The sequence below is a fragment of the Pteropus medius genome, unplaced genomic scaffold (assembly GCF_902729225.1).
Source record: "Pteropus medius unplaced genomic scaffold, Ma_sr-lr_union100, whole genome shotgun sequence".
NCBI classification, from domain to species: domain Eukaryota; kingdom Metazoa; phylum Chordata; class Mammalia; order Chiroptera; family Pteropodidae; genus Pteropus; species Pteropus medius.
In genome coordinates, this window is record NW_024349799.1 from 17,553,232 (window position 1) to 17,619,597 (window position 66,366).

The window sequence follows — 66,366 nt, forward strand, 5'->3', positions numbered from 1 at the left end:
TGTTAGTCCTTGAGGGTGAAATCCAAGCTGGTTTATCCTCAGAGCTACCAGGGCCTGTAGTGATGGTGAGCAAGGAGGCACTACATTTCTTCTCCTAAAATACAAGGGATCTATTCAACAAACTCACCGTTGCAGTACAAAAAGCTATTCTTATATCAGATCAACTAAGGGAACTGGTCCAAGTACAAAGACAATTTGAGATTTGTATTTTGTTTTCTGTGGAAAAGTGAAACCCAAGGGAAGACCACTGGTAGTACAGAGCGGGCACCCCTTAAGGTACAGTGCTTCTTAAACTGAAGTTCTGATTCAGCAGATTTGTGACAGGGCCTGGGAACCCATACTTTAACAAGCACCCCCGAGGGTTTTGATGCAGAGTATTGGAGGGCCGCCCACATTCTGAGAAGTACCCGATGATGTCTGCCAAGATTCAATAGCAGACACATTAAAACTGTCAGAAGCACAAGGCCATGGCAACATAGTAACAGGAGAATAAATATATTTACATTTTCCAGATTTGGCCCAATCAGACTTTGTTTGGCCCACATAAATGCCAGCAGATAGGTAGTTATAAACCATAAACATATGTTTAGTGTCCTAAACTGTATTTTAAACTAGAACATTAGGAAATAGTCACTTTTTATGCAATTAGTGAGTTTTCGATTAACATTTAACACAATTAACAATTAATAATTAATGCATAATTTTTACTATGCAATACTAATTTAACAATATCTTTCACAACTCACGCAATCAGGTGGTTGTTCAAACTTCTGTAGAAGGCTTGACTCGCACCTATATCCATTTTCGTCTTTTTCTTGGAAACTGGATCTTCAGATCTTGTTGAAGTGTTTGATAATTTCCTTGTGAAGAACAAAGACAACCGCTATATCTGGATATATTCTGCCATAGTGTGGAATTGTTCTATATATAAAATCTGTTAAATACAAAATTTATATGAGAAAAAATGCCCTTCATGAAAAAAAAAAGCCCTTGAACTTTTCTTAGAAGATTCTGGTATTTGTATTAGGAAATACAATCCAGTTTAATCAGATTTATACATTTTTTTGGCATTCGGTCATTAGAAAAACAAAGATTACAGAATGATTATTTTGTTTCAGGTACTCGTCTCAGTATTGGCCTAACTTCATCTTTAAGGCAATTTTCAGTGAATATAATATAAAAATTATATATTATATACTTTCCAATGACTAATGTAAGATGGAATAGTTAAGGTTAAAGAAAATTATTTTCCTGGGCATCATTTTAACAGAAGTTCTGCTTTCTTTTTCCTCTTGCAGTGGAAATGTGTTTTCCTCTAATTCAGTGAGTGTCCAGGAGAGAATTGCTTTCTCTTATCTGGTGGGCTCAAGGGTGGACATTATTCTAGCAACTGTAAGACAGGTGGCAAAAGTGTTCTTTTGTCCTAGTTGCTGCCACTGAAAGCTCCCTTGAGATTCCCTTGAGATCATGCCCTGCAAGTTCTACACCTTCCATAATAAGGCAATGGGGAGAGACTGAAAATATTTCCAGTTAAAAATATTCAAAAGGCAGTGTGTTTTGATGTACTCTTATTCAGATCAGTAGAATATGTGCTGTTTTTATTTACAGTAGGTACATGATACAGTTCAAATAAAACTTTTTTTTTTGTAAAGACAAATTTAAAATTGCTTGCAAGGCGACTAAGAGGATTTTAAGAGTAATAATCTTTTTTTCTGTGAAGAGCACTGGGTCTAATTCTTCATTCTCTTGATAAACAGGGACTCTATTTGAGAATTAAATATAAGTGGGAAAAAAGTTTTCTGTCATTAAGGGGAAACATATCATTGGGATAAGAACTGGTTATGACAGAAATTTTTTTTATAATGAATGAACAAATAGGAAATATCATCAGAGAAATAGAAATTATTAAAAAAGAACCAAATGGTTGACTTCTAGAACTAAAAAAATACAATACTAGAAATACAAAATCATTGGATGGGCTTACAGCAGAATGGAAATGACAAAAAATACTCAATGAACTGGAAGATAGAATAGAAATTTTCATTTTGAAGAACATAGAGTTAAAATATTGGAGGAAAATAAGCCATATCTTTGGACAAAATGAATGTCCCATGGGAGAGGAATAGGGGCTGGAGAAATGTGAGTGGGAGGTTTACTTCTTGTTGCATACCCTTTTATGCTATTTATATTTTCAAGCATCAACATTTATTATGTATTTAAATAGAAGATAAGTACATACTATATTCATATGCCCTAGCCCTACTCTGGTGATTCTGACTGAGTAGGTCTAAGAAATATTTTAAAAAGTTTTCAGTTGATGTTAATATGAACTGCTTGTTAGGAATTACTGTCCTATGGGATATGCTGTTTGTATGACTTATTCGATACAATATACTACCTTGTAAATGACTGTTCCTCTGAGTAACATTCTGAAGACACAAAGCACCTAAAAGAAAAAGGGTATAAAAAATACTTACCTAGTGTATACCATGTGACACACTTTGCATATATTATTTTGTGCAATCCAGATAGTGTCTTATGAAGCAATTTTAGAGATGAGGGACTCCTTGTTATCAGGTCAAATTACCAAAGCACTATCAGGATTCTGTTGTGATCCAGGAGACCATCTTCCTGGTGGTAGGACAGTCTGGAAGCAGGGCTCCTGCCCAGCATGTTGTCAGCTGGGTGAAGCAGTTTACAGGATAGCCCCCAGAGGCAGATGGGGAGCCTTCATAGTATTACCCACATAGCCCAATTTTCCTGGTACAGAACGTAGTGACAGACATAATATGGCCCGAGTTACAGACTTCAGAAGGCAAATGTGGGCTAGAAGTCTTGCCAGATTCGGAAAAGGTCTTAGTTGAGCCTCTGACATTGTACATTGAAAAGATTACTTTGGACTACCTTGAGAATGACTAGACCAGTCTCTTGAGTGAGTGAGAGCAGTGCTCAGATAATGGGCACATTGGTTAGATTACAGGCTCTAGCATCAGGTCCTTAAAAATCTCAGGTTTTTTTGTTTTTTGTGTTTTTTTTTTGCCTAAGACAACTCAACTAATAAGAGGTGGAGCTGGGACTCCACTAACTACTGTATCAATTTCAGTATCTATTACTTTTCTTTAAGAAATTTAGCTGCATAATGAGAAAATCCTGCAAATAAGTATTAGCAAAAGATATTATTTTCCAAATTTTCAAATTCATTGTATTCTCCAGCCCAAACCTGATTCTAAAGCTTATAAGAATTAGTGGGAAATTTTGGTTTCAAAGTAGACATACTCACAGTATCACTCATTCTTTGTCATAATTGTAAATGCCAGGCAAATAACATCCTAAACTTAATGAGCACTAAAGCTAGTATGGGCTCTTGGTGATTGTACACCTCACTATTGCATATGACAAGAGAATGCATCCCAACGGGTGGCCCGAGCCTTGCCTGACATTGATTAGACATATATGTTCTCACTGGAATAATTTTATATAAATAGACACACACAGGCATGGATTTAAAAAAAGCTCTACTAAATAAACTCTTTCTAACCAAAGACACTTTTAGATGTAGTTGAAAAATATAAAAATATGACAAAGCTGGTTTTAGTCTGAGGTCTACAAAATGTTGGTTGGCTCCAATGAGCTAAATGGGCATATAACATTTTTAATATGTTAGACATTTGACTGTACATATTTTTATTACATTTTTAAAAATAACGAGTTTAAAATAAAAGTCAAACATTTGTGAAGCCACTGTGACATCTCTGCAGAATTCTGGGGTTACACAGTGCCCTCCCCATTTTACAAAGGAGGAAATGAGGTCCAGAGAGAGAAAGTGACTTGCTTAAGGAGTCAGTGGCAGAACCAGGATTAGAGGCCTTGCCTCTACACTGCTGACGCATGGCTCCTACCTCTCCTAGGCAGTTCATTTCAGGCTCTGCAAAGGGCCGTGGTTAAGTGAACTGTGCTGCTACAATCAAAACTCTTGTTTGGGTTTTTTAATGCTAAAAAGTCACCCAATAAAAACTATTCCATTAAAGTAATTACCCTCCTGGTATAGGAGTATTATATACAATTTTGGCCTAGAGGTAAACTGAAACAAATTAAGAGGACAGGATATGATGGATGGCTAGAGATACTTATGTCAAAAAAACCAAACTCCACACACTGAATAAAACAAAGCAGAAAGAAGAGTTTATCTTTGCAAGGCTTTTGACCTGCAAGCTGGAAACTCAAGGTTATAAGAAAAATGAGTTCCAAGTTACTCACAGACTAAGGGTTTTTGTTTTTGTTTTTTTGTTTTTTTTTTTATGGGATAAATATGGAATTATTGGCTTTTTCAGCTGATTGGTTACCTAGAGGTCTTCTTTCTTATTTGGATCACGGTAGCTAAGTCAAAGGAACAGAGAGTTCAGAGATAGTGTGAACAGACTTGGCATTTGGGGATTGATGGGTTCCCTCTGCTGATAAGAGCTATAAATTCCTGTAAGGTCAGGTTTTCAGGTTTATGCACCTGCATTGACTGGTCTCCATTTTGTCCCTGACATAAGTGACTCCATTTTAGTTTGGTTCTACAAATGTCATATGAAGAAGAATTGAAGGAACTTAAATATTTGTCCTGGAGGAGAGAATTCTTGAAGGAGGAAGGGCAGATATTTTAAAATACCCGAAGTTGCCCATGTAGAGGAAAAGCAGATATATTCTGTATGGCCAAAATGTAAACAAGTGCTCATGGATGGAAATTACAGGAAGGTCTTTCTAGCACAGCAGCCCAAAGGACTGTCCTGGAAGATAATGAGTTTCCATCACTGGGCATGTTCAAACACTAGACAATTATTTGGCAGGAATGCTATAAAGGGGATTCCAACATCAGATTGGACCAGAAAGCCTTTCAGGTTTCTTGCAATTCCAAGAATCAGATTCTCTAAAATGGTATCTCAAAAATTCAATGGTAAGTATACATTTAAAAACTATCAAAATTGCTTCCCCAAGTTCTGTCATGCAAAACGAAATAAAGACGAGTGGAAGCTCTAGTATCATATACACCAAATGCTTAAAAAGTTTTAAGGGATAGAACTCTAAGATGTACCTAAGCTATCAGAAATGTACCTCAAAATAAAAGGAGTAGTAGGATGAAAGAACAACGCAATACCATCTTTTACTGATTTTTCACAATCTCAAAATAGTAATCAGGAACAATACAAAAATTACACTCAAATTGTGTGCTTTCCAAGATGTTGAAGTATTTTAGTTTTGTGAAAATTGGAATTCATAAATATATAACAACCTTTAAAAAGTCCTTCATAATTAAGTTGGCTTGGTAAGAGAGCAAAAGCAAACTGAAAAAGAGAGTTTGTTTCTCATAGCCTTTTTTATATGGAAAAAAAGGTACTTAACAAAAACTAAACAGTTATAAGGTAACAAGTCAAAAAGAGCTAGCACATCAATTTCTTTTAATGAGTAGTTTGTTTCCTGATATCAACACTAATTTAGGCAATAGAACTTCTTCAGATATCTCTCTGTCACTTAAGGAGAACTGGATTCATAAGTCAGTGCTGCTCATTTTCATTATGACTGGAGACCTCAACTGATTAGAGCACATTCATTCAATATACACTTATCAGCACACACAATATGTGTAGTGAGGCCAGGCACCGTGGGCATAAGATTTAGTCCCAGCCCTCAAGGAATTTATACTTTAGTGAAGAGAATGTACTAGGTCCTGGATTCAGTTCCTATGAAGTCCAGTTATTTTCACGGCCAGCCATCTTCATGAATAGCATGAATAGCATGAATAGTAAGAACCGGTGGAATTCACGACACATAGTAGACATTGAGAAAACACTACTGGACTTGTGGATTTGCTGTGACTTCATGTAAAAAAGATGGCTGAGAGCATCTCTTAGTCCTTACTGGCAGTGGAAATATGCTATTTCAAAAAAGAAGCATGATTTATATCGTCTTTATTTTCTAAGGACCTCTTAAAAGCACACAACTCTTATTTGGTATGTTAGTGGAAGTTTGACATTCCTATGAAAAGCTCTTAAGTTGTCATGTTTCTTAACTGCTGTTTTCTTTTCTTTTTTTTTTAATAGAGCTATGCAGCAGAGGAGTAAATTCCTGGTACAGATCCAGGACACCCGGGTCTTGAATAGTCAGCTTCACACAATGGCCTGCGATATTCAGACAATATAAAGAATGTAGAGAATAAACATTGAAGGTTTCTTTCTTTCTTTTCTTTTTTTTTAAAAATTAAGTTTATTGGGGTAACATTGATTAATACAATTATATAATTTTCAGGTGTACATTATCATTTGACATCTATATATTCTATTGTGTGTTTACCACCCGAAGTCCTGATGGTTTCTTATCAATGAATTCTCTGTTCTACAGTGAAACTTAAGATAGAAAACAATTCACATTTTACTAATGCTCTGCCTCAACTCTTTCCACAGCTGCTCTTCTCCTGGCTGCCCTATTTGTGTCATCTGTTTACTTAAATACTTTATTATTATAAAGAGCTTTTATGTCTTTAAAAAGAGATAACATATTGTATACCTATCAAATAGTAGAAAAGTATTTGGTGAAATCCTCCCCCCACCACCCTCCAGACCCTGGCCAGGTGGATTCTTTAGCAGAGGCAACCAGTTTTTTATGTATCTTTCTAGAGAAATTCTATGTGAACACAAACAATTACATTTTACTTTTTTTTATCATAATAATAACAGAATACTATATGTGCTCTTCTGAACCTTATTTTTTTCATTTATCTTGGTGATTATTCCATAACAAAATATTAGAGTCCTAATTATTTGTTTTACAGCTGAAAAGTATACCACTCTATGACTCTTTCATAATTTTTTAAATCAGTCTTAGGGGACAGTTAGGTCTAAAAAGTTTTTTCTATGATAATGTTGCATCAAATAACCTTTTATGAACATTATTTTGCACAGGTACAGATGTATCTGTAGGATACATTGCTATATATGGAATTGAATTGCCATGTCAAATAGTATGTACATTTGTACCTTTGATATTAATTATTAATAATATAATAACAATAATAATAAATTATTTATGGATTTCTCATTGCGGAAAGGTTTTGTATAGGTTACTTTTAGGTTAATGCAAAGATATATAAGACTTCAACTCTTCTATCTAGGAAAAGATGATGTAAAAATAACAAATTTACAGGATAGATGTTGTCATTTGAGTCAAGAGTAAAATAGAGCTAGATTATACATTCCATAAAAAGGCAAGGACTGTGTCTTCTTGTCATCTATCCTCAGTGACAAGCACAGGTCCCAGTACTTAGTAGGTATTCAATAAATATTCGTTTAAATGAATGAATGAGTAAATTCAGAGAATGAGTTCAGAGAGTGATCAACAAGTCTTTACTGACTGAATCAATGAATGATTTGGAGCAAGTTCAGCTGTGGTGATCAACAATGCCTTTATAAAAGGGTTGGTGACATTTTGCATCACCTCTTATGTTTCACATATTACTCTGAAAAAAATCACATCGAATTTTAAATTTCTTGGTAGGTATAACTTTCTTGTACAGCTTCTTAATTTTCTCAGAATTTTTTTTTTTTATCAGAAGAGATATAATTTCAACTCACCAGGAATATGTGGTTATACTTATGGGTTATGAATCATATAGTTTCTGTAATTCTTAAAGATATTCTTCAAGAATTCTTCTGACTTTCAGTTATAATTTGAACCGATTGTGTTCCAGTTATACAGCTATCATACTGAGGTTTCTTTTCATCATACCCCTGAGTTGGTTCCACTGTTTCTTATAGTCAATGTCTCTTCTTTCTGGATTTTTCACTTTTACTCTATTTTTCCCCCCCAAAAGTATATGCTCAACTTTTATTAGAGTACTAGCATGTCCAAAAATATATTTTGCTTTCATACATGAGGTTTTTTTATTGGTTATAGAATTCCAGATTTGAAATAATTTTCTCTAGAATTTTGAAGACATTCTAGTAACCTGTATTATAGACGAAAGGATAATACCCACTCATTCCTTTCCTCCTTATTCTTTGAAACTTTACTAGACTAGGTATGCATATATATAAAATAATTATTTCAAGTGGGTGTTTCAATCTAAAGACTTGAGTCTTCAGCTCAAGGACATTCTTTCTCCATCTTTGTTTGCTATTCCTATTTTTTTCCCCCTCTGGAAGTTCTACTTGACAAATTTTAAATCTCCTGGACCTATCCTCTCTGACTTAATTTTTCTTTGGTATTTTCCTCTCCCAGTGGACAATGACCTAGGTGTTTGCCTGAAGGCCTCCTTCCCACACCTGCACTAAGAGCTGCCCAGTCGGGTCTCCCACATAGCAAGAGGCCAGTTGTAGAAAAAGACCTATACTAACTCTGGAGGAAACTCATAGTAGTTATTTAAAATCAACTTGGTTTCCTGATTAAAACCCTTCAGTTCTAGGGAGAAAGTGTCAGGAGGTGAGGCCAGGTAGTTAGTGAAAGGATTTTATGCTGGAGACTCCTGGGGTTCACCATGTCTTGTTCTCCTCTCCCTTCTGGGCCTGCAGGGAGATTATACGTTCTAGCTTCCTGCTGGACAAAAGTTACCAATTTTGAAGAATAACTGCATCTTTTAATTTTTCTAAATATGTTTACTGTTGAGTTGAGATCTTTAGTCTGATAAACACCAAAACTGAAAAACAAATCCATAGTCTTAAACTAACAAATGAAGCCAAATATGTATAGATTCATTCTTCTTATTGAGGAACTTGCTTTCAGATGTGATTTTTTTTAAAAAACAATAGGTTAGATTTATTGATACTTTTCTCACTGTTTTAAAGCAATATTAAATTTTATGATATTGTTTTGTTTCATTTTATTTTTATGGTTACTCTCCGTCATGCAAGTGATGCTAATTTTCCATTTATGGTAGTGATGTAAACTCTTCTTTTAAAACAATTATGCTTATATGTAAAAATAAGTGTATTTGAAGAAAAACACCAAAATAATTTTACAGGTGATGCAAGGATATGTCAAAAATTAAGAAATTGGTACCAGAATGATGGAAGTTTAGGAAATATAGCTTTATTCCAGCCAACAAAAATCTCAAAATCACTTAAAAAACTACAATGCACCTTGCTTGACTATTTCTACTTTGAATATAAAGCTTTGGTTGTTCTTAATAATATAACAAATTCTAAGCTCTGTGCTGGATATCTGCTTCACATTCCATTCACCGATATATTGGTGCCAGATAGATACTGAGTAATTATTGATAATAAGCTGTTCCACACTTTTTCTATTGGACGCATTCCTTTGCTGGCGTGTGTGTGTGCGTGCGCGTGCGTGTGCATGTGTACGCAAAATAAGGTTTTCCTTTTGAAAATATTTCCAAATTCAATTACATTTAAACTTCAGAATAAATAGCTGAAGGAGAGGTTTCTTGTTTGTTTGTTTGTTTGTTTGTTTGTTTAAGTATAGCAAGAGATGCAACACCATCTAAGTTTGAGCTTTCAGAAGGCAGAACACCAGCTTTGGAGAGATGGTTTAACTCAACTATCAGCCTTAGTTCTTCCGTAAAGGGTCTCAAGGTTTTTCTATCCCAGCCACTCCGTGGGGGAGAGAGGATTAAATTTGTATACTGACACAAAATACGATAGTGACCTACGATTATAATTTATATAGATAAATATAATTCTATCATGTTTCCAGCAGTTTCAAGTTTCCCCTTCTGCAAATTGGAGAGCAACTCCAGGGTCTGCCCTCCAAGGCAAGACTCCTCAGGAAACCGCAGAGGTCATTCAAGGTTGGCTCGCGCCAGGAGGTGGCCACCTCTTCTCACCAGAGTGGGAGAGGACGCCTCCCGCAGCGGGCACCTTGCAGCCAGGGCCTCCTGCCCCGCGCCACGGGAGCTGGACAACCTTCTTTAGGTGTCTGTGCTAGGACAGTGCTGAGGAGAGGGCGCGGGCCCATTCCCGCCCCCTCGCCTTCCCAAGGTGGGACAACGATCTGAACACCTGACAAGAAGAATCGGGTACTCTTCCGAAGGGGTAGGGGTAGGAGCGAGCCAAACCATGCTCCTTAAGTAGCTTCTTGGCTGAGGGGCGGGGGATATGAACATGCAACACGAGCTCCTCCTCACACTATTGGACAGGCCGTGTGTTTAGCATTCAGGAGGCCTGGCGATTCTCCAGGATGGTTCCAGCAACTGGTGAGAGGTAGGGCTTCATGAGGCAAAACTTCCTCTGACTGGTTGACCTCGGAGGGAGGTTGCCTTCGATTGGCTGGAGTAAAGTCCACCTGATTACCATATACGCGGGAATTTGAATACCCACTTTCTGCGTGGAGGACCCAGGTCAGCGTTTCCAATCTGCATTTTCCCCAACTGTGTATTTCTGCTCATTTACAGGTGGAGAAACTACTTCTGACTCCTTGCTCTGGGTTTGGCCATCGTCCCGGATGGCAGAAGGCTGTCGGCCGAGGAGCCAGGGTTGGGCCCTGAGTCCCGGCGCCTCCTCCCACCTCCTCCTCCTTTCCCAGTCCCGGCTGTGACAGCCCCAGAAATCTGTCTCATTTTTTCCTGTAGCGCCGGTCTGTGGTTTGGTTGGGGCCGACCTGCAGCTGCGAGGGCCTAGAGGCGCAGTCCAGCCCAATCCGACTGCACACCTGGGGAACCCGAGAACCAGCGGGAGCAGCGCAGCCCGAGGAGATCCAGCCCATGGCCGGGCCAGGGATAGACCCAGGTCTCCTGACTCCCAACTCGGGCTTTTGGCCGCTGTCTCTTGCTTAGGGTCCCGCGTCTTGGTAATAGGTTGAGGTGACGGAGAATCTGGCGCTACCTCTCCCAGGCCACAACCCTGTATTTCCCGCGCTGGGGACCGCAGAATTCGCGCCTGCGCGTAACCTTCCCGCGAGGCTGCTTGGCGAAGGACCCCGCCCGCTGAGCCCAAGTGGCACGTCGCTGGTTGCCACGGAGACTGCGCTGTTTACTTCCCTTTTCAATAAGAGTCGGGAGCTACAGTTGGGGTTAGGAGGCTCCCATGCAGAACTGGTGTAGTAGTTCTTCGTGGCGCTGAGGTACGTGCACCCCGGCCCCACCCCATCAACCCTTAACTGAAGCCCTCCGCTCTACTCAAAGCCTTTGCCTTTTGGGATCAGGCTTAATTTAGGTCTAACTTCGACCTACTCTAGCCCTAATTTCTATTTCTCTGGAGGCTACTCAGACTTATCCAGGAGTCTTAGGTTAAATTTTGAGCCCAGAAAACTTGGGAGAGACCATAGAAAAGACTGAACTAGGAAGAAATGGGGGAGACTGCATGTTGTCTGAGAGGGCTGGGTTGCCTGGTGCTCAGCCTGGTCAAGATCTGACCAGGTTCCATCCCTGTATGTCTGAAGGGCCTCAGAAATCCAGACGGCCCTAAGGGCAGGCACTCAGATTTTTGGGTAGGGACGTGAGTGGGGCAGATTTTAGTAATGTCTGATGAAGGCGGTTTTCACAGTCAATCACAACTATGTGCAGATGAGGTGGGGGCAAATTTTAGTCTTTCTGTTGCTGCGGTCTTTACCTGCTGCCTCACAGCAATGAGAATAAACAAATTACAACTATATGAACAATACAGCTGACTCTTACCAACATAATATTGAGCGAAAGAAGTCATAAGTCATATACAAAAGAGTACATACTGTTTGACTCCATTTATATTAAGTTCAAAAAATGGAGAAACTAATTTATAGCATTAAAAGTCAGAATAGTGGTTACCCTGTGGGGATGTGGGTGGAGAATAGTGGCTGGAAAGAAGCATGAGGTGCTGGTAATGCTTGTTTCTTGATCTGGGTGCTGGCTACACAGATATGTTCATTCTGTGTACAGATTATGATTTATGCACTTTTTAGTATGTACATCATATAATAAAAATGGACATTTAAAAAAAGGACACATTGCTTTCAGTTAATCTAAAAAATGTCTGCCTTTGATCAGGATTTTGGAAACTTCGAATGGCCAAACTACTGCAATCTCCGCCCAAGTTCCTGCCCTCAGAGTGGCACATTGCTAACAAGAACCAGTACCACAGAGCGGAAGCCCAAAGGTCTCGGTCCGAACGCCTGGTGGCAGAAAGCCAGAGGCTTGTGGATGAAATTGAAAAGACTACAAGAAAATCTCAAAGCGATGTAAACAAAAAACTAGGTAAAACAATGCACTTGGTATACTTGTGAACATGTTTGGATGAAACTGTTCAGGTTTAGCTAGTCTGTCATTTGCATTTTATGTTCAGGAGTAGCGATATATTATCTTGAAATAGTAGGGAAAAACGTGTATTCTCTAGGTTCTGTGTTTAAGTTCACTGCCTTAAGATAAAGACATAGTAACCCAGTCTGATTTTCAGCCATCTATCATCTATGATTCATTTGTTTATTGATTTGATTCACATTTATTGAGCATCTAAGAGCATCTATGGACTAAGTACTAGAAATATCACAGGGAACAATGAGAGTCTCTACTTTTTAAGGGCTCCTGGCTTGAGGAGGAGAAAGATACAAACATTAGTAATCAGAATATAACCATATAGGTGCTGGGGTAAGGGTGCAACAGTAGGAGAATTGGGAAAGACTTCCTAGAGAGGAATATTTGAGCCAATACTTAAAGAAAGAATAATTTTCTTTTGACAATTCCATTCTTAAAAACACTACTTAAAGGGCAATGCCCTTAAATGAACAAACAAACAAACAAACAAACATAAAATGAAACAAACGAAGCTTCCCAAATGCCAAAAAGTGATTAAGCAGAGGTCGCAAACTCATGTCTATGAGAGTTGGGCAGGAAACATAGGGGGTTGAATAAGACCCCCTAAGATAAGAGGGAGTGGGGATGGTGGCAACCTGGAGAACATGTGCTCCATCTAAGGGGGCAGCTGCTACTCAATTTCAACCAGTTTTTTCCAAGAAAGATTATTGGCCTGCTATTGCCAGATTGTCTGATTTTTTTAAAAAAGAAAATCTGGAAAGCTGAAATTTTACACAGTTTTTAAATGTTGGCAACTGATTGAATATATTTATAACTTGGCGCAGGATAAACAAAAACACATGTAAATTAAACCTGATCTAAGGGTGGCTAGTTTTCCAACCTCCAATAAACCAAAGCTTCTTGAGGTCAGTAATGTTAAATGTTAGGCCTCTCCCTATGGGTTGATCCTTACCTCTGATATCAGCCTATGCCTATTCTAAAGAATTATTCAAATAGGTAGGTATTAGAAATGAGGATGTACTATTCATTTTTCACAATAATTATGTTTCAATAGGCATGAGAACAAAGTTTTTAAGGTCTGAAACTTAACTTCATTGATTCATTAAGGGATTAAAAATATCAGCCATTTAGCATGGCATTATAAGATATCAGATATCTAGGAATTCACCTAACGAAAGATGTGCAAGAGTTCTATACCAAAAACTACAAGCCACGATTGAAAGAACTTAAAGAAATTCTAAATAAGTGCAGGGATATATCAGTTTATGGATTGGAAAACTCAGTATTTTAGATGACAATTCTCAAATTAATCTATAGATTTAATGCAGTACCAATGAAAATCTCAGTAGGTTTTTAAAAAATAAAATTGTCAAACTACTTCTAAAATTCACATGGAAATGCAAAGGGTCAAGAGTTGGTATGGCTATCTTGAGGAAGAATAAAGCTGGAAAACTTTCACTGTAGATTCTAAGACCCATTATACAGCTATAGTAATTAAGACAGGTTTAGGCAAGGATAGACAAACTGACCAAGGGAACATAATAGAGAGTTCAGAAACAAACCCACACATATACATTTATCTGACTTATGACAAAAACAGTACTGCAGTATAGTGGGAAAAGGATGGCCTTTACAATAAATTGGTTAATTGGATATTAATATGGACAAAATAATATCCTGACCCCTATTTCATCTATATACATAAAATCAAACCTAGGTGGAGCACATATCTAAATGGGAAAGAAAAAACAATAGAACTTTTGGTCCAGAACACCTTTATGACTTGCGGAGGGCAAAGATTTCTTATTTTTAAGCAGGAAACAAAATAACCAATCATAAAAGAAAAAACAATAAATCTGACTATATTAAAATGAAGAATCTTTGTTTATCAAAAGACCATTAAGAGACTGAAAAAGTAACCCACAGAGAATATTCATATATATTCATGTTATATTTATACAAGATGTTTATAATCTACATTTCTGACAAGGGCTTTTTACCCAGAACATATAAAGAACTTTTAAAAATAAAGAAGAAAAAGACAGACAACTCAATAGAAAAATGGGGAAAAAAACTTGACACCTTACAAGTGAGGAAATCTAAATAGCCAATGAACATATGAAGAGGGCTTTACCTTCATTAGTCATCAGGGTTATACAAATTAAAATAACAGTTGAGATGCCATTACACACCCACCAGAATGGCTAAAAGGAAAAGGAAGAGGAGGAGTTGGGCTGGAGGAGGAGGAGGAGTTTTTAAATGAGATGGGGAAAAAAAAATACCAAGTATCAGAGTGGATTTGGAGCAACTGGAACTCTTTTACCCTATTAGAGGAAGTATAAATTGGAGAATTTATACTGTGAATATTGGAAGTATAACTGCTTTGGAAGCTTTGGCAGTATCTACTGAAGCTGAACATATGTAGGCACTTTGACCTAGATATTTTACTTTTAGATATATACCCAATAGAGATTCTTAAATATATATATATAATCTTTGGTAAACGTATTTAAGAATCTCTATTGGGTATATACCTAAATCTCTATTGGGTATATACATATGTGTGTGCGCGCGCGCGTGTGTGTATTTCAATGTTCAAAGCAGTGCTCTTTGTAATATCACCAAACTGGAAACTATCCATGTCCTCACCAACAACAGTGGTTGTATAAATGTCAAAGAGGCTGAGAGCTGAACAAAAATGAATTTGAACTGGTGACTTGAAGATTATTGATGACCTTTGAGATAGCAGGTCCTGTAGTATAGTGGAGGATGCAAGGTGAGGGTTGAAGTCAATTACAAATTATGAGTGGGGAGACTTCAGTTTACATGGTGAATGGAACATGTGCATTTGTCTCCCTTTCCTTTTAAAATTCCAACAAAATAGTAGTAAAGGATTAATGAAAAGTATGCCTCATGGTTGAGAGAGAGGGAAAGGGAGAGGAAGAGGGAGGGAGGAAGAGAAAGAGGAAGAGAGAGAGAGGGAGAGGCGGGGGGAAAGAGAAGCAACACTATAGAAATGGTGAAGGCAAGATTTTGGAAACCAGAAAGCAAAAGATCAAGTGGTAACACACATAGGGACTGCAGAAAGCCTGGATAGGTAGAGGACAATAAAAAGCTAGCTGATTCATACTACAGGTTCATGCTGTGGAAACCTTAAAATACCCCAAATTGGAAACATCCTATTACCTCTGAAGCTGGAGGTTCAGGATAAAACTGGAAACAGGATAAAGTGAAAGTCTTTATGAAGAGCCCTTCCCCCACTCTGGCTCTCTTTCCTCCAGCAGAAGGCTAAAGGCTAAAGGAGTCAATGAAAGTCTGCTCACTGAACAGTAACTCGTTCAGTCCCTGGTTCCTAGGCTTATATCCTCAGACAGGAGATTGGAAGATTTCTCCATGGAGAAACTAACTGGTTGAAAGGAAAGATCTATAGATAGTAATATTTGTGGATTCTCCAATGAAACACCTGGGCCCTTGCCTGATCTCTCTAGGCAGTAGAACGTTCTGGTTGATGAGTCCCGCCCCTGCAGGTAGAGCTTTCAGTTAGCATTTTAGCATCTTATTCTTAAAAGTAATCAGATGAAGATCACCAAGCATTTGAGGAAAGACTCAAATGTGACAGACTTGATGTGACAGACATCAAAACCAACACAAGTAAACAAACAACCAAACACACAGAAACCCAAGAAACAGGGAGTGCACAGAGAAAAAGAAAAAAATTACATGATAAGATCCTCATAAAACTTGAAGAAGATATATCCATGGAACAAGAAGACGAGACTTAAAAAAGAGAACATTCAGAGAACAGGAAAGTATTCTTGGAAATTAAAAATTAAAAATATGAGCGCAGGACATTTTTAAAAATCAAAAGAAAGGGTGAAAGATAAAGTTGGAGAATTTCCAGGAAGTAGGAAAAAAAATACAGAGAAAAGAAAATTTGAGGATTCATCTGGGAAGCTAAATATCTAGTAGGAATTTCAGAAAGAGCACAGGGAAAATGGAGGAGAGGAAATTATTCATGAAAGAATACAAGAAAATTTCTTAGAACCAAAGGATCTACGTTTTCAGATTAAAAGGGCATGCCTAACGTCTAGCATACAAATTGAATAAGATTGATATCAGTGTGAAATTTTAGAACACTAGGAAAATAAAGAAGAAATTTCTAAAAGGTATTCGGATCACTACAAAGAATCTGGAATTGAAATGGCATCAGACTTCTCAATAGAAACTCTGGAAATTGAAAGAAATGAAGCGATACCACCAAAATTCTAAATGAAAATTATTAATAATTTATAAATTTACACAAAGCCAAATATAATCAAATGATAAGGGTAGAATAAAGGCATTCGCAGACTTTAAAGGTTTCAAAAATTTTACCTCACAGGCATCCATTTCTTAGGAGGTTCCTCAAGGATGTGCCTCAGCACTTTGAAAAAGTCAACCAAGAAAGTGGAAGAAATGAAATCCAAGAAACAAAATCAGTAAATTACTTGATGAGTTTGAATACATTGAGAGGATATTTATACATTAGTCTCCCCTTACATGTAGGGGATACATTCCAAGACCACCAGTGGATGCCTGAAACTGGATAGTTCTGAACTCTATACATAGTATGTGTTTTCCTACACACATATGCCTTTTCACTTTAGAGAAGCACTTCATGGCTTCTCTTGGGCATATCTGAATTGCCAGCATCACTATTCTTGCACATTAGGACCATTATTAAGTAAAATGAAGGTTACTTGAACGCAAGCACTGTAATACTGTGATAGTGGATTTGATAAACCAGCTGGCTACTAAGTGACTAAATATCAGGTAGTGTATACTGTGTGGATATGCTGGACAAAGGGATGTCCCAGGCAGGATGGAGTAGGAAGGCATGAGATTTCATCACGCTACTCAGAACTGTGCATAATTCAAAACTTAGGAACTGTTTATTTCTGGAATTTTTCATTTAATATTTTCAGACCGCAGTTGACTGTGGGTAATTAAAACTTTGGAAAGCGAAACCGCCTATAAGGGGGGACTACTATAGTTCTATAAGAAAGGTTGAAGAAAAATTAATAATAAATATATAGAAAGTAGGGCAAAAATATAATTATTAACCCCTTTAAAAACCAAAAAGTTGTACAGGAAAGGAAGTTTATGATAGTATACTATGGAGTTGAGGCATCGAAGAGTTAGAGTCAACGAATGTAGAATCATCTTCGGATTAATTTGATGTTGAATGTAAGAAATATTTTCCCTCCCTTCCTCCCTCCCTGCTAATAAAAGCTTATAAAGATGAAAAGATGCCCCAAGAGGGACAGCTTTAAGAAGAACATATCTCAGGTAGTTTTGCAATAGTATTCAAGTTTCTCATCCAAAAGTTGGCTGCAATGGGAATAGATTAACCCTGGTGTAACTTCTCTGCTTCAGAACAGAGACTTGAGGAAGTCAGGTTCTGGAAGAAGGAGTTAGATGACAAACTTGAGCAGCTTGTGTATGTGACTGAAGATCTACTCACATATAAGACCAGATTGGAGAAAGCCCTGGAGAGCTTGAAAGAGCCCTTGCACATCACTCAGACGTGCCTGGAATATAGGTAGGAGGGAAGGTTCCTCCAATGAATCATCTGTTGTGAGAAATGAAATGCTAGGTAGTAAAAACTGCCTGTGCTGGGTGGTGGGTTAAAATGAGACAAATGAGCATGTGTTCATTTAGAGCCTGAAATTATCTCAGCATGCCCGTGGTGCTGGGCAGTGGAAGCAGCACTGGACTGGGTTCATGTCTAAACTTTGCTCTTGACTAACTTAAATATAAGTTAGGACTAGGTTTGGCTGTGGGTGATCAGAAAACCACAAAATAACACTGAACTTAAATAAGATAGTTTCTTTCTCTCAGATTTAAGGAATCTGGAGATAGTTCGGGGTTGGCATACTGTCAGGGTTCCAGGCCTTTTGTATTCTGTTGCTCCACTGCACACGGCTTTTACTCTTAAGGTTACCTTGTGATTCAAGATGGCAACTAGAGCGCAAGCCATTATGTCTACATTCTAGCAAGCAGGAATAATTAAGGTTTGGCATTCACCATTTCTACTTGCATCTTATTGATCAAGTACATGTTACTATATGCCTGGTACTGTACTGTCTGCTTTTATATCTCATCAGTTCCTTGCCACAACCCTATGAAATACTAATTATTATCCTTATTTCACAGAAGAAGAAACCAAGGCATAGGTAAATTATACAATGTGCCTAAGGCCACACAGCTGGTGAGTGGTGGAGCCTTCCTCCCAGACACTTTCATGCAAAGTAGAAAAGAACAAAATATCAGGCAGTGACCAGTCAATTTTAGGAGTAACATAGCATAGTGGTTAAAAACATGCGTAATACTCAGTTTTGTAGCCTTGAGCTTAACCTCTCCAAAACTGTTTCCTCACCTGGACTTGAAAATACTAATTAAGTAAGAAGATTCATATGAAAAGCTCAGCACAATGCTTGCCACATAATAAATGCTGAGTAGTGGGGGTAATATTAATGTTGACATTATGATTAGTATTATTATTATAAAGCATCTTTCTGGATTCAAATTTTTGTCAAAAATGGAACTAGGATCAAGGTAGGAAACATATGTCTTTGAAGTTTTAAGCCAAGAGTAATGTTTCTAGTAAATAGATAAGAAGAAAAAGGCTTCAGAATTGATGACCAAATTGAGGGGGACACGTCCATCTGGCATTTTTCAGACCAAGTGATCAATCAATCAATCACCGATCAATTTTTCTTCATTGTGTTTTGGAGTTTTTCAAGGCTCAGAGACACCAGCTAGTGTACATCCTTGGCCACATCATCCAGATGGATTGGGTGCTACTCAAACTATTTGTCCGGATAATTTTAAATGTCCAGATGTTAGCAATATTGAATTGCCTCCCTCCACGTGTTGGACTGATCTGCCGCCTTTCTCTGGTCAGGGAGAAGCGAGTTGGCATTGACCTGGTGCATGATGAAGTGGAGCAGGAACTGGTAAAGGAGGCTGAGATCATCCGGGGGGTGATGGCCCTGCTGACCCGCACCCTGGAGGAGACGACTGAGCAGATTAGGTATTGGTGTCCGGGGCCACTCTCCACATCTCCACTGCACATAGCTAGAAAAGGCAGTGCCCACAAAGGCCGGGCTCCATGGCACAGAAAGAATGGGGATCAATACTGCTATGAGCACTTTCCATGCTGGGAGGCTGCCTGGAGCACTCATACTGAGGCCTGGACAACCTCTCATACTCGACAGTCGCCCTCTTGTGGCGGGTGGGGAATGGGCTGGATTTCACCCCTGATTATAAACTGAAGCATACTGGAGCTGTTTTTTTTTTGCAAGGGCTGACCTCACACATACACTGTACCACAGTAGTGACATCAGGAAATGTCACAGTTGGAGGGAGAATCTTGAAGTCCAGGCTTGGTTACTTTAATTTGTCACCAAGCATCTAATGGTATATGTGTGTGTGTGTTGGTGCCCGGGGGTGGGGGTGGGGGACGGGGGAGGTGATGGAAGGTGGGGAAAGAGGTGCCGCCATCCTATACTAGACCAAGCTTTAGCTTCATTTTTCAGGGTCTCCCAAGAAACTGTAGTTGCCACATGGGCATTCCAGAGGGAGAAACCTTTACCCTCTCCCTTCAGGCTGAACCGCTCTGCAAAGTACAATCTTGAAAAGGATTTGAAGGACAAGTTTGTGGCCCTGACCATTGATGATATCTGCTTCTCACTCAACAACAACTCACCAAACATCAAATATTCCGAGAATGTCGTGAGGGTTGAACCAAAGTGAGTGGGTCCCTGACTGCTGGCCTGGCTATGCTGTCTTCCTCCCTGCTATGTAATGTCCTAGTGCTTACCAGACAGGCAGGCAAGAGCTAGCACATCATCCTGACCTCAGGCCGGGAGCTAGGAAGAGGCAGGCTTGGACAAAGGCAGGTGCTGAGTGTTGACCACACTGAGACAGGGCGGAGTCCTTGGTCCTCCAGCTTAGGCCCCTCTTTAAGAAAGTCTGATATAAAATCTTTAAAACACTTAAAATTTATTCTTTTACCTATTTGTGTTGAAAGAATCTAAAAACATAAAGGACAACTTAATAATTTCCCTCCATTATTACCCCTTGAAATAACCAATGTTATCTGTATGTTTATACAAACATATGTGTACACTCACACACAAATTTTGTTTTGTTGACAAAAATGGGATTATATTATGTACCTTTTCTGGAACATATAACTTACGATTTTCAATTAACATTACATCACAGACCTAACTCATTCTAATTTTTAAACCTTTTTGAGGTAAAACATACATATAGAAAAATACACAAATAATAATATACATACAGTTTAATTATTATATTATCTTTTGCTATATAGCAAATTACCCCCAAACTTAGCTTAAAACAATAAACATATATTATTTCACAGTTTCTGTGGGTAAGGAACCCAGGCATTGCTTAGCAGGTGCCTCTGGCTCATATCCCATGAGGCTGTAGTCGGGCTTTCTGCTGGTCTGTGGTCTTATCTAAAGGCTCGACTGGGTGGGGATGGGGATCCACTTCCAGGTCAACTCATGTGGTTATGTCAGGCCCTGCCATGTGAGCCTCTCCCCAGGGCTGTCTCAGGACATGGCAACTGTCTTCCCTCACAGTGAGTGATCCAAGAAGAAGCAGGAGAGAGAGTGCACCCAAGACAAAAGTCACAGTCTCCTTTTAACCTAATCCCCAAAATGACATCTAATCACTTCTGTTTGTGAGAAATGAGTCAATAAGTTCATCCCACAACTCAAGGGAGGAGCTTATGCAAAGGTGTGAATTCCAAGAGGCAACGATCATTGGGGGTCATCTCAGAGGCTGGCACTAATCATAGTGACCAGTCCTCATGGAACCACCAACCTGGTCAGGAAATGAAACATTACCACCACCACAGAAACTCCTATCCTATTCCCTCTTGATTGATAACCTGTCTCTCCCCGCCAAAGGTAACCACATTCCTGACTTCTAATAGGTTTGTTTCGCCTGCTGTTATGCTTATTAAGTAGCATCATATACTATCTAATTTGTGTGTGTCAGTTTTCCAATCAACGTTATTTTGAGATTCATCAGTGTTGTTATACAGAGCAGTTCCTTGTTAAACTAGCAATTTATTCACTTATTTATATCAGTATATGGACTCAAGGTTTCCTATTTTATTCATCTGTTCCTACTGTCATTTATTTTAATGCTCAAATTGTTACTTCATCTTTCTGAGCCTCAATGTTCCTCATCTGTAAAATGGGGGTTATAAAAGTTAGCTCATTAGAAAGTCATTGTGATGACATCTGTGAAGTGCCAGTCCAGTGCCTGGCACAAAGTAGGTTTCCCCAAAGTGAAAGTTATTGCCCCTGTAGGGAGGCTTAACTTCCAGTAGACCTCCAGGAGTTTGTCCCATTCCCATAGCTCCTTCCCAGCCCAGATATGCCGTGCACAAACGCATGGGTTCTGTTTCAGCTCTGTGAGTCTAGAAGACTGGTTGGACTTCTCCAACACCAATGTGGAGAAGGCTGACAAGCAGAGAAACAACTCCCTGACACTGAAGGCCCTGGTGGACCGAATCCTGTCCCAGACGGCCAATGACCTGCGCAAGCAATGTGACGTGGTGGACACAGCATTTAAGAATGGCTTGAAGGAGACCAAGGATGCCAGGGACAAGCTGGCTGTTCATCTGGCCAAGGTGAGCTCCCTACAGAGAACGTGGGAGAGCACGTTCAAGTGTTTCACCATGGAAACCTGGAATGCCCTTAGGGCCAGGCAGCTGGCTGTGCTTGTGATCTTGGGAATAAGAGTCATTCGCATCTCTCCATCGCAGCAGCAGGCTTTGGGTTTTTGAGGACCAAGGTGGTTCTTGGCCCCACTCTGGGCCTCCTTTGTCACTCATGACTGCAAAGCATATGCCATCTCTTCCCCCTGGGCCTCAGTTTCTCCTTTTGTGAAATATGGAGATGAACTACATAATCTTAGATATCATTTATGACTCTGAAGTTCCATGAGTTGAATGCAACCAATTTCTCCAAATCCAGCTGCAACTTCAGGATTCTGGCTGGTTGTCTCTCCTGGTTACCAGTGGTGTACTGGTAAACTGGCTCTCAAAAACAAAACAAAACAAAACAAAATAAAACAAAACAAAACACCCCGATTTGTAGAATTTGCTGATTTCCATGGTGTAAATACTTCCACCACAGTTGATTTTAAGCTACCCATTTAACAGTGGTCTTGCAAAGTTCCTGAGTATTTAACCATCAGAGCCCACGTGAGCTCGCTCCAGTATACCTCCCTCCCTCACCCCTGGATCCTGAGCATGTATGACCATCCCAGAGTTTAAACTCAGGGACGCTGAGAAGTCTAGTCTAGTAGAACAAGTGCTGGATTTGGACCAAAGATGTGGGTCCAAATCCAGTCCCATGACAGACCAGCTGAGTGACTCACACAGATCCCTCAAGCTCTCGGAGCCTCATACCTCACCTATAACATGAGGACACTAACCCAACTCCTGCATTTTACTGACGATGAAATTGAGACGTAGAGAGCAGAAAGGACCCCAGGTAGCAGGGTGCATTGCTGGCAGCCTGGGGCTAGAGCTCAGGCCTGCTCAACTCCCAAAGCCTTGTCCTTCTGCAGCATTCATACTTTGCCCTCTTGAAACCCAGAATCTAGTTGTCAGACAAGGTTTACTTATGTGATGAGCAGGACAAGCCAGAATGTAATCAAAGGTCATTCTGTGATAATATTTCCTGTCAAAATCTATTGCAAATGTTCATTTGCTAATGCCCATCTGTAATGAGATTTCATATATATTTCATCTTTGAAAATGTCTTTTCATTCAGATAGGTACTGCCAAGCACTGATAACAGTCTATAAACATATGATCATTGAACATATTCATCACTTGGAAGGCCTTTATAGAATTCTGTTAGATTCTTCTCCTTTTGGATGCTGACCTTTTAGCATGTCATTACGTTTCATATTAATCACTTCCATTTGAAGGATAGGTAGAAGCTCTTCAATTACACAGCTAAGTGGATTTTGAAATATGGAAATTTCCTTTGCACTTGCATTGAGGTCCAAAAAAACACTGCTGAAAGTTGGAAAATATATCTGCTGCAAATATGTGTGGGAATGGAGGCCTTGCTTCTAGTTTTAACTTTTGACAGCACAGGGAGTATATAAAGCAGCTTGACATTACTTGTGATTCAAATCATGTTACTCATAGAAATGACTTTACCACAGTTTAAGCTTTGCTTTTAAGTGCTGTCTTGCCTTGTGATCTTAGGTTGGATTCATTAAGAAATAATACTAAGTCTGCATCAGAAGTTAATTTCCAAAACCATTCAGTGTTTGATAATAGTGGTTGATGGTGGTGGTTCTTGTTAAAAACAATTTCATTCTTGGCCCTCAGCTAAAAATAAATCATAAGAAAATTTTACTGCTGCTAAACCATTGACTTGCTGAGCATTACGGCAAGTCAGGATATTCAGCTTATATTTCTTTTTTTTAAATTTTATTTATTTTACTTATTTTTATTTATTATTATTTTTTATTTTTTTTAGGCTAGGCAACCCTTGGTTGACCTCACAGATTGCAAGGACCTTGTCAGCTTACAATCCCTTATTTTTTATTTTTTACTCCTATAGCACCTGGTCTTCCTAGGTGGTCTCCCATCCAAGTACTAACCAGGCCCGACCTTGTTTAGCTTCCGAGATCAGATGGGATCGGGCTTGTTCAGGGTGGCGTGGCCGTAGACTCAGCTTATATTTCTGACAAACATTCACAGAACCGATGATGGTCAAATCCATGAGAGTTAATGAAGTTCATTGTCGATGCTACTGGTTTAATAACATCCAGTAGTATTATATTTTCTGCAAAGTACTTTCTGATGAATAATACTATGAATATCCAGAGGCTTTAAATAGCATGCATTTCCACAAGCTCTGTAAATGTGTTCAACTAATCCTCTTTCTGCTCCACACATATTTGTGCCATTATCAGCTATAACACTTCTTAGCAGATTTTATTTCAGTTTGTATCGAATTAGTATTTTCTCAACTTTTTGAAAATAGCCTCACCTGTAGTTATTTCATAATACCATTCATAGAGGCCGATTCTTTAGCTACTTCAAACTCAGCACTGACTCCTTAAATAAACAACTGAGCAGCATCAGAACACTTAACTCATGAAGAGCAAAAGAAAACCATCCAAAATCATGTGCCTTGTTTTTAATTGACTATTGATGTTGTTCCCAGTGTCCTTACCTTTTCAGGTAACTATTATTGCAGAAAGACTAATAATCTTAAACAAATTTATATTCTCTGGACACCCTTCCTCAGCTGCCGTGATCGAACATGATTCAAATAACTCACCATCGGTAATCGACTCTCCTTGCTTGGATAACAAATGAGCCACTTTCAACCTTACTTTGATTGCAGCCTCATTTTCGTTTTTGTGAAGATATTCTGGGGTGATGGGACATTCTGTTTTAAATTTCTAATTTTTCTGATTATTGCTCTCCTGTGAGTTGGGACTATCATGATGATGCATAGTCTGGTAATGACATATGTTGTATTCTTTCAGCACAGCTGTAGTGTCATTGCATAATAAACACAATGTTTTGCTACCTAATTAAAATCTGTTACTCACTGCACCTTAAAAGTACAACACATGAAGCCCATTTTTCTTACTTTAGCGTGACGAGTATGTACTGGTAATAAAAAAAATAAGACGTCACTGTATGGTGATACACATAACACTTGGAAAGCTGTCAAGTTGTAACCGTGTCATTGGGATTTCTAGTACTCTGGACAGTAACACGAGGCAAGGAGAGTAATATACAAAGTCTGTTGCAGCTTCTTAACTCTGCCATTGTGATTTAAAAGCAGCCATTCATATACATGAATGAGCATGGCTGTGTTCCAATAAAACTTTTTTTATAGAAATTAAAATTTGAATTTCATATATTTTTCACATGACACAAAATATTATTCTTCTTTTGATTTTTCAACTATTTAAAAATGTAAAAACCTTTCTTTTAAAAGAGAATAAAGAGACAAGCCACAGACTAGGGGAAAATATTTACAAAACACGTATCTGATAAAGGGCTATTATCCAAAATATACAAAGAACTCTTAAAACTAAACAATAAAGAAATAAACAGTCCAATAAAAAATAGACAAAAGATCTGAACAGATACCTTACCAAAGAAAACACACAGATGGCAATTAAGCATGTGAAAAGATGCTCAACGTCATGTCATTAGGGATTGCAAATTAAAACAACGAGATACACTACACACCTGTAGAGAACATTGACAACACCAAATGCTGGCAAGGATGTAGAGCAATGAGAACTCTCATTGCTGGTGGTAATGTAAAATGTTACAGCCACTTTGAAAGACAGTTTGGCAGTTTCTTGTAAAACTAAACATACACATATGATTCAGCAAACTCACTCCTCGGTATTTAGCCAAATGCGTTGAAAACATGTCCACACAAAAACCTGTATGAATATTTATAGCAGCTTTATTCATAACTTCCAAAGCTTGGAAGCAACCAAGATGTCTTTTGATAGATAAATGAATAAACGAATTGTGCTATACCTATAGAATGGAATATTATTCAGTGATAAAAAGAAATGAGCCATCAAGTCTCAGAAAGACATGGAGGAATCTTACATGCATATTGCTAAATGAAAGAAGCCAATGTGAAATTCATACTGTATGAATCATACTGTATGATTCAAACTATATGATATTCTGGAAAAGGCAAAACTATTGATACAGTAAAAAGGTAAATGATTGTCAGAACTTCAGATGGGGGTTGGGGAGTGAAGGAGGGATGAAAAAAGAGGAGCATAGGTTTGTTTGTTTTTTAGGGCGATAAATTCTGGGTGATACTAAATAGGTGGATACCAAATGTATATAATTTATACATTTGTCAAAACTCATAGAATGTACAACACAAAGAGTGAACCCTAATGTAAACTATAAACTTTAGTTAATGATGATGTAACAGTACTGGTTCATCAGTTGTAACAAATGTGCCACATTAACTCAAGATGTTCATAATAAGGGAAACTGTGTGGGGGAAGAGAGGGTATATGGGTACTCTATACTTCCTGCTCAGTTTTGCTGTAAGTCTAAAACTGCTCTAAAAAATCTAGTCTATTAATTCAAAAAAAATTCTTATTTCAGTCTGTACAAAAACAGGTGGCAGATTGGATTTGGCCCATAGGCCATAGTTTGCTGATTCTTGATCTAATACGTAATATTAGCAGTTTTATTTTAAAGAATCTCTATTTTGGATATTTTAAGTATCTGTAAAATTTAAGAAAATTTGACCTGTTTTTTTTTAAAGTTATAACAAAATATTTAATTAAATAATTTAGCCTTATGGTTTTAGCTGAAATTTTAAGTTTGAAGACTTAAGATATTTACGAGAATTTAAGATTAATTATTTTTACTAGTTTACTAGATTGACAAGTTCTTTTGAGACCTTCAGAAGGCCTTGTTTGTTAAGACAATTCAAGTATTTCTAAAAAGTTTTCTATCAAATTCGCAAATGCTATATATTTGTTGTATATCAAATTTATAATTGCTGCTTTAAATAAATGTTCGAAGGATTTTGCCCAAGCTTGAAGTGGGAGCAACTATTAATCAAAATAAATTTAAAGTGATTGTTAACATTTGTTAAATTTAAAAATACTATAGTATCTGTGAATTTAACTTAAGAAACGCTTAAGAAATGTTAAGAAAAGGCTTAAAATGCAATGTGTGGACCTCATTTGGATTCTAATTTGAACAAACTCACTCTTACAAGAAAATACGGGACAATCATGGAAACATGAAGACTAGCTATTAGGTAATACTGAAGAATCATTCTTTTGTGGTGTGTGTGTGTGTGTGTGTGTGTGTGAGAGAGAGAGAGAGAGAGAGAGAGAGAGAGAGAGAGAGAGAGAGAGAGAGAGAGGTATTATAGTTATGTTAAAAGACAATAGAAGAATCCTTATATCTTAGAAACATGTACTCAAGTATTTAAGACTGAAATGATATAATATCTGGGATTTGCTTTAAAACAATTAAGCTAGTGGGCGGAGATGGGGTTATAGAAGAAACAAGATTGGCACATATTGATGATCATTGCTTAAACCGACAATGGATACCTTAGGTTCATTATACTGGCTACTTTTGTGTATGTTTGGAAATTTCCATGATGTAAAGTTATTTTTTTTTTAAAGCTTAAGAAAGATAGAAATTTTAAGCTAGTTAAATATTAATCTAATAACTCAAGTAACTTCTAACTAATCTTTTTATGAACAAAGCCACCCTCAAAGAAACCAACAAAACTCAGATTGAACTGCTCACACTCTTCAGGCCTCTAAGGGGGCAGAACTGGTGCTAGTGAATGAGTTGATAAGGAAATAGGCAGCTTTCTGTTCGTGATACACAGGTACTTTGTACCAAGGTAAATGGGCAGCTTCCAGTCTCAGCTGAGGGCATTCTTCAGGGAATTCATATTATTTGAGAAGGAGATGAGGCAACAGTGGCCGGTCACGTTCATTCCGTCTGTGAAGTTCTAAAGCTGGGTGAGTTGCCTTGCCCACCAGCAGTCACTGCTACAGGGAAGAGAGATCAGACTCATTCTGGTGCCCTGCTTAAGTAGAAATCTGAGGTCCTGTTTTCCTAATTTAAATGATCACAGAGACCTCCTAAGAGTCCCTGCTGTTGAGTTTCGAGGAGTACAACTTGGCCTCACCTACTCTAATCCTTTTTGTAAGGTCATGGAAGAGATTGCTTCCCAAGAGAAAAATGTTACAGTTCTTGAAAAAGCCATCCTTGACCAAGAAGGGCCTGCCAAGGTGGCTCATACACGCCTGGAGACCAGGACATATCGGCCTAACGTGGAACTGTGTCGTGACGTGGCACAGTATAGGTTGATCAAGGAGGTTCATGAGATCACCCATAATGTTGCAAGGTAGGCTGGCAGCTGGTAGGTGGAACACCACTGGGACCCCATTTAAACCTGGATTGTGAACAGGGCTGGGCAGATTCTGTGGTGGGTGAAGCCTGCTAGGCATGAGCTCATTTGTATCTATAATGTTTGAGGGATTCCTTTCTAGAGGACAGGCAAGGGACTCCTTTCTAACTCCGGCCAATTGCCGCCATGCAGAAGATGGACGCCAGAGTTTAAATTTTTCTAAAGAAGTCTAAATCCAGACGTTTAGGTAAAATGTACAGTCTTAAATGTTGGCAGTTTATGGAGCTGTCTATCTCGTGAATCTGGCCTGTGGCCACTAATTTGAAATCTCTGTCCTGCGGAGGCGAGGGAAGAGGACATGCTTATTTGGCTTCTGCACTGAACACATGAATACATTCCGCACCCCCCCCGCCCCCCAAAAAGCGATGCAGAGTGATAAATTATTCCCTTATGTTCTTCCTCTTCTCCTAGATTAAATGAAACATTAGCCCAAGCTCAGGTGGAGCTGAAAGGGCTGAATCGCAGACAGCTTGCCCTGCAGGAGGAGATCCAGGTCAAGGAGAACACCATCTACATCGACGAGGTCCTGTGTATGCCCATGAGGAAGTCCATCCCACTGCGGGATGGGGATGACCACGGGGAATGGGCTGGGGGCCTCCGCCCTGATGCTGTCTGCTAAAAGTAGGACTAGTTCAGATTCTCATTAAACCGTGTCGTAAAACAGTAGTACTGAACTCTTATTTCAGGTAGGCAGCACTTCCAGTCAGCCCACCACAACCCCTTGGCTGGGATTCCAACCTGCTCTGGAGGTGGGATTTGTGTGCAAGGCTCTGTGCTGCTGGTGCGGCTGGTGTGGTTGTTGTTTAACAGTTAAATTCCATGTGTTAGCACAGGCCATTCCGATAATATCACAAGACTTGGGGCTTTGGGGGAGGCGTCCAAGACATTTTAGTTCGGATTCATTTCAGTTCAGTAGTTGGACTGGATCCCTTATTCAGACCATGCCCATCTTACTCTTGAGAGGGGAATACAAACATTTCTCTCGGCTCTCGAGATTCCTTTTCCCCTGGAAATAATGTGACTGCTGACTTAGACCCAGACCGGTCCACAGGAAGCCTATTCAAGTTGTACAGGACATAGATGAGAGGGGAGTTGCCCCGGGTCAAGAGTCCCCTTAAGCCTTCCTCAATGCCCGAATGTGTCTCTCTGGACCTCTTTCTTCTGGGAGAAATGAGGACAGGACAGGGCCAAAGGCCCCTCCAGCTCGTAGAAATTCAATCTAGTTGTAGGGCTTGAGGAGCAGCAGGTAGGCCAGGTTGCTGTTCCCTGGAGTCAGGGGGAACAGAGGGATGATGTCTCTGGTTCCCAGGTTGGAGTGGGGCTGAAGGGAACTAGGGAGCCTGCATGTCAGCTGTGGGGTGGGTGGCTCTGGCAGGAGGAGCTCTGAGTGACACTCTGGGAAGGCTAGAGGTGCCAGCACCGACGGGGCAGGGGTGGGGGCAGCTTATGGAGGGTGTTTGGCATGTGTACAGATCCCAGGGACTGCAGTCTCAGGATTACCAGCCTGGGAGAGAGGGAGGCAACGTTCTGGGCTCCACAGCTACGTTTTTCCAGCTTCTGGGAGAGCATGTCTGTTAGCACCACCATGCAGAAAGGATTTCCTGATCGCCTTTTCTTTCCTGAATATAAACAGTGAGTATGAGTTTAGTGTTGGTTTCCAGACCAGTTAGTAATCATTCAGAATTTGTTTTTGTTTTTGTTTTTGTACTTAAGTAACGGTAAAGGAAGAGAAAAAAAATTACTCTCATTCCTGCCACAGATTCAAATTGTCACCAGACCGTTAACCAGGATCTCGTCATCGCCGTGAGAAAGAATTCATGGACAGACAATGAAGGCGATGAAGCGCCAGCTCAAGTTTATTGAAAACAAGAGTGCACTCTCAGATGGGAGAGTGGGAAAGCATGAGAGGGAGCTGCCCCGCTTTTCTTGTGGGGTGGGGACTTTACTGACTTTACTGGGGGTGGCACATTCATGGTTCTGGGTGGTCTCTTGGAACTTCGGAGACACCCCTTTTCTTACCCTTTTTTGTCCTTACCGAAATGATGTGGTGTCAGGTGCATGATGGGTACAGTGTTAACCACAATGTTAATTTATTATAATAGCTGTATAATGAGGATAGGGTTAGGTTAAGGACAAACGGGGCTTGGCCTGCACACATATTCTTGTGGGGAAGAACATCTGTGTTTCTGGGCCACGATATTGTGGTTTCTGAGCTCTAAGGGCCCATCAGGGTTCATGGCAAGCACATTTGTGTCCTTGTGAGTTTCTCTCTTTTCCACTCATATCTGGCTATCTGCCTACTCTTAACAAAATCAGTGGCTAAGAAAGCAGGTTCTGAAGTCAGACATACCTCAGTTCAAGTTCTCCAATAGTTCCTACCTCACAGTGGGGCTGAGTCACTGTGGGGCTGAGTGATATAACGTATGCGAAGGGCTTCACACAGAGTGTGACCCACAGGGAAGCAAGTGTTCAATAAATATGAGCCATTTTTAATACTCCCTACCCCATACCCACATAATTTCTATGCAGATGTACTCATGGCATAAGCTCAGGTTCATTGCAAGTAGTTTTCCATGTTGCCGTATCATCCTTATAATTATTTTAATGGTTACATATTACATACCTCTTTAAAAGTTTTCACCAAGACTGTTTCCATATACCTACCATTTTTTTTTTCAAAGCAAGTTCTGCTTATAGCTAGCTGCCTTCTGCTGAATCACAGCAGCTCAAGAATACATCTGCGTGATTGTCAAAGGAAGACCTTTGCTGTGGGAAACTGCCCATTCATTCGTTCATTCATTCATTCTGCTAACACCTACCGTCTAAGTGCAGGGCTCACCTTCCCGATGCCTTCCACATATGGAGCTGCTTCCGTGCTCTGCCCTAACATTCGGTTCCCTAATACTTATTGGACTTCCAGTTGGTGTTGAGCAGAGCGCTGGTGGCCTGAGATCAGGAAACCTGGATTCTAGTTCTAACACTGTTCAAGAAAGCCCCTCCCCATCTTAAGGCTCCTGTAAAGTGAGAGGATTGGCCTAAATGTCCCAGAGCCCTTCTCATCTTTGATATTCCCTTGGGGAACAAAGGCACAGAGACAGTACAGGATTTGGGCCTGACTCCCAAGAGGTTTAAGAGATTCTTTGCTGTCGGCAAGGGCTGTTCCTAATCTGGGATGGAGAAACCCTCTTTAAGGCTGGGAGCATCAGCTTTGTGCGATCTGGGCTGTGACCGGCCCGCCCAGATACTGAGCATCACCTCTCAGGTGCTGAGCAAATATGCAGCACTCCCCATGTCCTCTCTTCCCCTTGGGAAGTCTCTGGTGCTCTTCTGCTCTGGCTTGGAAGAGTCCAAGCTCAGAGGGCAGACCTTAGAATTTGTGCTAACCTCACAGGATTATGAGGCCTGTCCCAAAGGATGTGGCATTGGAATTCTTCCAAGTAGCACAGACTTCAGCACACTGGGAAAGTCTCAGGAAGGCTGGCCTTCCCAATAATCGATCTAGGATCCCTCTCTGTTCTAGAGAGGTGTTGACTGCACCTGCCCTTACCCAGAGGCTCACATCCCGTCATCTTCCTCTGTTACCACCTCTCTGGCCTGATCTGGGGGTGCCAGAGTTGGACCCACTAAGGTCAGAGCCACCCTCCCAGGGGACTAGGATCATATTTGGGTAACAGTAATGACCAGAGTTTTTACATCCTACTGTCAACAAGTACAGGCACCTGAAGCTACAAAACCTACAAGAAATTAATAGGAACTCTGAGATTGTATTCTGAGCTCTCTGCCATACGAAACAAAGTACTGGTCATGAGTCAAGCTCATTGAGGATGAGGACTCTCTGGTGGGGAGGAAGGTCCGTCTGTGTCCAGAAAACTGGGAGAAACCCAGAGAGACGGTTGTATAGCCATGGGATGCAGGCGAATTTAAAGTGCATGGAGAAGGGGCCAAGGCCCGAGCCCTGGGAAACACCAGCACTTCCAGGATGCGTGACAGAGAGTCCCACAGGCAGACTAAGAGGGAACATCCGAGGGGCTGGAGGAAGCCCAGGAAAGCATGGTGTCACAGATATCAAAGTAGGAGAATGTTTCAAAGTGCTGGTGGTCAATGGGTTGAATACTGCAGGGCATCAGCTAAGAAAGGAAAAACATCTTCTAGATTTGATTATAGGCAATCGCCAGTGACACTTTACCAAAAGCAATCTCAATAGAGTATCGGAGGAAGTCAGGCATTTGGACTCAGGACTAGGAACTTCCAGTTCCACCAGGCCGCTCTCTTGAACAGGGGAGATGTAGGTTTTGGAATATGGATGACGACAGCTGTCTGTCATGTGGATGCCAAACAGAAAGCCGGTTCGCAGCCAGAGAAAAAGCGGGAGCTGAGGCACCAAGAGGAAGTAGGAAGAATGCCCTGCAGCTCTCCCTTCCTTGGCTCCAGGCAGTTTCTGAGGCCCCTGGGTTCTAGAAGACACTCAAGCACCTTCATACAGCACTTCCTTTTCTGCTCACTGACTCTCAGTGGGTTTTCCGTGACTGCCACTCAAAAGAGTTGTAACTCACAGGCCATGTTGCTTGAATGGATGAGTGGGCTAACTAAGAGGAGAATGGGAGTGGGGGTTACCCCTGAGAGGGATCTTGATGGGTTTCCAGGGAGTGGCATGGCATACACAAAGTCAAAGGGTCTCAAAGAGCCAAATCTGTTTTTAGGGGGAACTGGGTATGGGTTCCTATAAAGCATGTTAACAATCTCAAAGCAAAACCAAGGAGGACTTATTATATAACCTTGTAAAACGGGTATGCCATTGGTAATCCCGGCAATTATGACAATCATTAACGTGTTGAGTACTTATGATGAGTTATTTATACTAACTGTTATTATCCCCATTTCGCAGGTGGGAAAATTGAGGCTTGCAGGGGGTCACACAGATAAGATTCAGACCGCCTTGCCAGGAGTTGCATGGCTAATGAGTTGCTGATGCAATTGGATCTCAGATCCTGAAACCAGAATCTGTTGCCTAAAAGTATTTTTACCTGAAAATTTATCCATAGATTTTGGCAAGCCTTTTTATAAATGTAAAAATTAGAATGAATCTGATCTACTCCCTTTCATTGGGCAGGTTTTACTTGTTCTTTAGCTGGGTGGTTATATTCTCTGTAGAGAAGTTAATACAGATCCCAGTGCCTCCATCGATGGCCCCTCCACAGAAACCATTTGATTCTTCAGCCAGTCAGCAAAAGTATACTCAGATCTATTGCACATCAGGTCTGTGTCACTGGAGGGTATGTGTACATGTGGTCATTCATTTATTCATTCACATGACAAATACTTGCTGGGCTCCACTTTACAGTGTAGGGACTCTGCTAGGCACTGAGATTAGAGTGTGAATTAGACAGAGATCCCTGTCCTTTTAGCACTCAATCCAGAGACAAGCTGTACACAACAAAGTCATTTCAGATAGTAGGAAGTGCTATGATGGAAATAGGGTGATGTGAATTGAGTGACAGAGCAGGTGGCTACTTTAGATTGTGTGGTGAGAGAAGGCCTTTCTGATGAGCTGACACTTGAACCTAGATAAAGGTAAACAAGAAGGCGGCGGTCATATAAGTAATCGAGGAAAACACTGTCACCTGACCTTTTTAGTGAACAGAGAAAAGGCCAGCGAGGCTGGAGGAAAGGAGAAAGTAGTATATGGTGAGCTTGGGGGTAGACTGGGGTCAAATCATGTAAGGCGCTATAGACCACTGTCAAGTTCAAACCAGCTTCTGGAAAAGGCATGTGTGTGGCTGGGACCATCTGGGGAAATTTCCAGGAGGTAGCAGGAGAGCTGGTCCTCTAGCCCATTCACTGAAATATTCAGAGTCTGGGGGTGGGGGGAGGGCAGGGGCCAGCAGGGGGTCAGTGATCCCTGCACCCTGTCCCTTCTATCTTCTACCTCATCAAATGAAATTGGCTCTTCTCCGAGTTTCCTCGACCACCACGAAACCCTGGTCTTCCAGCGGATGAGCGTCCAGCCCCCCGAAGGAAGTGGCCAGCTGATACTAGCTCCTAACTGCCAGGATAGTTTCCTGGCACTGGTCTTGGCTGAGGCGGGGCTGTGGCAGCCAGGAGGAGGTCGAGGCTGAGGGGAGAAGTGGGACTAGCCCCAGGGCCAGTGGGGCCTCAGTAACCCAAGGCTCAGGGCCTCTAGACAGCTCTGGGAGCCTGTCCTTGCTGGAGGATACAGTCCGGACTCCAGCCCCTGCCAGGGGAGCCCTGTAACTTGCTTTTTTCACTTAGTATGCCTTGAAGGGTGTCCATACCAAGACATGAAGATCCACTTCGGTCTTTAAATTGCTGCATGATACAGAATTACTGGGGTTTATGTCACCAATTCCCAAGCTGGTGGACTTCATAGTTGATTATAATTTTCTGCTATAACTAGTGGTCCTTCAGTAGACATCTTTGTCAGCCCTTCTTGAACCAGTATTTCTCTAAGGTGGTCTTATTCAGTCACAGGCAAGTCATAAATTATATAGGTGAGTGACAAGGTTAGGCTGTGGCTTAGAAGGGTCCCCCTGGGGACAAATTGGAGGGAAGGGGATTGCATAAATTCTTTAGGAATGGCTTTGGCTGACAAAGCACAAAGGCCTTGGGGTTAGACATGCTTTCGTTCCCAGTTTTGCTGGTAACTCATCTGGGAATGGTAGGTGAACCCTCTCCCTTCCCTACGCTTCATTTTCTTTATCTGTGAACAAGAGACATAGGGAGTGGTAGTGAGAAGGGCTGGTGAGGTGGTTTGTAAGGTTTCTTCCTGCTGAAAAGGCCTTATATTGCCAGCTGTGGTCTAAAAGTACATGATAGGTTGGCTGGATTAATTTATGGTTTTATTAGTCTCATGGACGTGCTCTTACTGATTGCTTAAAAAAAGACATATTTGTCTATGACAGTAAGATAGGTCAAAACAAATAAAGCATATTACTTTGAAATAATTGTTCACTGTAAACAAAGGTTGAATCACACCTCAACAAGATCCTATTTTAAATCATTCGACAAAGAATGAGTGCCTCTTCTGTGTCTGGCAGAGTTCTAGACAGTGGGGATATACAATAACAGCAAAAACGTGTGCTGTAAAGGGGCTTACATTCCACTTGAGCATTTAAAATTTTGCGTGTGGGTGTGTATGTGTCTAGATTTTTTTTTAATCTGCAATTTTGCAAAGGTAGAGGCATAGGAATAGATTAATTTTCTAAGCACTACCCAGGGAAGCCATGCAAATTTCTCACCATATGTGATATTCAGCCAATGGATTAATATTCTGTGGCTTCAAATTGCAAATCAAAATTTCTGTAGGTCTCTCTCTAGAAAGCTGTTTGGGTTAAATGTACAAAGGGATAAATATCCACCAAAGAAAGGGTATTTTGTGTTTATTAAAAATTTTTTTCAAGTTACAGCTGGTGACATTTTTTCCCCTGAAACTATACATCTGTCATCCTAAAAACATCATAAAGATGTATTTATAACTATTTTACTAGAAATGCTTGGTCCCATCATACACAGCAGCACTTCTAAGCCAAACATAGTACAACAGAAATTTTCATTGATTCCCCTGAATGCTCCTGTGCTTAATGGAACTGCAGTATAATTGTCTCCAAAATCATCTTGCTGTGGTAGGCAATGCATAGTAATTTAAGAGAATGGATATAGGATTGGATTGGTTTTGATGCTCACTTTCGACCCTTCCTAAATGTGCGATCTTTGGCAGATTAATTTTGCTAAGCCTCAGTTTCCTTATCTCTAAGAGAGAGAGAGAACGACAGTCTACCTTCTAGAGCTGTTGTGGGGATTAAATGAAACTATGTGAATTTATACCTAGTCCATAGTAAATACTCAACCAGTGATCATTTAATGAGGTTTGGCATGGATTGATTAAGTAGGGGCATGGAGCGAAACTGGATTCTTCTCATTTTATCATTTGGGCGGAAGAAAGAGTTTTGGGTTCTGAATTGGGAAACTATAGTATTAGTTCTGCCTCTAACTGGCCATATGACTCTGGGCAAGTCGTGTCCCTTTTTTGAGTGTGTTTCCTCATTTATTAAACAAGATAGAAGACATTTATTGAACACCTAAGATACAGGCTCATGTATTTCATTACATTTATTAAATAATTTATTCTTCCCAGCAGACCTATGTGGGATGTGCTATTATTTCTCTGTTTACACAGAGGAGCTAACGCTCAGGGAGGTTAAATACCCAAGCCCACACAGCAAGTAAGTGGCGGGTTAGGACTCGAACCCAGGCAGCCTGTCTTGGAAGCCCAGGTGCACCAGGGCTAGGAAATGAGGCCATTCCCATGTGGGTTCAGTGTCACTTAATCCCCACAACAGCTCTAGAACCTCATCCCAGCATATTTGTGTCTCATAAACCTTAGCGATATGTTGTTCAGCTTTACCTATTTTACAAATAGCAGAAACTAAGGCCTAAGCAGGGTAAAGAACTTATTCAGGGTCATACAAATTAGTGGCCTGAGTGGACCAAGGTCTCTAGTGGGCAAAGGAAGTGGCCCGAGGCTTTTCCTTTAACCAGGTCTCAGGACACTTCCAGCCCAGAGAGTCAGAGCTCCATCCCTGAGAGTCTCTTTAAAAACATCGTCAGTTTGCCTGTGAATAAGGGTTTACAATCACAGCCTTGCTTTCCTTATACACTAGGAAATTCAGAGGAGCTGGGCACCCGTCACTTCGTCCCAGGACTTCATCAGCTCCACCAACAACTAAGAGGCAGCACCAGGGATTCAGAACACATTTCCCACTCACAAATACAGAAGGATGTGCTGCAGTTCTCCCATGCCATGTTTGTCCCAAGAATTGGGTGATCTATGTGGACCTTCAGTGGTCATGTGGGGAACAGCCATCCTAGCCTGTTGCTCTAGGTTGGAGGAGGACAGGCATGGACAAGAAGTTGTCACAGAGGTCACCAATTCTGTCAGCTGTCTCATCTACCACTGGGCCTGTGAATGCAGTATTTAAAAACAAATACTTTAAAAAAAATCTATGGGTTTGGAAACCTCAAGTGCCCTGCATTTTCCCATGAGCATCTCTGGGTCTTGGGCCTGTCTCCATTCCTTGGGAACTGGAATTCTGTATAGTAGTTCTTCGTGTGCTTAAGGCAATCGCTGAAGGTCCTTCAGACCTTTTTTCAAGGGCTCCACAGGGTCAAAATGATTTTAACATTAATACCCAGATGTCATATACTTTTTTCACTCATCCTCTCTGGAATTTCCCGGAGGTTACATAGTCTGAAGCAGTGGCGAGAACCCAGCTGTCTACTATTAGGCCAGACGTGAAAGAGATTTGCAAAACTGTAAAACAAATTGACTCTTTTACGAAAACGTGTTCACATAAATGACATTTTTGTGAACATGTTTTCCATAAAAGATCCTCTACACTTAGATCCTGTGCTTGAGGATGAAAGGAAACTAACCACAACTAGTCCACACTATAAATAAATCATTACGCCATCAATCAATCGGTCTCCCAGCTGAGGCTCCCTTCTCACATCAAGCAAGTTGCCTCCTCTCTGGTCCACAGGAAAGTAGGTGGCCCCCAAGGGCCCTTCTGGTTTCAGCATGCTACAGCACTTTAGAGTGTCTTCTCCCATCAGTCCCAGGAGCCCCCCACAGGTGGGGTCCTATTCTCTTCACCAGTGTCCATCTTTTCTGAATGTTAGTGAAACAGGAACAGTATTTACTCAACAGCACTGCAGCGATGTTCAGGTGAGACAGAATGTGGAAGGGCTGAAATTTATAAAGTTGAAATATATCCACGCTGGATATATATGAGCTTTAACAAAGGCCTAAAACCTGAGCATACATATGGACACAACATATAAAAGACAAGGGAAAATCTGAAATGAGACACTTGTCAAAAGTATTCTGAGATTTTATTAACTTACATCTATTGAAAAAACCCTATATGCAACTATATGCACAAAAATCTCAAAAGACTGGAAGCAATACATCTCTATGGCATGGGCTTAGGAATTTATAATTACCCCCAATTTCAAACACACTAGATTTCCCTGATTATAAAAATAACATACGGTCATTGTAGAAAATTTGAGAAATATGGGAAAGCGCAAAAAGGAAAATTAAAACCACCCACAATTCCACTGCCCAGAGATAACTGTTAACATATTTGGTGTATCTTGTCTATGCTTTCAAAAAAACCCCTTTATGTGTTCTAGATGATTGACATCACACTAAATATACAATCTTGTGTCCTGCTTTTTTTTCACTTAACATTGCATTAAGAACATTTCCCCATGACATCACAAATGCTTCATAAATGTGAGTGTAACGGCTACTTTCTGTTCTGCCCCACACCTGAGGACTGGGCACCGTGCTGCCTGGATGGGAACATGAAGGAGACACAAGAAAAGCAGATGCTGGAGATCTGAGTCCACAACACTGATATATTAGGGGCTGAGGTCCTTCCGTAGGAGAGAGTTCTGGCTCTGAACAGGCTCCTTCTAAGAAGTGAGAATTTCCCTGCTTTGTTGGAGGACATGCTGGTAGGTTTCCATTCATCTGAAATCAGACCCGGCCAATATCAGTATCAGGAGGCTCTGACAGGAAGGCCAGCCAAGATAAAAAACATTTCTGAACTGATAATGTCAGTGAGTAGAAAACATGGTTCTATTTGCTCTGGTTAGTTATACCTTTTCAGGTACACAGGTTAGCAGGGCAAGAAACGGCTCTGAGTGGCTCTGAGCTTTTAGCTCTGTGGCCGAGTAAGGGTGTCAAAAATCAAAACCAAAGGACAAAACGAGAAATCACCCCTGGATAGTTGGTAAATATAGCACTTTAAAGTCTCCTGAGGCCTTCGTATCACCAGCAGCCCCAGCTTTTGCTGGGGCGTTCATATTGGTGTGGAAGTGGCAAAAAAGGAGAGAGAGAAGAAAAAGGAGTGGGGGGAGGGGATGCCCCAAGTGTCCTTCTGCGAGAACCAGGTTTTCAACTTCAAAGTGCTCCTAGCTTCTTCCTCTGGAGAGTGCTCATTACATCATGGGGTAGGCGATGACAAAATAGTTAAGCTCTGAGTTGATCAGCTTTCTGAACCTCCGGTAAATTTCCCTCAGTGTCCTGTCCTCTTCATTCGTCTCATATCTGTTTGTATAAATTCTCACCTGTGCCAACAGAGAAACACACCCTCATGCATACACTGTGACTGCATCGCTCAGATACCGAAAACAATGCGAATGATGTATATGTACAATTGTTGCCAGAATCAGGACAGACCCAAACCCAGCAACTAAGGCAAAAACTCCAGGCTCCCATCTATGAAACTGTCAATTTCCAGTCGGCGGACTCAGATAAGATGACTGCCTCCATTCCCTGCCTCATTGCTGACTTTTGTCCCAGAGCAGAAGCACTTTGGCTGGTCCCGAGCCCAGGGCCTGGATGCCGCTGTTCTATCCCTGTGCGACCGCCTCAGGTGGCTCTTACCTTGAGTGTACGCAGGGCACACTGCCCTTCTTCCTGACTCTTCAGGATCCGCTCCACAAAGTTAACATCGAGGAAAGCCCAGATTTTGAAGTAAAACAACTTCCTGCAGGATAAGATAAGGAGGTGCAGCTCCTCGTCGAGGGACTCGTGGTTGTTGTTGAACTCAAAAGTTAATTTCTGGAAAAGCACCGGAGGGGAAGACGTATGTGGGCAGAGATGCTGGGACTAACTGGATCATTCTAGAATATTTCCATGACCTGGCTTTGGGTCTCCTAGGCATGGCGGTTCGAGAGCTTTAGATAAGAGACATGTGACCATGGACATATAGGTCACAGAGGGAGAGATCTGGGGATGAAGATGATCTTACCCGAGTCTGTGAAACTTGAAGTTTGGAGGCAATGTACTTGGAGTCCAGACACCACAGTGCTGGTCCCAGCCCTGCAGTGGACTGGCCTGGTGACTGTGGACAGGCCACCGAACCTTAAGTTCCGTAGCACAAAGGAATAACAGTGCTGTCTGCCTGCCACTTCAGGGCTATCTCAGTATCGGATGAGCTCTGAGCACGCCATAGTCAGTCACTGTTAGTGGTGGTATTACACCTATTAATGTCAATTGTCACAGCCTTCTGTGAGGTCCTTAGAAGGGACAAAATGACCCTGATTTTGTAGATGGAGAGCTGCCAGATTATAGCCCATACCTCTGAGCCTTTCAGTGACTTAGGGCAAATCTGGCTTTTTGTTTGATTTGAAGTCACATTGTTTCCTGCTTGCTGCAACCTAGTGAAAAGGTAGGAAGAGGCTGCAGACCTGCTACTCACCTGTAGAGGTACCTTATTGCTCAAGCTTTGCAGCTCTGAGCCAGGGATATAGAGGTTTTCCTTGGTTGACAGCCAAACTAGAAAATTCCTTGTGTTCCATGTGTAGGAAGTAAGCAGCAGATTACATTGTCTGCTGTGTTCTTGGGAACCAGTGGAGGCTTAATTTGGTCACATTTCCCAGAACCTCAATTTGAGATTGAGTGCGTGCAAACCCAGCCAAGAGTAGGCAGCAGTGGCCTCTCCGCTGGGTAAGCCAGTAACCTGGGTGACAGTCACTCCTTGAAAGCCTCCCACCCTTATGTCATACCTACCTGTAGAGTGTGCCGGAATGTGGGCAGGAGATCCAGCAGAGTGGGTCGCATGGACCAGTCTGGGTCACTGAAATAGCAGCTTCTCAGACTGATGCTCCTGATTGGGATCTCCTGCAAGAGAATCCGGACCAAGCGCTCATACTTCATGACCCGCTCAAAGAAGAAGTTCACCTTCAAGTTGGTGGTGTGCCTGGCCAGCTTGGCCCAAGACATGCCCCAGATGACCTGCCCGTGGGGGTCATGAACGTGGCATTTGATGTTTATAGTCCGGAGGGTACTGGAATTATTCTCACACAAGTCCTCAAGTAGCTCGTCAGAGATGCAGTTGTAGTTGAGGGTCAGGGACACAAGGTTGCGGAACGTGGACATGGTCTTGTTGAACTCGGAGCTGCTGTAGACGGCGAGGTGGTGGCTGAAGAAATCCTCTATGTTGAGCTCTGATGCCATACTCTCATTCCTTAAGTAGCTCAGAGAGTTTAGAACATGACAGCCTTGCTCCACAGTCACCCTAGCCCCTTTCAGGTTGAGATAATCCAGGTGTTTGCCCATTTTCTTTAAGAAGAAGGTCAAACTTTTGATGAAAGAGCTCTTGATGCTGTGCCTCCAGACCAGGCGATCCAGCTCCAGGTGCTGAATGGAAAGAGATTTCAGACGGCTGTTACTCTTGCCGAGACATGAGAGAAGGCCTCGCATGGTGACCTGGAACTTCTTGGTCAAGAGAGCATTGTAAGGATTCATGAATTTGATCTCCAGGTACTCCAGATAACGACCAAATTTCTTAACATACCAAAGAGCTGACTCGAATTCAGATGCATGTACCCTGGAAGGTCTCCCACTGAATGTGATGGTCCTGTATCGCCAGAGGTCAGCCGAATACATCATCTGGTTCCATTTTCTGCAGACGAGAGCCGCCCTGGACCTGTCCCTGTCTCCCAGCCACCAGAAAACACGACGCAGGCACACATCGGGCAGAGTGGCCCAGCAGCTCTGGTCTTGGGGCTCGATCAATTGGCTTTCTTCATCCATCAAGGAACCAGGATGTCTAGTGCAGCTATGTGATAGGCAGGGCTTCCAAAAATGAGGAAAGAAAAGTAATCACTCTTTTTCTGTGGAGAGTAAAAAGGAAGAGCCATTACCTGCCAAACAGAAATTAAACTTAATTGAATAAATTTGCACTGTGGGTCCATGTGTAATAGGCACTGTGCTGGTGCAGGTGGGGCAATAATAAATTCACCTTATAGTCAACACCCGCAAGGAGTCACAAGTCCATTAGGGGTCTATCAGGGACGCAGACCAGCACTCAATTACAATAGGGTGGGAGAAGTGAAAAGGTTCAGGCATATTCATGGTGCAGGGTAGCACAAACTAGCGTTGATTCATTCTGTCTGGGTAAGGAAGAAGTAGAGAAGACTGCTCAGAGAAGATGATGTCAGAGTTGGGTTTTGCAGGGTGAGTAGCATACCAGATTGGCCTAGTGGTGGGGGTGGAGGAACTGATACATTCCAGCCAGAGGGAACAATCTTCGCAAAGCCACAGAACTGTGAATGTACAGTGATGTGTTCACATTCGGGGAACTATAGATTGTTTGGAGTTTAATTTGTAAGGGGCAGGGAGTGATGGGATGGGAGCTGGGGCCGTAGGAGGTGCTAGATTGAGGGGCCCTGAATGATGTGATAAAGATCGTGTCCCAGAGGCCAGGGATTCCCACTGTTCCCTTTGGATTCCCCAAGACTTTGGAATCCTGACATGGCCAGCCCTCTTCTCTGGATGAGAATTACTGTGTTGAGCTACATTGCTGCTGCTGTGTTGACATTCAAAAGGCATAGCAGCAGAATAGGGTGGAGAACCACAGCTGAGGTCACAGGGGGTTAGAAAAGGTTGAAGGGTCACTTGTCTGGAAGTGATGTGGTCAGCATTGAAGTCTAGGAAGTACATTCCAGGGATCGGAGAAAGGATGGTCCAGAGCGGAGTCCAGGCTCAAACCTGGGACTAGGGTGGCATCATAATGGGAATGGGGTTGGTCGTGAGTTCTTTGGAGGATATGATTTGTAACTGGGGAATGCTAAGGCCTGCCTGCTAGACCGAGCCCTCAGATTTTGTATTGCCATGTGCTGAAATCTTCATGACTTTTTGCTTTTAATGTTTCTCCTGCCAGAAAACTCTCCTCGTCTTCTTTACCTCTCCCAATCATCCCATTCTTCAAGGTTCAAGCCCTATCACTCTTAAGGCTTTTATTGGCTACTTTACCCAGTGTCCCAAGATTAATGATCATGGCTCATAAAAACTTAAAGCCAGAAAAAAATCTGATAATTGCTTTCTTTACAAATGGAAACTGAGACCCAGAAAGGTGAAGGGGCTTGCCTGACGCTACACAACAAATTAGTAACAGGGCCCAGGCTAGAACCTGGGCTTTCTGACTCTTTCTCCTCTACTTTTTCTTACCTTCTCAGGTGGTAGGCCTCAGGTGCTGAGGGACAAGTTAATCAATTCAGGACAGACATTTGTCTGTGCAAGACCTCTCTTTGGATTTATTTATTCATTCATTCCATTTTAACTCTTTGTCTGACTTCATTGCCCCACCGTAGCCAATGATTTCAGTGTGTTTTTGTTTGTGTATGTGCTTGCCCGATGCATATTTAATATTTGTAAGCATCATTCATGTCGCTCTGCACACATCTCACCCATTGTGTTCATTTGCTGAATGGATTGTCATGGTGGGTGTTCCGGCCTGTCTCCTATCCACTCTTCCTGTGCTGGCTCCCAGCCTCCTCCAGCTCCCACCACCACCACCACCACAATGGGTGTTATCATGCAAGCTCCTGTGAAGGACTTTGGGACCTTCTGTGCCTTTGTCCTCACTACCCCATCATCACCTGCAGAACAATTGGGCCCCTGCCTCCAGCTGGCCCTCCCATCTCCAGGTCAGACAGTCTTCCACATGGGATTTGGCAGCAGCTTGCCCCTCCCCGCCCCACCAGGACACAAGGCTCCAGTGGCTTCCCAGAGTCGCTGCCTCTGTCAGTATTCAGCCTGGTCCTCTCTTTTCCCTCATGTCACTGTTGATCCTTTACTATGATCTGCATCCAAACCTTTCTTTCCACGGGACCCACACATTCCTAGGGACCAGCTTCATTCTTTTTTTGAGTAGGTACTTCAAGGTTTCACAAATGAAGAAATAGGTTGCCATATATAGACTGCCTGAGGCTAGGGGCCTCCACAGCACTTAACCTGAAGTAAGGTGCCTAAAATGTACTCAAGAAAAGCAAAACCAATTAGAGAGCTAAAGAAACCCTTCTCCCTAACAAAGTCACTGGTCAGAAAAATTATCAGACTCTTTAGGCCATAGGGTGTGTTTAAAAGAACATATGTGGTATGCTGGGAAGGTTGTTGCAAGTGGTCCAAAAGTCATCTGTAAATTCTGGGAACACCCTCCCCTCCCCCAAAGACCTCACCAGTGAGCGGCGGAGTAGCTTGGATCATTAGTGGGTCGGATCCTGGTTCTGTCAATTGCTATGTGTGACCTTAGGCTAATTAATTTCTTTGTACCTCAGTCTCCACATATGTAAATAGGGGTAATAACAGTACCTTTCTCCTAGTGTCAGGAGGATTAAATGAGCTAATATATGGAAAGTACCAGAACAGTGCCTGGCACATAGTGAATGCTATACAAGTGCTTGCTGCTGTCGGTAAGTTGGTGCCAAAGCACTTCTACAACATCCCTATAGCGAAGGTATGAACGCACCCATTTTACGAATGCGGAAACGGAGATGTCAGATGGTTAAGAAAGTCTCCCAATGAGATAAAGTAGTAAGTGGGGATGTGGATTTGAACCCACTTTTAAGAACTCAAATCTAGTCTTGGTCTACCTTATTAGAGCTGCCCACCTGGGAAGGAGACCTAAGGATTTCCTTCCACCTCTGGGAAGCTTCGTGGAGAAGGACTGCTCACCTGCGCGGGTCCCGGCGCATTCCCCGGCTCATTCCCGGGCTACCCTTACCTGCACGCCGGCCGCACCCCGCTCTGGCTGCCGGGTGATTGGGCTGCAGGGACCGCGAGAGCGCCTGCCTGCTCCGCGTGCACCTCTCTGCTCCGACGCCAACTCCGTGACCTCCTGGGGCTGCGTCTTACTCTCGAAGAGATTAAATGCTAAGCCGCGGGCTGCCTTTGTGACGCGCTGCCACCTGAAGGGCTCTGTTCATCCCCACTGGGCTTAGGGGCCCAAACCTGGGGTTGCCAGGTCAGTAGAGTGTACCTGTAGAGAGCTAGAGCGGTGTCAGCGCAAACAGTCCAGGAAAGCGCCCAGCCAGGGGCTGGGAGGCAGGAGGCTCGGTCTGCGCAGGTTAGAATAGGCATGTCTCCTGCCCTTCGCTCTTAGTGCAAGGGAGAGATTTTGTCCTGAATTTGGGGCTCAGGCCCAATCAGTGCACTGCCTTTCCTGTCCTGACCCAGCCCCAGGGTTCTGTTGCATCCAGAAAGACCCAGCTTGCCCAATCAGAATCCACTGTCATATGCTCTGTCCTGGCTTCCACTCTTCCCTTAGACAGGGCCTCCAAGCAAACCTGACTCACCCAACGTGACAAAGCTTGAGAACTGACCCACCTTTCAAGTTGGGAGAGGATAGAGAGCACCTAACTCACCCACTTTCCTTGGCCTTTCCATCCCAGGCAGGGGCTTGTGCCCTAAGAGGTCTCCCTAAAAGCTGGGCAGACAGGTAGAGGTGTATTGTTTGCAGGCTGCATCTTTAGGCTTCTCCAGGCTGCTCTCCCAACAGCTGTCAAAGGTATCCCTTTGGGCTTCACCAGTGAGCTAAGAGGGGTCTATGGGAGGCTTGGGACAATGTTTAATAGAGGCTTGTCATCATCAGGGGTGTGGATGGACGAATTAGAGAACACCCACACCAGTGACATTTATGCAGCCCTTGCCTGTCACCCAGCCTTACTTCTCTCCTTCCCTCTCCTTCTTCCTTTTTGTCCTCCCCTTTCCTTGAGCACTGCCTCACTCTGCTGTCCTAGCTGCTGCCATCCCTTGCCCTGGAAGAAAACCAGTGAGGAATTTAAAAGAAAGATGAAGGAAAAGCTTCCAGGGAGGATAGTTTTTATTCTTCGGGGACCATATATATACACATATAATCTCAAAAGTCAACAGTAAAAAAACAAACGGTCCATTTAGAAAATGGGCAGAAGACATGAACAGACATTTCAGATGACAAATAAGCAAGTGAAAAGATGTTCAACATTTTTAGACTTTGGAGAACTGCAATTTGAAACTACAGTAAGATATGACCACATACCTGTTAGAATAGCTAAAGTTAGAAAAAAAATGACAATGACAATAGCAAATGCTGGCCAGGGAATGTGGGGAAACTTGATTTCTCATATATTGCTAATGGGAACGTAAAATAGATGAATTTGGGGTCCCCAAGTTGTCCAGGCTATGGGCCTCAGATGTTTTATCGGCATTCTCGGGCAGAAGGACTGGAGGCTTTTCTCTAACTAGTTTATCTGTAGATCTTGGGCAAATCAGCATCTCTGTTCAAAAAAAAAGAAAAACAGTTAAAATCCAAACCTTTTCTCCCATAGGAAGGAAATCCAAGGAATAAAACCTATCTCTTCTCACAAGTAAGGACTACCACAGAAAGTAATCAGGAAAACCAGCATTAAAATGAAATTTTATGAATCTGTAGTACCTTTTCTTCTTCAAATCTAGCTGGAGTTTCTCATATGTTTTTCTTTAAATGAAGTTAACCACCGACATTTCTCCTAAAGAAATGGATATAAAAAAAGTTTGATGAGTTTAAAGTGAGAAGTGCCAGTCTCTGGATATTGCTATCCCCAGTTCCAGGAGCAGGAACACGGAGCTACAGATTGCAGAGAAAAGGCATGAAGCCCAGTGAGCCAGGAGAGGCCTATGGGGGGCTTGGGACAGTGTTTACTAGAGGCCTGCTATCATCAGCGGGGTGGAGGGACAGATTAGAGAACACCCATGCCAAGGACTCTTATGCAGCCATTAAAAAAGAAAGAGTCATATCATTTGACTTGGAAGGATGTCCTCAGGTATTGCTGAATCATAGCATTAAGATGCAAATTGCGTAAATGTCTAACCACTATATGCCGCACACCTGAAACTAATACAAAATAATATAGAATGTCAACTGTAATTGAAAAAAATAGTTAAGGCCCTGGAAAAAAATAACATTAAGATGCAAAGAAATGTTTATAACTGGACTCCAAATGTGTATGTTTGTATGTGGTTATATAATAGGGTTGCCAGATGAAATACTGGAATGTCCAGTTAAATATTAATTTTAGAGAAAAGAAGAGTTTTTTTTAGTATAAGTATGTCCCATGCAGTTAGTTTGTAGTTATTCTTCTCTAAGTAATATGTTTCCATTTGCTAAATTCATCAACCCTGTTATATAAAGATAGAGGAAAGTATGGAAGGAAACAACACATTATGGGAGGCAAGAAATTACGGCTGTAATAACACCCCCAGCAAGAATGAAATTCATCCATACTTGCAAAATTATATGATTATGTGCATATATAGATGCATAAAGAAGTTACACAAATAAGATCTGGGTCTACTTTTTTTTGTAAGGAGTGTGCATCATAGATTAAGTGAAAAAGACAAATGGCAGAGTAATGAGTACAGGAAAATAATGTGTGGGGAAAAGAAAAAATTCAAACCCTGTATAGGCTGGTTCAGGTTTGTGTGAGAAAAGGTAAAGTTTTGAAAAGACACCCACCAGGCTACTGACGTTATCTCAGGGCATGGGACTGCGGAGGAGCTGGGGTGAGAGTGAGGAGGATTAGCTTTGCCTCTATATTTCTTTGTATGGTATTGTATCAGCTGGTTGCAACAAAATCTAGTACTTTTGTGTTTTGAAAAACAAAAAAATAATAAGAGGTTTTTTTTTTTTTTTTTAAGTGAAGCATTCTGTCTGGAGCTTAAGAGCATTAACTTTGGAACTATATACATGTGGATCCCAGGCTGGATTCTGTGACATAATTGTATAACCCTGGGGAAGCTACTCGGTCTTTCTTTCTATTTTCTTTATCTATAAAATGGGGATAAAATACCTGCCTATTGTTTGTAATGTAGAGTAACCATTTGTAAAGACCTTTGCATTGTAGCTGGCATATAATTAACTACCTCTAATGCTAAATTTTGTTATCACTAGAAAATAATCTAGAGTGTAAAAGTCAGGATATCGAGGCTGAAAATCCTGATCTGCTAGAAGTACACCTTGATTTGCTGGAGGTGGTACACCAACTGGTTTAGGATCTTGACCAAGGCTCTGTTGTCTGGGCCTCAGTTGCCTTATCTCTACCATGAGAGAGCTAGACTGTATGCCCTCAACTTCATTCATTTAACTCGACAGTTTTGGAGCATTTGCTGCGGTCAGCCCTTGGGCCAGGAACTGAAGACACAGAGATGAAAGATCTGGCCCTTCCTTCAAAGGTGGCCCAGACTCTGGGAGATTATACAAACAAACCAGGTGGTAAATGCTACGATAGAGTGCATTTGGACACACAGAGAAGGGGGAGATAAGGAAGAGCCTTCCCAGTGGCAGTGTATGGGAACATCCTGCAGGGCTTGGATTTCTCTAAGCCCTGTCCAGATGGTTGATAGCCACGTAAGGAGAAAACAGAGGCTGGGTACCTGATGCTGGTCCAGTGTCGGCAGGGGAAGCAGGATACCACACTGAGAACATCTCTTCAGAATGTCATAGACTGCCTCATCTTCTGTAGTAGAGGCGACCCAAGGCTTGTGCTCTGACTTCAAAGGCAGATCCATGGTTTTATTTGTGCCATCTGATGCTTGCTTTGTTGAATTTTCAAGAAGAAGAGGAAATCTGTTTATATTTTTCATCTTTGGACGGACATCTTTTTCTGCTATGAAAGTTTGATCTTCAGCAGCCTGACTTGGAAGGGGTGGAGGAGAAATGCTTGGCTCTCCAACTGGAAGATATTTTGCAGACTTTGATATTGTACGACATTTATCCTGCAATTGTGAGTAATATATCAGATTTAAAAATGACTTTGGCTTTAATGGTTGGACACCACAATAGATTAGATAACCTGAAAACTTTCCACTACAAACACTTAGAAATGCTTGATAAAATATGACAAACATTCATTTAAGTTGAGCTGACTTTTTAAGAAAGCAACCAACCAATCAATTGAATGAGCAAGCAAGCAAGCAAGCAAGCAGGCAAGCTCCATGTTCCAGGAATAGAGACCCGACCTGTTAAGTACATGACACTTTGGGAGGAAATGTGTGGTCAATCTTGCAACTAAGGGCTTGGATGATAGAAGAATCCCATTCACATACTGTGGGCAATTGGAAGTATGACTTCCCTTTCCATGCATAAAGCTGAGAACAATGAAGGCTAAAGTATGGTGTCTAAGAGAAAAGAATATGCTAATTGGAAAAGATAAGTGGCAAGGGAGCTTGTCTACCTTGAGCTGGAATTTGAGCGTGGGGAAGAAAAATTGACACTCCTGAAAACTCAAAATCACAGGCCCATTCTTATATCTGGGGCTCAGATTTACATTAGCCTCATGGTCTGGGAATATCCAAGCAGAAGAATTCACATAAATATTGGGATGTATGGCAGAAGCAATAACGAAATCCCTCTGGCAGGTACATATCTTCAAACTAGGTCATACAAGATTCTCACAGATAAGTGTCCCACCAAATAGAAAAATCACAATTAGAACTTACAAATACACAAGGAAGCAATTTACCTTGCGTAAGAGTCATAGACACAACCAACAGCAGGATTAGTCTCCAAGATATTCAGATAAGAGAACTATAGGATAGAAGAGTAAAATTAATTAAAAGTGAATAAAACAAGAGAAAAGAATAAGATTCTATGAACAAAGAGTAGGCAAATTTGAATGAGTGATAGAGATAGAAATGAAAACTCAATGGATGAAATTACCAGAATATAGGAGAGAGAAATGGAAAAAGTGTGAAACATCCTAGGAGACATGAAGTTAGACTGAGAAGGCCTAATATACACCCATTGTGTTCTACAGGAACAACTGGGAGAACATAGGAGAGTTAGGCACCAATGGGGATCCAAAGGGATTAGAGCCGAGACTTTTTCTCAACTGATTAAGAACATAAATCTTTAGATTCAACAGGAGAAATCCTGAAGAAAAAGAGAGAGAAAAAAAAAAGCCACCACATTTGAGAACATCGTTCTGAGCAGTATGAGTAAAAATAAATCCTTAGCTGCATTGTGGTGAAATCACAGACGATCAAAGGCAAAGAGGATCTTGAAATCAACCAAAGATAAAGGTCTACAAAAAAATGACAATTACACAGAAAGCAGAGAATTACATGGAAAGATTATCAACAGCAATCAGAGGTGGGAAGATGGTGGAATAATTTTCAAAATGCTAAGAGAAAGTAACTGTTAACCTATAACTTGATATCCAGCTAAACTATTGAAGAATGCGGAAAGAAGTAGTACATATTCAGGCAACTAAAGATTTGCTACTCACAGTTTTCTTGCTGAAGGAACTGAAAAGTGTATTTCAGGAAGAGAAAAATCTTCCTGAGAAAGCAAGCTTGGGATTCAAGAAAGGATGTGAGCAAAGAAAAAGGTAAACATGTGAGTATATCCAAGCAGGCATGAGTTGCATAAGACGACAAAATAATAATGACAAAGGAGGGATAGTATGAAAACAAGACGGAACTAAATTATTCTGGCAGCATTTACATATATGGTGGGACTAGAGGATCAGAGTTAACATATGCTCAAATCCACGTATTGTTTGTAAGAGGGCAGAGAATATGATTAATTTTAGACTTTATGAAGTCAGGTATTCATATTAAAATGTTAAGGATAGTAAATATAGAAATAGAATGAAAAATTGCCAAATGAGTAGAAAAGGAGAAAGAAAATGAAGAAAAATTGCTTAATTCAATAGAAGGTAAGAGAGGAGAAAGTAGCAGCAGCAGTAATGAATGAGCATGGTAAGTGGAAGGCCTCAAAAAGATAGTAGAAAAGAATTATTGTTACTACTGTTGAGAATAATAAAGGCATTGTAGTTAAGAAATTGACTATTTTTAAGATGGATATTAAAGAACGATGAATGAAATGAACAGGATATCTTCAATTTGCTTTAAAATACTTTAGAAAAAACAAAAAAGAAAGGAAAAAAGACAGATGAAGTAAATGTTGAAAACTTTTGATGATTGATATATCTGAGTGATGAATATATGGGATTTTTAAAATATTTGCTCCTTACTTTTATATTTGTTGAAAATTTTTGTAATATCATTTAAGAAATTAAGATGGTAGATAGATTCTATAGCCATCCAAGCTATCATTTTCAGACATATAAGATCTAAAAAAGTTAGCCTCCCATGCTTTACTTCTCAAGAAACTATTCAAGGATATGTTCCACCAAAGAAAGAGTAAAACAAGAAAGAAAAAGATCTGAACCTAAAATTTAGGGAACAACTCCAACACGGGAGATAGTGGAAGAAATTTTCAGAATGAAAGCTACTCATCAGGCCTGGGGAGCCACATGCCCCGAAAATGAAATAAATAGAATATCTGATGTGTTTGATTGTACTGAAGGGGGAATTTTCAGATCTGATAGAAAGTTTTAGGGATGACTTAGTGATAGGTACCTAGAGAGTGAAGCATATGAAAAATTAAAGCCATTATTAACTCCAGAGAAAACAAAAAGTTGTAGAAGAAAGCAAATGTAATTGCAGTTTGTGTGGCATAGCCATATATAATATTTACTTGGTCATAATAATATAATATTTACATGGTTGTAATATAATATCGATTGTTAATTTAACCAAAATGGGTGATATCAATAAATTGGGAGGATAGAGAGAAGAAACTTGGAGGTGTGTGTAGGATAAGTGGTGTAATAAAGCAAAATCCATATCCTTAAATCCTTATGAATTAATGGATAATGTAAAAAATTGGGGAAAAAAAAGCATTAGCAGTTTGAGAACATACTTTAGAAATATGGAACTAAATGCCAGAAGAAATAGCTAAAAGAATTAGAAAGTAGAGTATTTGTGACTTGGGAGCAGTTAGCATGAAGGCGAGCAAGTGGAGCTTGTTCTTTAACTGGGGCGGTAGGAGACAATTAACAAGGGCTTAATAAAGAAATAAATTAGATAATATGTTAGAAGTCGATAAGTGCTATGCAAAAGGAAATAGTAGAGAAAGGCAAGGGGGATGGTAAATGTGGGATGGGGAGGGGTAACAATTTTAAATAGGTTGTTTATAAAATGAGGCTGCGGAGTAGGCAGTGATATATGAGTCTGGAGTTTGTGAGAAAAGTCTAGAATGGGATATAGATTTGGAAGTGTCTGTCTATATAAGGCATTTTTAAAAATCACAAGATTTGATGAAATAATTGAGGCATTGAGTATAAGTAGAGAAAAACACAGGAAATGAACTCTAGGACTCCCAAATTAAGTGGTTGGGGAGCAAGAGAAAGAGAGACCAGTGAGGTAATTGAAAACCAGAATAGTATAATATTCTAGAAGCTAAGAAAGAGGTGAATTAAAAAAGTGAACTGAATAGCGAATTGAAGAAGAGGGAGTGATGAACAGTGGTCTCCTCAAAAATTGAGGACGGAGAACTGACAGTTGGATTTAGCAATGTGAAGGTCATTAATGATTTTCACAAGAGCAGGTTTTTTTTGTTGTTGTTGGAGGAGTGGGGGATGCAGACACAAAAGCCAGATTGGAGTGGGTGTAAGAATGGGCGAAGAAGAAATGGAGACGGTGACTGGAGACAACTTGTTCAAACATTTTGCCACAAAGGGGAACAAAGAAAGAAGATGGTGTCTGGCAGGAAGTTAAAGCAAGAGAAGTATTTTTTTTTCCTTCCTGTTTTTGGGTCATGTTAATATAATATGAAAGTCTGAGAACCATAAAACCACCTGGTGTAAGTGATTTCAGTCCCTAATTTGCAAATTAAAAAAAAAAAAAGCGAGAATGTTTTCCATGCAGAGCCAAAGATTGTACTATCAATGTAAATATTTGTTAATAGTACCCCTTTAAAAGCGTATCGAACCAAATGTTAGAACATACTGGAGTGGACAGTTTGAGACTGTTGCTGCCTACATGTGCAGCTGATTTCACCTCTCCTTGTTGTAGGAGAGAGAAGGGAGAGTTACTGGAGCGCTGGAGCAATGACCTTGTGTAAACAGAAAAGATGGGATGTAGTGTACCAGTCAGATTAAGAAAGGAACATAGAAAGCTCCTTTATGATTAACAAGTGGGAAGGAAGTGTGTATGTGCCTGTGTGTGTGTGTGTGTGTGTACTGGTACTGGAAATTTACGTGGTGAGTGGTCTTTTAATGAAGAAACAGACAAATCATTATCCCCATTTTCCTCAAAAGAAAAAAGATGCTCAGGGAAACTACACAGTCAGTAAGTGGCAGAGCAGAACTAAAATTTAGGGTTTCTGACCATAAATCCAGTACAATGTTTATTAGAGCTTCAAGTAAGTGTTTAAGTGTCCAGTCTGGAGATTTTGAAGGGGAGTAGTCAGCTCCACTCTTGCTTTGATGCTCACCAAGTATCTTCTGATTCAAAGGAAAGACATGGACCACTTATGTAACAGGATAAGCATCAGTATTAAGGAAAACACAGGAGATTTCAGTGTGCAGCTAAGGCTGAGAAGCACTTGGCCGGGTTCAATGCTTCGCAAACTCAAATCACAATGGATGTTGTGAAACTGCATATTCTGATTTGGCATTTCTAGGGGGAGGGCCTGAGATTCTGTATTTCTAACAAGTTCCCAGGTGTTGCTGATGCTGTTGGCCCACAGCCTACACTTCAAAAAGCAAGGAGCTGAAAGGTGGAAATGACCCAAATGTCCTTCGATGGATGAATAGATAAACAAAGGGTGGTATGATCATAAAGGCCATACAAGGATGAAGCACTGACACATGCTACAATATGGATGCACCTTGAAAACATTATGCTAAGAGAAGCCAATCACATAAGACTACATATTATATGATTCCCCTTATATGGAAAGTCCAGAATAGCCAAATCCATAGAGACAGAAAGCAGATTAGTGGTTGCCAGGGGCTGGAGAGAGGGAGAAGAAGGGAGTGACTACTTAAGGGTACAGGTTTCTCTTTGGGGCGGTGAAAATGTTCTGGAGCTAGACGGAAGAGATGGTGCACGATCTTGTGAATGTATTAAATATTAATGATGAGTTTATGTTATGTGTATTTTACTACAATAAACAAAAAGATCTAAATCGTCCTAAGATTTCTTTAGTTCTGATATTTAAAGTTCTCTGAATTGAGGGGCTAAGAAAGGAAAAATAGCTCTCTGTTCAAGAAGGAGATGAGTTCCTTGGAGATAAGCCTTGGTAAATTTTCCCAGAGAGAAAATGCTCCATCCTGCAAAAAAGGGAAGTGACTCGACACAGCTGAAGCACCAAAAGGTGCTTAGAGCTATGGAGGGAAGAGTCTGTGCATGTTCCTAGGCAAAATCAACCAACCAATCATGTCATTGCACCTCTACAGAGTTCTCCTTTGGTACCCAGCGCTGAGATCAGCTTTATTGTGGGAAGATGAAGAAAGTCATTCACTTTTGCGAAGGAACTCACAGTCTAATAGACAAGATACAGAAAATTATAAGGCAGACTCTATTGGGGACCAAATTGCAATGTCCAGGCCCTGATGGTTGATGTTCAGAGGTGATCAGGGATAGCTGGTCTGGTCAGGGAGATTCTTGGAAGAGTTGGCACAAATGGAGACCAATTATATATGATAAGTTAGCCTAAAGCAATTCACAGTTTGAGCAAAGCAAAAATAAATACAAGACCCTCTAATATCCACGCTATGTAAAATTGAATCTACCTTTCATTCCACACTTTTTGGAACATGGACAAGTATGAGCAACATTAGAAAATGACTAATTACTACTCACCACATGGTGTAAATACTCATTTCCTGGGATCATTTTGTTGCAATAATGACAGTAGCTATTTCTTTCAGAAGCTGAAATTCTCTTCCCTGAATAAACACAGAAACAACACCAAAAATGATTGCCCTTGACAATAATAGCCCAGCTGTCCCACAACTGCATACATGGCCTGTAGTCATAAGTATGCACTGTCCTCAGCCTGCCTGGCCATGAGTGTCCTGCATTGATAGTGTCCTTGGACCCATAGGCAAGATTTGGCCAAATAATCCACATCATTTCCTTTATGGCCATAGAGGTTCACTCAGAGCAGCACATGACCATGATGAAGAAACATTTCCCTGGAGAAGGACTGGTTTCTAAGGGGAAGAAAGGAGCCATTACCACAGATGCCAGTCCCATTCAATCTGACTGCTCTTTCACTTCACCAAGTTTCTGAGCTCTGGGATCAAACTAGGTGTTATGGTACGTATCTTTGCTGATTGTATTGTGCTGTGTTGTCTTGTTGAAGCTGTATTGTGTTGATGAAGTTATTTTGAAGTAAGATTGTGCTAAAGCCCAGCCATTCTGGAATGAAGGAAATGTACTTGACTCTCAAGCATTCCAGATTTTCCTTTGCCAGTTTTGACCTTGGATCGATTGTTTACTAGGAGAGATTCACGTCCAAGGGGTTTCAGGCTCTCTTCACATGTTACCATATTAATAAAACAATCAGTGAAGTCAAACAGAAGATCTGTTATATTGAGGCTTGTGTCTTCTGTCAATACACCTCTTAAAGAGGTAACTAGGTCCAGAGAACATGAAAAGATACCAGGAAGCCACCATGTAAGTCCAAAGGTCAGGAGCTACAGCTGATTTCCTTTGGTGTACAGCTGCTGATAGAAAAAGCTCTAGCTTTGGTGTCGGGAAACTTGGGTGTCCTGCTTTATTTTTGCCTCTAGCAAGCCCCTGATTTATTCTGTGCATGTATTTCTCATCTGTAAGAGGATACAGGTGGATCTCTGCCAGGCTGGGATTGTACTGGAGGAGTTCCAAGGAAGCCTCCTATTTTGTAGGGCCCCCGTTGCCTCTGCACCCATCTGTGTGGCTCCCAGGCCCCCACGTCCTGCCTCTTGGTCTCCTTGGACCAGCCGTTTGAAGCCCATAGCAGACACACAAGAAGTCCTCTCTAGTACATGGTCTAGAACTAGAATGGCCAAATGAATTTGAGACTTGCACTTCTGTCATACACATACGTCATCTGTCCTATTGAACACCTACATTCCTTGCATCCCACCCAGGAGAGGCTCCCTTTCCTTGAGGCTTCCCTTTTCCTCCTCAGCCTGCATTGCTCACCTCTCTCGAGCTGGGCTTGCTCACTCTGGCACACATCTCTGTGCTTGGCCAGCATTGGGAGCATGATGAGCTGGCCACAGTCTGGGCAGAGCTCTGTCCGGTTGCCACAGTGGTGCTCATGGATTTCCAGCATGCTGAGGCGCACAGCCGACTCACAGAACTGACACTCCACAGGGCGCTCCTGGCATTCTGTGGCCTGCAGAGAGGCAGGCGGGATGGGCCTGTAGCCACTGCAGCCCAGTTGGGATGGATATGAGCTTGTTTACTTAGGGGATGGAAGCCAATAAGGAAGCAAATGGAAAGGGCCAGAATAGGGACTCTCTTCAGAGAATTTGAGCTCTCTTGGGCTCATGGACCATGGCAAGCCCTTCTGGCCAGCATCTGGGGAGACAAGAGGCTCTATGTCCCCATGGTCAGCTAGTTCGCCACTCTTCGCCAAACCTACTTGGGCGAGGTGAGAGGTCAGGTGGAAATATATTATTGGCGGCTCCTTCCCCTTCCCTCCTCCCAGGTTGGCTGCTTGGCTGTAAAGGATGAATCACACTCAACTCTCACCTCATGAGACTCCAGCAAGTGCTTCTGCATGCTCTGCTGGCACATCGCACACCCGACCTAAACACAGAGAGAGCAACTCAGGTCCCAACCAACACCTGCGGCCTTCCTCAATGTCTGCCTTGGCTCGCATGTTGCAGGTTTGGGTCTGTGAGCTCCTAGAGGTTACCTCAGTCACCCTGTGGTACCAGCCTCGTGTTCAAGAAGTATTTGAAAGACCCTTTGAGTTGAAACAGATGTCTGAGCTTGAGGATCTCCAGAAAGATAAACGAGGGGCCCAAGAAGGGATTGACATGAAAGCGTAGGAAAAAAAAGTCAGCCTTAGACTGATCTTGACCATGACTGCCTTCTAGAGCATCTCTTTCCTGCTTCTCCTTTTCACAAATCTCAAAAGAACATTTAGCCTTTTCTGAAACAGACCCCTTGCCTCGCCCAAACCCATAAGCCTGTAGGGAAAGAGTGGGGAATGAGAAAACTAGGGGTAGACTCAGTTTAGTATGAGAAAGGCAGTTTAGTATGAGAATTATCATGTCCACTTGACAGAGGGGGGCCCAGGCTAAATGACTTGCCCATGGCAACCAAGCCAGTTGTTTCAGCAAGGACCAGACTCTGCCTCGCCTCCCAGGGCTCTCACTTCCCTCCCTCCTTTGGCTGCCTCACCTGCTGGTGCCCATTCTTGCAGTGCTCGTCCATCTTCTCCTGTAAGACGGGTTCCTTGCACTCCGGGCAGCGGACCAGAAACAGCTGACAGTAGGCCTCATGAAGAACCAAGTGGGCAGAGGCCACACTTCTTTTGCTGCAGGATCAAGTGAGAAGAAAAACAGGCTTATTTCATGGTATAAAATGTGGAGCCATATTTCACATCCAGGGTTGCTGGGTTAAGATCTTTCGAGGCCTCAAGCACTGAAAATGTGATGATGATGCCACCTATCTTCCTTCCCCATGTTGATCCCATATCAGAAATGCAAAACCATAAAATAAGTGTAAGGATACTCTATAGCACTCTTATATTGCCCCAGCTAGCAGAAGTGGGAGAGAAAGATTACAAAGGGGCACTAGAAAACTTTTAGCGTGATAGATAGGCTCATTATCCTGATTGTGGTGATGGTTTCATGGGTATACACATGTGTCAAAGGGTACTCTTTAAAAATGTACCATAAAGGCAATTAATGTCAATTTTACCTCAGTAGAGCTGTTTAAAAGATGAAATTACAAATATCAGATTCTTTCAAATATTTTGTCTTGTTTTCAAGTGTTCCTCTGCTTGGCCCACAGCTGGTTGGGCACCCAGCTCTGGCATACCCACACTTCCTGTAAGGGCAGTGCCAACTTTCAGAATCTCTGTGTTTCAGAGTGAGAAGCCATCCACCCATCCCCTGCCTCCAGGCTCACCTGTGTATCCCACAGAGAGGCCCTGAGTCCTTTCTTGGAGATCCCAAGGAACACAAGCTTCTGAGTCTTCCGGTTCCTGGGCAGGGTATTTCTTAACACTCCTTACCACGGAGAAATGCCTCCTTTCTCTTTGACCAGCTCTTGCTCACAGCAGAGCTGACTGAAGTGAAAGGAGGCGCTTTCACTTCACTTTCCCAGTTCTCTTTGTCCTGTCCCCTCAGCTCTTTCTCCTGAGCTGGTTCATACACCTGAGAGCCAGGAGGGTATGAATGGAGCAAAGATCTCTGGGCAGGATGTCCCCTGGTTCCCACAGGTGGGGAGCTTTGAGAGCGAGGCCCTTCAATGGCCAGTTTCCCCTGAGTTAGAGGTGTAATCCTGACCCTTGCTAAGTCTCTCTTATCTCACCCCACAGCTCCTTCTCAAGATGAGTGAGGAATAGTCTTGGGCTGGTGTGAAGGTCATATGATCAGAACCCTGAATTAGGACCCGAGGTCTGATAAGTATGAGTAGCCCAGCAGGTACAATTAGCCTGGCTTTTTGGCTTTAGGATTATCCCAGAAAATCTAGCCTATCTTGGGGGGCAGGTGGAAGGAGCAAGTTTCAGTGATGTACGGTAATGCTAACCACTTCTTATCCCATTATCTCAGAGATCTACTGAGTTTAAGCCTTCCCTGCCTAGGGAGCCACAGTACCCACCTTGTCCTTCCTTTTCTCCTCATTTCAGAAACTGTCATATTCTGTCTGCTCCTCTCACTAGGGAACCTCAGGTCACCACTAGAGAAGCAGCTCCTTACCAGTTCCTGCACACCTTGAAGGCTCCCTCCATGCTCTGGTCTCCGGAGTCTTCTTGTCAAGTTTCGTTTCTTGCAGAAACAAAACTGAAAGCAATCCAATGACAGCCCAGCCCACGGCTTCAGGGAAGGAGGAGTTTTTCAGAACTCGCAGCCAGGGCTGCTTGAAGGTTCCTGTGGCTGGACACTCCCAGAAAGCCCTTCTGTAGCGTGGCCAGCCCAGCCTTCCCCCGCTTCCTCCCTTGGCCTGTACTGTCACCTTTACTGTAGTCACCAACTGTTTCTACTACCCCGAGGGTGGGACCTAAATTAGGTCAGGCCTCCCCCATGCAGCAGCCCCACCCCTCTCCCAGGCTGGCTTCACAGCATCTGAATCTCTCCATCCCCTCCATCCTCCTCTTGTCACTGGTCCTTCCTCTGCCTGAGAGAGGTGGTTTGCCTTGTTGAACTTAAAGACTGTTCTTTTGAGAGCAGCTAGCTCCTGGACTTCCGGTGTCCTACCTTAGCCCTGGTTGGTGATGACTTTGAAAACGGGGTCCAGGAGGAACTGGAGATGCAGAGTGGTGTGTCCCAGGACTGCAGGCTTTGGGCCACATCACAGTGCTTTTTCTCTCACTTGTAAATAATTGTAGCAAATGCCACTATAACAGTAACAAGGTGACAGGCAAGTGAGGAAGGTTCTGTTTTCATCATCCCCGTCTCCAGACAAAGAAACCAAGGGACTGAGAGGGTGTTGTAGCTTGCACATTGCATAGCTAATAGGCAGTAGAATTAGGCTTTGAACCAGGCAAAGCGGCCCTTGGCTTGTTTATCCTGGAATGGCCATAGGGTCGGTAGATTGGAGTTCATTCGAATCCTGAGAGTATAATTAAGTGGCAGCTTGAGTCACCTTAGCCTTTTGGGCTTCTGTTTCCTCCTTTTTTTGGACTCGACTGGGGACCAAGGGGACTTTAGGTATCCAGGTACTCCCAGAAATTGTGCGCAAAATCGCTTTGATGTGAGTATGTGCCTGTTCCCAAGGAAGAGCCAATGTTTTTAGCAGACACTTGAAGGGAGTCCACAACCCAGACGGTTATCAATGACTAGACTCATTAACCCAAAGATCTGAGAGTCAAAGACATCAAGTTCCGTTAAAAGCAACACATGTCCAAAATTATATGTACATTATTGAATCGAGTGAATATAGAACATTGTTATGTCTACTTGAGTTCTTTCCACAGGGAGAAGCAGGGTGCACCTAGTAGATAAATAAAAATGGTAAAAGAGGTTATCTAATTGCTCAGTGAGAATTGAAAAATTTGCAAATAATCGTAACTCCATTAGAAACACTTGGATATCATATACTTTATGTTAAAAAATTTTAGGAGATCTAATGCATATTTCTCTTTCCTGGAATTTTATTCAGAAAAAAATCAAACCCATCTTTAATTAGCTTCAACATTCACCTTTATTGTTTATAAACACAGTGAAGATATTAATGTGTAGTTAGAGAATTTCGATTGTGGTTTTGAACATTTGTCTAAGCATTTTAATTTATTTTAACTTTAGTGAGCACATCATGTACATCACTTTAAAATAGCTGACAAATACATAGCAGCTTTTCACTCATACATTAAGAAGTTGGTCCTGATGTTCAGACTGTCAGAAATCAAAAAGGGATCACTGTGGCAAGATGGGTATTTACTCAAAGCACTTAGCCTGGGGCCTGGCCATTTATTGTGGTTCTTGGTGCCGGGGTGGGAGGACAGTAGCTTCCAAACTTATCCACACATTGGAATTGCTTAGTGAACTTACAGAAAACCACAAATGCCTGCCCAGCTCCAGAGAGTATGATTTCACTGGTCTGGCATGTGGCTGGGATTTTGGAGTTTTTGAAAGGTCCTAGGTGATTCTAATGTGCAGAGAAGTTGAGAGTGACTGGTGTAGGAGGAAAAGGCTGGTTCTGAGTTCCAGAGCCAGCACTGTGACTTGAGCTGTGGCCCTTGGCTTTCTCATCTGAAGAAGAAGAGGACGGGGGCAGATGAATTTCACCTGGAAAATTCTGGAAATGGAGATGTGCAGTGTGGGGACAGACACTTGGTGCTCATGGAAGAAAGACTAGGGCTGGGTTGCTGCAGAGCGAAGAGCTGAGATCAGTGGGTGGAAGTCCCAGGAGACCCTGAGCTTCTTCCTGGTCATTACCCTGTCCCTAGACGAACTGGTTAGGGATGGAGGGGATCTGGCCCCAGGAGTAAGGCTAGGAGAGTCTAGGATTTGATGAGCCCCAGCTCTCATGCTTGAAAGAAAACCCACCCAAGCCAAGGTGCAGACAAGCTCTTCATCTGGGCCAGTCCAGGGTAGCACACAGCTTAGAAGGGGTGGTGGCCTACTGGATAGGGTGCTGTGAGGATATGGAAACAGGATGTGTTGGCTGCTTGCATACCCCGCCCCCCACTCGGCCTGCTCAGTGGATCTACTCTAGTATGTATTCCCTCTAGGGTCCTCAGAATTTCCCCAGACCCCAGAAACAGCTGTGCTAACAGAAGGATTCCAAACCAGGTACTGAGCGATGGCATAAGCAGGCTGAGAATTCTTGTGAAGTCTGCAAATGGGGTGGGAGTAGTTTTTCTGAGGAGGATAACAAGATTAAGAAAAAGGCTCAGATATGGCCTCCAGCTTCCTGCCAGACTCGAAAATTCAAGTACTGAATGAAAGACAGTGTGAGGTAATAATAATGATGAAAATGATAGGAGGTAATAAATGAATGCTTAAACACTTTCTATGTTCCAGATATTATACTAAGCATTTCACAGGCATTATCTTTTTTTAATCTGCCTAACAGCTCTGGTGTAAGAATTATTAGTCCCATTTTACACTTATAGACATGAAGACACAGAGAGGTTACATACTTTGTTCAAGGTCACACAGCGGATGTCAGAGCTGGGACTAAAACCAGGTTGATCTGAGTCAGGGGTCTGTAAACCTAAGCAAGACACCATTCATCTTATTTGACAGCTGGTGTTGGGGGGAGACCAGGTTAGCATCCCGATTCCCCTCCTCGTCATCGGGGCAAATTCTTTAATCTCCTTGACCTTTACTTCCCACTCCTGTTTCCCTCTGGTTGTCTTGTGAGTATCAACATTAGTGAAAAAAACTGAGCTTTCGCACACGTTGTCTCCTGCTGAGATCCCCCAGAATGAAGGGGATGATAGAGATGTGGAGTGGGGTGCAACAGCGAGACATCCCAGAAAGACGGGAATCAGTGACGGGGGTGGAATTGGAAATGACCATAGTTTTTTCATCTACATCCTAATTTGCTTCCAAGATATTTCCTCTTTCCAGACTTTTCTGCCCCTCCAGCACCCCTTCCCTTACATATTAAAACTCCACCAGTTCTTCAGGGCCCACTCCGATGTTATCACTAATACAGGACCTACCTCCTCTGTCTCTGGTTATGGTTAGTTGCCTTTCTGTTGCCTCAACTTGCCCTCACCCAATCATGGTGTAGCTGATTTGAGATTCATCACCTTCTGCCAGAGAGTCCCACGTGCTTTGTACCTAGCAGACAGTGAAACTCCATGCTTTGCAGTACTGAGCCATCAAATGTTGGCTGACCTGAATGGATGTGAAGGGTGTGCGTCTGAGGTAATTAGAGCAGAAGTTAGAAATCTCCCCTGACCTCTCCCGGCCCCAGAACCTGAGGGCTCTCGGAGCAGCAGCAATGGCCGTTTTCTTCTGAATTTAATGACGACTTATGATTTTATAACTAATGCATGAATATGCTTTCTTTTAAAAAAATTAGAATATTACAGATAAAGGAAAATTTCTTTTTGATGACCATGCCTGCTCCTAAGCCATTACTATTTTTAACGGGAGTGTGTAACCAGGCACATTCTGGTTGGCACAAAAGCCTGTCCCCATTCCCATCACCATAGAATCAGAGCTGTGGGCTTGCATGATTTCATCATTCTGCCACCCGTCTTTGGCCGGTCACCAACCCCTCCCCAAACCCAATCCTATAAAAAACTAGATGAGAAATGCTCTGTTGTGAGCTTAGAATTCCTCTCCAGGACGCTGCAGCTACCCACTTGGCAGCTGTCAGGAGTTTCCGGCAGTCTCTTTGTTCAGGCCTGTGGGTCAGGAGAGGGGGGTAAGAGTTGTCACAGGGAACCAGTCCCTCAGACTGATTTGGCCAGGCTGCTCAAAGTTACCTTTCACTGAGAGGAGGAAAGGGCAAGCAGCAACTCTGGATTGGACCAGGAAGCAGGAATTATAATACACACCTCGATGCACGATTTTGAGGATAAAACGAGAAACTGTATGAAAGCTGAACGAGGTCATGAAGATGTGAGAGAACATTAAAAGAAGGTCATTTCAATAGTTGCCTTTGAAAAGTGATCTTAGTTAGGCTTTATTCTCTCAAGGGATTGCTGTGCTAAGGAAAATGATGTAATGACAGAGGTATTTCACTTTCCAGACAAAAATTACATGGTGGAATTGTGCCCACTTCTGTCGGCTGGTCATGCCTTTAGAAGGATCCTGTGGTCAGAGTGGGCCGTAATCCTGGGAGACGTGATCATAGAGATTGCAGTCTCCCCAAGTACAACATGTTTGGGTGGGAGTTTGTTTTTCAGACCATCTGCAATTGCATCAAATGACTAGTCTCTGGATGGAATTCAAGCCTGGGGATATCTGTGATTGTGTTTGGGGCAGACTCCGGGCCTGGCTGGGTGGCAAAGTCAGGGGATGCCCTGCTGGCTCCTGCTTAGCTGGCATGCAAAGAGGAGTAACCTTGTCATTACACTCGTGGGCAAGAAGCAGCAGCTTCGTGACCTTTGGTCTGCATTTGTGGTCCCAAGTACTTGTCCCTTTCCTTCCTCTGTCAAAGGTCTGTTTCAACACATTCTCAGCTCTTTTTCCTGGTTAAAGCCCCACCTCACTAACTCTCTCCACCTATTCCCATCACAACTCCCTTCTTTGTCCCCAAATGGACATTTCTCCAGGGCTTCAAAGGGATATTTGAAAGACAGTGATTAGTGGTCTTCTCTTTCTTCCCAGGTGATATTTTAGATAATGGTATGATCACCATAGTTGCTGCCACATCTCATGGGATACAGGACAAATGACCATGTACATCAAATCTTTTGTTGTCATTTTTTTGGGGGGAGTGACAGAGGTAAAAATTCAGATCCTGAGCATTTTTTTATTATCAGAAATAGGGGTGAACTTACTGTACATGAGTAAGTTGTGATGAGCAGCTACTCAGACCTCATTTTAGTAAATAATTAGTGTCTTAATTTTTTTAAACGGAAACTTATATTCACATCTCGAATCAAAACACCCTTCTTGAGTCTGAGTGTTTTTTTCTACCTTGTCCTTGATATCATGTGGTTTTTCTTACAATAGTGTGCTGGAGCTTTATTAAAATGGCTTGTACTGGCTCTGAGATATTATTGTGCCCAACTCTTCTTAATTCTTCATTTATGAGGTCATATGGGTAGCTTAAAATTAGCCATGGGAGGAGTATTTATACCACAGAAATTGGTAAACACTACAAATCAGGGCATTTCCCCACCCAGAGAGCTGGTTGTTAAATCTGCAGCTCACCACTGCTTTTCTATCTCAGTGACATACCATGGACTCTGTGCAGAAGGTCAGAGGTAGGTTGAGATAGATCACTGAAAAGAAAAAAGACAAAGTGAAAGAAAATTTATCATTCCTTAATTTTATCATGAAAATATAAAAATTCATTCAGAGGAGAGGTTATAAGCATCAACTTTTTCACTGACATGTGAACTTTATTTCTTCCAAAAAAAAAAAAATGAATCAAAGTAGACTGTTAATATATTTGACCCAATATGTCAGTATCGGTCAGGTAAAAATAAGGCAATATGCCAAGTCAACAGGATATTATTTTACAAAGCTGAAGGCATGGTCTGGATTGAATTAGTCCCTTATCCAAGTTTATTATTCCAAGATATAGTAGGTAGAGGATAGCCTACCCTATTTTCTACTTTATTTTGTGTATTAATTAATGTATTTAACAACCAAATGGCCTATATACACCTGGCTCAGGGGACCACAATCACAAATAAAGTCTCTGCTCTTAGAGAGCTCACAGACTAGAGAAGTGAAGCTGGCCTGGAAAGAAATGAATCCAGTTGAACTTGATAAATATCAAGAGATAATCTCACCTATGTTGGTGAGTTGGGGGATTTGATCCATTTCAGCTGGGTAGTGGGGATGGTCTTGTCAGATTACCATCATGGAAAGGTGAGACCCAAGGAGTATGTATGAGTGTGTGTGTGTGTGCGTGTGTGTGTGTGCGTGTGTGTGTGGCTTGTATGCTAGGGTGAGGGTGCGGTGACATATAGGTGACATGCAGGTGAGTATGTGGGAGTGGAATAGCACATTACACTTGGGTAGGTACATATCTATCATTCCATATGGGCATAGCTAGCACTGGGAAGGGATAATCTGTTTCTTTTCCCCAGAAAGCAAGAGGTTGGGAGGCTCTGCTTCCATATTTTAATAAGAGTGCTTAGTTCATTATCACTGAATATAATTATTGATATGGTTAAATTTAGGTCTGCTGCATTGTTGTCATTTTTTTTGTCCTGTTTTTGTTCCTTTCACCCCCTTTCTTGACATATTTGGATTGTTCGAATATTTTTTAGAATTCTGTTTTAATTTATCCTTGGCTTTTCAGCTGTATCTCTTTGAATTATTTTTAAGTTGTTGCTCTAGAGATGACTGTGGTAGACTGAAAACTGACCCTTGTCCTCCATGTCATTTAGGTTTGAATCCCTGGAACCTGTGAGTGTTGTGTTGTAAGGCAGAAAAGATTTTGCAGATGTGATTAAATTAGGGGTCTTGAGATGGGGAGGCTAACGTGGATCCTGGTGGGCCCTAAATGTAATCACAAGTGTCCTTAAAAGAAGGAGGCACAGGGAGATTTGACTAGAGAGACAGTACAGGAGAAGGTAATGTGACGATAAAGCAGAGAGAAATTTGAAGATGCAATGCTGTTGACTTTGAAGATAAACGAAGGGGCAGTGATCCAAGGAACTCTGCTCTGGAAGCTAGACAAGGCAAGGAAACGGATTTTCTCTTAGAGCCTTCTGAGGGAACTCAGCTGAGCCCACATCTCGGTTTCTGCCCAGCGAAACTGATTTGGGACTTCTGACTTCCAGAACTGTAAGAGAATAAATGTATGTAGTTTTAAACCACTAATTTTTGTAGTAATTTGTACTGCAGCCATAGGAAACTGATATGATTATAATATACTTAATTTTTCTTAGACTAAGTTGGGTTAAAATTGTACCACTTCATGTAAAATGTATAAACCTTGCAACTATATAGGACAATTTACTGTGCTCTGATCCTCCATCCTGTATACTAGAGTTATCAATATTGTATCTACATACTTCATAAGCCCTACATGTTTTAGTCAGCTTGGGCTGCCATAACAAACTACCATAGACTAGG

At 41.7% G+C, this 66,366-nt stretch overlaps 3 protein-coding genes and 1 pseudogene across 9 annotated transcripts; 1 reads left to right on the plus strand and 3 right to left on the minus strand.

Annotated features, from left to right (window-relative positions):
* Positions 1-10,865: 10,865 nt before the first annotated feature.
* On the plus strand, positions 10,866-28,956 carry TEKT1 (tektin 1). 2 transcript variants are annotated; one of them, XM_039886442.1, is made up of 8 exons: positions 10,883-11,055; positions 11,957-12,163; positions 17,636-17,801; positions 19,167-19,295; positions 19,870-20,013; positions 21,716-21,938; positions 28,031-28,227; positions 28,702-28,956. In XM_039886442.1, the coding sequence occupies exons 2-8, from the start codon at positions 11,974-11,976 to the stop codon at positions 28,907-28,909; spliced, it is 1,257 nt and encodes a 418-aa protein (XP_039742376.1). In that variant the 5' UTR covers positions 10,883-11,055; positions 11,957-11,973; the 3' UTR covers positions 28,910-28,956. The 2 variants fall into 2 exon arrangements, with proteins under 2 accessions (XP_039742377.1, XP_039742376.1); XM_039886443.1 differs by lacking the exon at positions 19,870-20,013 and having other exon boundaries at positions 10,866-11,055.
* Positions 23,887-24,005, minus strand: LOC120621402 (uncharacterized; annotated as a pseudogene).
* A 9,247-nt stretch (positions 28,957-38,203) lies between the features above and the next one.
* Positions 38,204-42,345, minus strand: FBXO39 (F-box protein 39). The gene is made up of 3 exons (XM_039886441.1): positions 40,892-42,345; positions 39,764-39,940; positions 38,204-39,444 (listed from the first exon to the last, which is right to left on the minus strand). The coding sequence occupies exons 1-3, from the start codon at positions 41,915-41,917 to the stop codon at positions 39,316-39,318; spliced, it is 1,332 nt and encodes a 443-aa protein (XP_039742375.1). The 5' UTR covers positions 41,918-42,345; the 3' UTR covers positions 38,204-39,315.
* Positions 42,346-45,968: 3,623 nt separating this feature from the next.
* XAF1 (XIAP associated factor 1) lies at positions 45,969-59,165 on the minus strand. 6 transcript variants are annotated; one of them, XM_039886448.1, is made up of 10 exons: positions 58,903-59,164; positions 58,109-58,356; positions 57,899-58,027; positions 57,377-57,512; positions 56,720-56,776; positions 56,165-56,360; positions 54,836-54,921; positions 48,554-48,895; positions 46,578-46,650; positions 45,969-46,419 (listed from the first exon to the last, which is right to left on the minus strand). In XM_039886448.1, the coding sequence occupies exons 4-9, from the start codon at positions 57,407-57,409 to the stop codon at positions 46,594-46,596; spliced, it is 771 nt and encodes a 256-aa protein (XP_039742382.1). In that variant the 5' UTR covers positions 57,410-57,512; positions 57,899-58,027; positions 58,109-58,356; positions 58,903-59,164; the 3' UTR covers positions 45,969-46,419; positions 46,578-46,593. The 6 variants fall into 6 exon arrangements, with proteins under 6 accessions (XP_039742382.1, XP_039742383.1, XP_039742380.1 ...); XM_039886449.1 differs by having other exon boundaries at positions 58,109-58,184; positions 58,903-58,943; XM_039886446.1 differs by lacking the exon at positions 57,899-58,027.
* Positions 59,166-66,366: the final 7,201 nt, after the last annotated feature.

What these genes read in the sequence shown, in the direction of transcription:
- TEKT1 (XM_039886442.1), top strand. Translation starts at nt 11,974, where the DNA reads ATGGCCAAACTACTGCAATCTCCGCCCAAGTTCCTGCCCTCAGAGTGG. An exon ending in CGATGTAAACAAAAAACTAG is followed by an intron (nt 12,164 to 17,635) that starts GTAAAACAATGC and finishes TCTCTGCTTCAG; the next exon opens with AACAGAGACTTGAGGAAGTC. An exon ending in CAGACGTGCCTGGAATATAG is followed by an intron (nt 17,802 to 19,166) that starts GTAGGAGGGAAG and finishes TTCTCTGGTCAG; the next exon opens with GGAGAAGCGAGTTGGCATTG.
- FBXO39 (XM_039886441.1), bottom strand. Translation starts at nt 41,917, where the DNA reads ATGGATGAAGAAAGCCAATTGATCGAGCCCCAAGACCAGAGCTGCTGG. An exon ending in CATTCCGGCACACTCTACAG is followed by an intron (nt 39,941 to 40,891) that starts GTAGGTATGACA and finishes GTGCTTTTCCAG; the next exon opens with AAATTAACTTTTGAGTTCAA. An exon ending in GTGCCCTGCGTACACTCAAG is followed by an intron (nt 39,445 to 39,763) that starts GTAAGAGCCACC and finishes CTGTTGGCACAG; the next exon opens with GTGAGAATTTATACAAACAG.
- XAF1 (XM_039886444.1), bottom strand. Translation starts at nt 58,842, where the DNA reads ATGACAGTTTCTGAAATGAGGAGAAAAGGAAGGACAAG. An exon ending in GCAAGCCCAGCTCGAGAGAG is followed by an intron (nt 54,922 to 56,164) that starts GTGAGCAATGCA and finishes GTGTTTATTCAG; the next exon opens with GGAAGAGAATTTCAGCTTCT. An exon ending in CGACACTGGACCAGCATCAG is followed by an intron (nt 46,651 to 48,553) that starts GTACCCAGCCTC and finishes CCATTTCTTTAG; the next exon opens with GAGAAATGTCGGTGGTTAAC.